Source organism: Ictalurus furcatus, chromosome 14, assembly GCF_023375685.1.
Source record: "Ictalurus furcatus strain D&B chromosome 14, Billie_1.0, whole genome shotgun sequence".
Classification (NCBI taxonomy): Eukaryota; Metazoa; Chordata; class Actinopteri; order Siluriformes; family Ictaluridae; genus Ictalurus; species Ictalurus furcatus.
Window position 1 is genome coordinate 27,392,558 of NC_071268.1, and position 72,089 is coordinate 27,464,646.

The 72,089-nt window shown below is 39.8% G+C and overlaps 3 protein-coding genes across 5 annotated transcripts in view; 2 read left to right on the plus strand and 1 right to left on the minus strand.

Moving 5' to 3' along the window:
- The first annotated feature begins 12,525 nt into the window (after nt 1–12,525).
- On the plus strand, nt 12,526–32,039 carry sncb (synuclein, beta). Of its 3 annotated transcripts, none has more exons than XR_008387724.1 (7): nt 12,526–12,963; nt 14,707–14,843; nt 25,397–25,426; nt 26,355–26,473; nt 30,252–30,341; nt 31,102–31,226; nt 31,892–32,039. XR_008387724.1 is itself a non-coding variant. In XM_053642088.1 (6 exons), the coding sequence occupies exons 2-6, from the start codon at nt 14,723–14,725 to the stop codon at nt 31,922–31,924; spliced, it is 387 nt and encodes a 128-aa protein (XP_053498063.1). In that variant the 5' UTR covers nt 12,529–12,963; nt 14,707–14,722; the 3' UTR covers nt 31,925–32,039. The 3 variants fall into 3 exon arrangements, 1 of the variants encoding a protein (XP_053498063.1); XR_008387725.1 differs by having other exon boundaries at nt 31,898–32,039; XM_053642088.1 differs by lacking the exon at nt 31,102–31,226 and having other exon boundaries at nt 12,529–12,963; nt 31,898–32,039.
- A 7,155-nt stretch (nt 32,040–39,194) lies between these two features.
- On the plus strand, nt 39,195–43,111 carry LOC128617778 (calphotin). Its single transcript, XM_053640926.1, has 2 exons — nt 39,195–39,292; nt 39,993–43,111. The coding sequence occupies exon 2, from the start codon at nt 40,121–40,123 to the stop codon at nt 43,109–43,111; it is 2,991 nt and encodes a 996-aa protein (XP_053496901.1). The 5' UTR covers nt 39,195–39,292; nt 39,993–40,120.
- Nucleotides 43,112–58,944: 15,833 nt separating this feature from the next.
- Nucleotides 58,945–72,089, minus strand: part of zc3h12ab (zinc finger CCCH-type containing 12Ab) — a 19,211-nt gene continuing 6,066 nt past the window's right edge. Inside the window, exons 3-6 of the mRNA XM_053640927.1 lie at nt 67,869–68,008; nt 60,485–60,719; nt 60,203–60,303; nt 58,945–59,849 (exon numbers count right to left, since the gene is read on the minus strand). Coding sequence (XP_053496902.1) covers nt 58,945–59,849; nt 60,203–60,303; nt 60,485–60,719; nt 67,869–68,008 — 1,381 coding nt within the window. The remainder of the gene's footprint in view (nt 59,850–60,202; nt 60,304–60,484; nt 60,720–67,868; nt 68,009–72,089) is intronic.

The window sequence follows — 72,089 nt, forward strand, 5'->3', positions numbered from 1 at the left end:
CTCCACATTTCCCAGCCTGGGATTACGACCCTGTTTTGAGCAGGTGCAAAATGTACTAACATATCTGTGGAAGATATTTAAATAGCAAAAAAAAAATAAAAAATTATATATTCACCTAATTTTCAACCACTGAAACTCTCAAATCCCTCCAAGATGTGAAAGTTGCAGAGTCAATTTAAAGTGTTATAATGGTCGCAATATGTCTGTGTGAGATTCAACTCTTTCCCACAAATGACCACAAGATCAAACATCACTATATTTAGCATCGCTGTATATCGTACAGTCGTGGAGCCATACTGCCCCCTGGTGGTTTGGCCAAGAAGATTTCAACTGAATAAATAATACAGTAATAGAAGGTTGTTTTGAATTGAAGTACTGTTTTTTTTATGTTGTTGTTGTTGTTGTTGTTGTTGTTGTTTACCTCCAGAAAAAAATGGTGAGTATGATATAAACATGCTAATCTCTTTCCAACAAGGTGTCTGCATCTCAACAGAATAAAATACCACCACTCTCAAAGTTTTCAGCTTGGTACATGTTATACTGACGTCTTTTCAGAGAGATCTGTCTTGGCAGTCATTATGAGGTACTAACACCACAGCGCTGTTAAATTCTGGATTCTGATTGCCCACATGGGGCTTGAACCCCCGACCTTCTGATCAATATGTTAGCGTTTCCATAGTAACAAATTGCAAGGCAGAGACTACATAATTTAAGTCTAAAAATAAATGGATTTGAAACATTATTTAACAAAGAAAACATGCACAATCATTTATATGGTGAAGTTTTCTACAAGGAGACGTTTATTATTTATTCAACTTGATGGAAGGAGTCCCCAGTGTCAGCGCTTCATAACAGTCAGAGGTAAAGCTGTAACTTTAAACGTGCTACGAGAAAGTATGGAGGGATTTATAGTTTCTTGGTAACATGGCAAACTTCTACACAGAGTTACAAGTGTAAGCGAGATCAGAAATTAACTTCATGGGAATTCTACAACATTAAAATCCTCATGAAATCAAAATCAAAGTTTCGTGACTTTTAGTATAAATACGTTCGCCTTAAGTTTATCTATAAGCTAGCGTGCTCCAAGCAATGACAAAATTCACATTTAGAAGATATACGCATTCAAAATGTACAGCCTCGCTCTACCACCAATACGGAGCAACAGTTTTGATAACGTCATGCACTTCAGCTTCTCATCAGATTTTCTGTCCAATCAAATGTTCTTTAGAATCTGAAGCGTCCCGCCTCCAACATTATAAAAATCCATGGTACTAACTGTCAAGCTCCACTTAGTCTGGGGTGTGAGGTAAGCTAAACACTATTGGCTATTTGAAAAGGAGCTACTCGATATGTCCCACCCTGACTTCCTGTTTGAGTGGAAATTACATCAACACACTGAATAACGCTGCGTGTTTCAAGGCACTTCTCAGAGACGTTAAATGTAACTATAAATGTACAAAAGTAATATTTGGTACATTGCTGTAGTAGAAGAGGAATAAACCCACTTGTTTTATATGTTTGTCCATCATGTATGTGTAGCTATAAAGGACACAAGAACCTCCGCTGTGCATCATGCTTCTATTTTTTTTGGTAACTTTTGGGGGGGATGTGGGATCAAGAAAAATACAAGAAAGAAGAAAAAGATTTTTTTTTTTTGAGGAAGAGAGAGACTAACAGAGAATAGAAAATTATTTATTATTATAAAAGTCATTTTACTATAAATTATTGTTTTATTAATCATATTTACTGTTCACGTCAACCTTCTGTGTTTCTGTACAATCCCTAAAGTTGAACAAAATAAGTACTATTTGAAATGTTTATTCATACTGCTCAGATTTTTTTTTCTCTCTACTAAAATGATCATTTAACATCCAAGCACTAGTGATATTAACACTTTTTTTTTTTAAGAAAGAAAGAAAAAAAAGAGAAGCATGACGGACTATTTAGTAAATTTGTGAATTCTATCCTGATTAATTCAGGCAAAATTTTGCAGACAGAGACGGCCTGATATCTTTTGGCTAACATTTCCACCTTTAATAGATGTGTTGTCTTGTAATGTGAGTCATGTTGAATGTTGGCAGCAAGTTAAAAAAAAAAAAAAGGAAAGAGAGAGCAAGAGAGAGAGAGAGAGACAGAGAGAGAGAGAGAGAGAGACTCGGAATTGTAAGATTTTTTGGCAAAATACTTTTCTTGTAGTTGACTTTTATTCTGAAGCGTGTAAAATGTTTAAGAGAAACTAGCACAGAAATATAATTAGAATGGATGGCATTGCTTGAGGCAGCTCATCAAATACAGCCATCCCCCAGGACATCACCTACCCTTTATATAAATGACACGTTCATCACATTTCAAATGAACCGTATCATTCCGCCAGCATTTAACCGGTCTGAACAGTGTGACACAACTGGAGCACAGAGTTCTGTATCTGAACACGTTCATTTTTCCCACGATGTAATCACTTCATTAACGGAGCCTCCGGTCACATCAGAGCTGCAGTTACGAGTCATGTGACTGCCCATAGAGCTTACACATGGATGCAACAAACATGTCCTCATAACTGCTCGAAAATGTAACCAGTTACAAATATTTTATATAACACTCCACAGGAGGAACGGATCCAAGCACAATTTATTCACTTTATCTCCTCAGGATGGTCTCCTTTATCAATCAGTCAATCAACATTTATTTCTATAGCACATTTAAAATCAACACAAGTTGACCAAAGTGCTTTTGGCAAAACACCAATACACACGTACAATAAAACACAAAACTCATCACTATGCAGTCTCCATGCAAGTAAGGACAATTATATGCTAAAAGGTAAATGGTGCACTTATATAGCGCTTTTATCCAAACTGCTTTACACCGTGTCTCATTCACCCATTCACACACACACACTCACACACCAATGGTAGCAGAGCTGCCATGCAAGGCGCTAACTTGCCATCGGGAGCAGCTTGGGGTTCAGAGTCTTGCCCAAGGACACTTCGGTACGTGGAGTCACGTGGGCCGGGAATCGAACCGCCAACACTACAGTGACTAGATGGAGAACAATCAACGACTAGAGCATGCCAATGGGAATTATACATCTCTGAAAACTTAAAAGCCGACAGAGCATTTATGGACTCGGCACGACGGCCAACTGACTCAGCGTCCGGAGTAGGCCCATCGAGAGTCACATTAGATATCATTTTAAAAATGATCTGAGAGCCCAATGTTTTCTATAGCCAGCTCACGCACTGGAACACTCCAGGACAGTTCCAAATCCACAGTGTGACCCTGCTTGTGCGTTGAGCCCACTACAGATTGAGTAAGGTTAAAAGAATCCAACAACAATAATAATAAAAAAAGATCTTGTACCAGAGGCTTACCAGGACAGCAATATCAATATTAAAATCATCTAATATGACAACAAGGGATCATAGAAGATAAAAACTCAGAGAATTCCCCAATGAACTCCTTGTTATAGTTAGGAAGTCTGTATACAAGTGCACAAGTAACCGGCCCAGTCAAGTCCACTTTAAATACTTGTACCTCAAAGCTAAGACGTATTAACCGATACAAGCCTGCATTTAAAACAGTTCTTAAAACTTGTAGCAACCCCCCACCACGACCCGCAGTAATTCTCTATAACGGATAACAGCAGCTCTGACAGTAGTGCCGCTGCAAATCACAGGTTTATATAAATGTGCTCGTCCTAAACAGATTGATATGTTGAAGTGTTTTCTGTTTGTATAACATTCATGGAAGGAGTCTCCAGTGTCAAAAAGGTCAACCTTTTTTTTTTTTTAAAGGTTAAAAAAAAGGTTTCTGACAAGTCTTCAGGACAAAAGAGTTTATGATAAATGGGGGGGAAAACAACTATGGTGTCCCATCTCTAATAGGTATGTAGTTGTTATCACTGTCAGTTTGCTATAGTGATAAGAAGAATAAATTATTCCAGGACGTGCTCTGTGGGTGTAGTGTGGGAACACTAACTCCGCTTCATCACCCAATTGTTTATTCATTTCCTATAACAGCACGGCACACAGTTCTACTCCTTACACAGCATACAGAATCATAATATTTCTCATGCAAGGAAGTTAAAAGGGAAGGGTTTTGTTTGTTATTTTTGTAACATCCAGCCCAGACAATTCTGTACTATACCACCAGATGGCACCATCCCCCAGAGTTTAGTTCCAGTCTTTGTAAAAATCACATGGAGCATACCAAATACTTCATACAAAATTGTTCCTAAGTTTAACATTTTGCTGGTAGAAATGAAATCTCTCAATATCATCAGTAATGCAAAAAATAGCAGATTATTGAAACATTATCACTGTTTTGTGGCTAACCATTAAATTGTAGTTCATTTTTTATTATCCCTGGTGGATTTTTTCCATAATCTTTGAAGATATTTACATACTCGTTTCTCTCTGTTTAATGTATCCCTCGTTCTGTATGCGCAGCAGTAAGATGGCTGCATGTTGTTTGATGATGAACACTAATCTGCGTGATTTTATGTGTTATGCTGCTGCCACATGACTGGATAATTGCGTGAATGAGCAGGTGTACAGGTGTTCCTAATAAACTGGTTGTTAGTGTATATTATTATACAGGTGCATCTCAAAAAAAAAAATATATATATATATATATATATATATATATATATATATATATATATATATATTGTGTAAAAGTTAAATTTTTTTCCGTAAAAAGTGGAACTTTCATATATTCTAGATTCATTACACATAAAGTGAAATATTTCCAGCTTTTTTTTTTGTTTTGTTTTAATCTCGATGATTACGGCTTGCAGCTCACGGAAATCAAAATTCCAGTATCTCAAAATATTAGGATAAAGAATTTATAATACTGAAATGTCACAGTGTCGCGTTCCTAGTGTCAAGCCAATCACTAGTACAAGTAGCTTAATAATAATTCATGTAGAACATGTTGGTTTGTTTGTTTGTTTTTTAAATAGCTATATCTGATATTCAATGTTTAAATCGTAACTGATGTACTATGAAACTGTGTAGTTTTGCCTAACTACATTTAGTGAAACTTACTGACTGGCATGATAAAACATCATAAATACATCAAAAATAAAGAGAAGTGTTAAGCCTTAACAAGCTTAGCAGGTTAAATAAATTACAAAATGTGAAGTCAGTTCATGAAAATGATGTCATAGTGGGCGGGGCTAATTTCTTAAAGCAAAGGTACTACATACTTACAGGGTGGAAATGAGTATTGAGGACAAACTAAGAAAAAGAATTAAATGAAACAGTGGATAAAATGTCATTTTCAAGGGGGAAAAGATTTTATTAAAGAGCTCTTAAATAGAAATCGTTATCATTTATTTATTTTCTTGAGTTTCAGTAAAGAAGGTCTGAGTATCGTGCTGAGGACATGGAGAGAACAAACATGATAGTATTTAATAGTAACGTAGAATATGATAATACTATAACATTTTTATATAAACATATTATATGTTACATATTGTTGTTGCTGTTATTAACACTGACACTGCCAAAGGTTTTCAACCATCCATCCATCCATCTTCTATACCGCTTATCCTTTTTAGGGTCACGGGGAAACCTGGAGTCTATCCCAGGGAGCATCGGGCACAAGGCGGGGTACACCCTGGACAGGGTGCTAATCCAATGCAGGGCACACAATCACACACACACTCACACACCCATTCATACACTACGGACACTTTAGACACGCCAATCAGCCTACCATGCATGTCTTTGGACTGGGGGAGGAAACCGGAGTACCCGGAGGAAACCCCCGCAGCACGGGGAGAACATGCAAACTCCACACACACAGGGCCACGGTGGGAATCGAACCCCCGACCCTGGAAGTGTGAGGCGAACCATATACTCAAAAATTATAATGTGAGACACTAGATTGCTCAAAAATTTAGGGAAAATGGGTTGTGTGGTTGCTGTAACACCAGATGGCGCTGTTGTATCAAGAATTGCAATTGTGTAGGTCGAGAACTTGGACACTAAAAAGACAACAAATGTGTGTTATCTATGTCCTGTATATTCATGCGCATTCTATCTACCGTAAACATCATGTATTCCCATTATTATGAGCTATAATTTATGAATTAGCGTGTGCTAGAAATATTTGACGCACTTTCTGAATTTATGTAGTTGCGATATAAATACAGCCTACGACTAATTTTGAACTGTAAATGGTTGTTCAACCAGGAGCATCTCATGGGTATATATATAATATATATATATTGGTGGAGCAGGACGGCATTAATAATGCTGTAGCCTCAAAAGAATACCGTGCAGAGAATACCGGGCTTGACACATGCTATATGCGACTATCTAGTGAATATTTAAAGCAACCCTGTAACAGGAATTTGAGAGTCATCAAGGCTTGAATGAACTTGAACAAACTAACCATGTACACCAATTTTCAACAACAGACAGATTTTTTGAAGTCTGGTATAAAAGTCAGCGCCCCCAGCACACATGAATAGGCTAAGAAAACAAACATCTGTGACACTGCCACACTTTTCAGCAAGTACGTTCCCCGTAGCTGATGGCTCAGTCTGCGAGATAAACACGGAAAAGGTCATATCATTATCAAGAGAACAAGAAGAAACCCACTCTGGATCCCTCTGACAGCAGCGAATACAGCCTGGTATCACTTCTCTGTTTTCTTTCTAAAATCCTCAAATGCACCATCTACAATCAACTGTCTCTCTGTCTCTCAAAGAACAACCTCGAAGATCCTAACCACATTATCCGGCATATTCCACAGACACTGCCCTTTTGGCCGTCATTGAGAAGCTACATGCCGATAGATGAGCCAAACTGTCATCAGTCTTCATCCTCATCCTTCACGACCTTTCAGCAGCGGTTGACCCAGTCAACCACAAAACTCTCATGTCCACCCTCATCGGTCTTGGAATTCACACAGCATGGCAATGGTTTGCTTCCTACCTGGAAGGTCGGTCATATCAGGTGACATGGAGGGGATCTACATCTGCTCCCCACAGAGTCTCCACTGGTGTCCCACAAGGCTCAGTACTTCATCCTCTTCTGTTCTCCCTTTGTACTCGATCTCTTGGTGAGGTCATATCATCAAATGGGGTTTCATACCACTGATATACAGATGACACTCATTCTCTCCCTCCTTCCCTCAGACCCTCTTGTTTCTGCTCAGATCTTATCTTAGCATGTCTGACAGACATCTCATCATGGATGACAGCTCATCCTAAAACTAATCCTTGAAACTAAATCCCAGCAACACTGAACTGCTGTTCATCCCAGGTTATTCATCCTCGTATCACGAGCTTGCGATCTTCCTGGACAACTCCCTCATCTCATCTTCGGTCAGTGCATGCAATTTTGAGGTAACCATGGACAATCAGCTGTCCTTTTCCTCTCACATTGCTAATCTGACTCACTCATAGCGATTTCTCCTTTACAGTATCAGAAGAATTCGTCCATTTATATCCACACAGCCACTCAGGTGCTTGGTCAGTCCCTTTCATTTCCAGACTAGACTACTGCAACTCACTCCTGGCAGATCTGCCTCTGAGCACCATTCGACCTTTGCAACTGATCCAGAATGCAGCTGCACGACTTGTTTTCAACCTTCCAAAAAAGTTCTCGCACACCACCTCATTGCTATGCTCCCTCTACCGGCTTACTGTACCTGCCCACGTCAGATTTAAAACATGGATGCTTGCCAACAAAGCCAAAAAGAGACCAGCGGCCATTATCTCAAAACACTTATCACACCCTGCACTGCACCACGCTCCCTTCAATCCTCTAGTGCTGCTCGACTGGTGCCACCATCTCTCAGGGTACAAGGAAAGCCTGCATCAGGACTCTCCTCAGTTCTGGCACCTAGGTGGTGGAATGAACTTCCCCTAGATGTCCAAACAGTTGAGTCACTGGCGGTCTTCATATGACGTCTAAAGACCTACCTCTTCCTGAAGTGCTTAAATTACCATTTTATTTTAAAACAAAAAATGTGTTGTTTGTGTTCTTTTCTGTGTGCTATTACTTTCCAAATGGAGTTTTTAGACTGATGGTATTCTTAATCCGTGACCTAGTGAACCAGTATCAGGATGTATGTATTGATGGACTGACGTCAAAGCACTTCTGTAAATCACTCTGGATAAAGGCGTCTGCCAAATGTAAAACATTAACTGGCCTATCCGCTGCCCCTCCCCACTCATAAACAAAAGCAGGGTACGTTTACACGAGAACGATGTACTAAAAACGGAAGTTTTGCCTATAGAAGACAACGTCGTCAAAACGATCCCCATTCACACAGATCCGCGAAAATGACTGAAAATGCTGTATTATGCACGCCAGGCCAGTAGGTAGCGATGTCACTTTGTATAGAAACACTCCGCGCATGCGCACGTAAGCATTCACGTCAACGTGTCTGCCATATTGATCTGGGCAAGACTGACATATAAACAGATACGAGTAAACTGTGGAGCTGTGGTTTTTCTGGATAAAAAACACAATAACGTTTACATTTCTCAAACAATTTCAGTGGTTTATGATGTACGTGGAGAACAAAAAAAGTTCTGTTTCCAGTTACTTACAATCTTGATAGTTAGACTATTCGTTGTTATAAGGAATTGTGAAAACTCACGCTTGTCAAGCATAGATCCGGCTTATTTTTCCTGGTTAATAAATGCTGAGATGGCCCTAACGTAATATAATTTAATGTACATAAAGTTTTTTTCATTTTTTCAACGCCGTCGTCGCGTAATCGAACGGCCAAACCGCATAAAAAGTTTTCCATTTTTAGTTGAAAATGTTATCGTGTAAACTGCCGGTTAGATAGTGAGCATGGGGCAGCGTGATTCTCACCCCAATGGGCCTCAATTAGTGTAGTTTAGTTCCCAATTTTGACCACTAGGTCAAATCAATGGAACATGGGTTTATATCTGTCAAATAGTGAAATTATTTGAAATTGTTGGTCAGTCAAAAGAGAATTAGTATTTCTGTGTCGTTTAAAATGTATGGAGTGGTGAATGGGGACTTTATGAAGATTAAGATTTGTTGAAAAGTAGAGAGATATGATTGGGCTCTGTTCCATTTATTTACATTTTATTATCAATCAGATTATTCATACAATAATTTATATCAATTCAATTTATATTTCTGGCTATGTTCTTGGTTTAAAATCTTTTTTACTGGCTGTTTTTGTTTGTTTGTTTGTTTGTTTGTATTTTCTTTGTCTTTGTTTTTAGATGATCTTTTAACCTGGACACAATCTGCAGTGTGATGCCTCTATCACAATCTTACACCACTCACTTCTAGTGAAACGACAACTGACCTTTGTTAAGGCAATAGCCTATTAGCATTGAGTCTGTCAGATGCGAGCTGTGCGGCTTTAATTACCCATAATTTAGAATAATAAGCCCTGTGGCACCCGAGGAACATCTGCAGCAGGACAGCTGTGTGGCTTAATGTGACCTATTGATTATTTTAATCCTGAAAAACTGACCCTTTTAGTGGTTTCTCGTGTATTTATGCAAGGCTTAAATATTGTTTCAGTTATTAATGTTAGAGGGGAAATGATCTGATGATTAAAGGTGAATAATGTTCATATTGTGTTGTTTCGCCAGTGATACACTGAGGACTGAGGGAGTGAATAACTTTTACTACACTGAGAGAAAAGGTCAGCATGAGTAGATATATTTTTGTAGTGACTTAATGTTTTGTAATAAAAAATTTAACTCAGATTTAGCCCATCTCAATTGAGTTGGATACACACGATTGAACATTTAAGCACTTTTTATTCTCCACATTAACAGTTAATAAAGCAACATTAATGAACATGTAGCAGATAAACAGGACTCGAGGTGTGTACTGATGTGTAGCATGTGTACTGTTTATCGAGAAAAACTCAATCAATAAGTGATATGAGGACAATTTGCTCTTGCAGAATTTGAGTATATGATGCATCCATCTTCTATACCGCTATATCCTACTGGGTCGCAGGTAACCTGGAGCCTATTCCAGGGAGCATTGGGCAGGTTACACCCTGGACAGTTTGCCAATCCATTGCAGGGCACAATCACATACACCCATTCATACACAGTGGACACCACAGCCTACAATGCATGTCTTAGGACCGGGGGAGGAAACTGGAGTACCTGGAGGAAACCCCCGCAGCACGGGAAGATCATGTACACACACAGGGCAGCGGCGGGAATTGAACCCCCAACCCTGGAGGTGTGAGGCAAATATGCTAACCACTAAGCCAGCGTGCGCCTTGTATGCGATGCGTTTAAAAAAAAATTTTAAAAAACACTAAACCTACAACCTCTACTAAAAACAATCAAATCATGAACACTTTTCAATTTAATATCACAATACAGTGAAATAACGAAACAGTATTTATTTGCATTCATAACCTTTGGATGTGTACCAGAAGCTCTAATGTGATATGAGTGCAAGACAGTACTGCTCCCCGCCAGCAGAGGTCAATGTCCCCAGAATTCCAGTCAGTTGCTCATTTTCTGTTTCATGTTTACTGCCTGGTTTGCTCACTGTATAAGCACACGGTTACTTTGCGAATTCATTACAGTTGTGTTTGTGTTCCATGATTGCTATTTCTGTGCTATTACTATTTTTGCCATCCTGTGTCTTGACCGTTGATTTGACGATGGATGCCAGCACTGTTTGATCACTAACCTGCGAATATGATTTTGGGATTGTTCTTCAAGAAACACTGCACATGGATCCTAACTCATCTGCTGAGTCTGGTTCGCGCTGTCCATGTGTCCAGACAAATGTCTCCCTATCTGATTTGTCTGTTTTATTGCATGGTTTATGCAGTCACAGTTGGCAAATGACTAAAAATAAGGGGGGAAAGCAACCATGAGTAATGCTGTAGATGATGCTACCACCACCATGCTTCACAACAAGGATAGGGTTCTCAAGGAGAGTAACAGTGTTGGGTTGCTGCCAAACATAGTGATTTTTTTTTCCAAGGTGTATTACAGTTCAGTTTGTGATAAAATGTGGAAAAGGGAGTAAATACTGTACTTATATATATATATATATATATATATATATATATATATATATATATATGTATATATATATTTATTTATTTATTTATTTATTTTTTTCATGTAGTTACTGAAGAATAAGCCTTTGGCTGTGGAAATATGGTGAAAGACAAGATGTCAAAATAATAAATAGATAAAGGGCAAGAAAAAATATTTAGTCCCTGTACTGCTGGAATAACTGTGATAAATAAATATGATTTCAACACTGTTCAAAACGTTAAGAATCACAGTTAATATTTTATCCATTATCATGCAGCTCGGAGTAACGCACTGTGGAACACTAAGATAGGAACTCGACTCAAACAAAGAAAAGATCCCTGAGATACATACGTCACAGTTTACTTTATACAGTATGATCATTTGAGAAAACTGAAGATACGGAGTGTCTCGCTCATTTCTGCCTTATATTCAGCTACTCCGTTTAATCCACATGTCCAGCGCGACACAAATCGACTATGTGATTGATTTCCACTTCATATAAAATGATGGCATTGTAGTCAGAATGATCTATGGGTTCATATTTTTTTGTGCATGCAAAATGGCGTACAATAAGTGTTTCACTGATTACACTACAGTCAGCGTATGCTTTGTAAATCGATGGCCGTTGCCTCTCAGCGCTGACACTCTGTCAGATTCTGGGTGAGAGATTGAGTAAATATGGTGCCTGGTTTCTTCACCGGTAGGATTTAACCCCAAAGATACAGAGATACAGATGATGCTTGTCTCCTGCTAAACACAGAGCTGTAATAACTAGCATGTATGATGGAGCATGCAGGGTGGTGTGATGAAGCAGAGTTACTGTTACCACCTCGAAGTTGATTATTTTCCTATAAATGTATGCTGCAATGTGTTATATAACTTTTTTTTTTACCACAGCAATCTGCCAATGATTCCGTTTTTTAACTTAATGGACATCATAGTTTATATCCCATTATAGTTACTGTATGTTAATGGTGTACAGCAGTTATACAGGCTGATTAGATAATGAGTCTTAAATCAATGGCTGGCTTCACATTTCATGGAGAAAGCACTTGATAGCCTTCAACTGCCTATGATGGGGCGAGCTGAGTGGTGGGTGGAGATTGGTCAAGACTAAATGAGGGAGAAAATCAGGGAAAATAAATAAATAAATAAATAAATAAATAAAGGGTGGGGGGTGCTGAGTGTGAATATCTGAGGAGATCAGAAATTTCTGAAACATGCAAACCAACACGTTTGGCACCAAGTCACTGAGATCCCATTTTTTTCCCATTTTTATATGAGCATTAACTCTTAACAAAGCTCCTAACTTGTCTCTGTGTGATGAGCGTTGCTCTGCTGATACATGACTGGCCAACTGGATAATGATTTGAATGAATGAACAGGTCTACTGGTGTTCCTAATAATGTGGCCAGGGTGTGGGTGTGTCAGCCCTGCTGGGAAAAAAAAAAAAAAAACTCATAGAATGTGTAATGGTTTTAATGATCACAATGGGAATTGTACTGGTTTAATAGAAACTCTAATGGTCCCTGTGGGTCTCTACTGGAAATCTGTCGCCTATAAAGAAGGATATGTTTAAATTGTGTGGTTTTTTTGTTTGTTTGTTTGTTTGTTTGTTTTTATCAAAGCCTAAAATAATTTGCTTTTCAATTAAAATCTTGAACACATAGCCTAATATTGGCGTTGGACCAAAGTGACCAATCACAGCCGGTGTGACGGCGTCAGAGCGTCACGGAGTGAGTGGGGAGGGGCGTGGAGGGGGAGGGGGTGTTGTAGGAGTTTAAGGAGGCGTGGTCAGGAGGACAGCGGGCGCTATTGGCTGAGCGCATTGATCTCGAGGCCCACGCGCACATCACACACCACACCGGAGCGGCTCGGTAATACTGAATCTGCTGAAGCGTTAAGGACGCAGGAAGTGTTTGAAAAAGGTGAGTGGAGCTTTTATTCGGGATTTAATGAAAACAACTACTACTACTACTACTACTACTACTACTAATAATAATAATAATAATAATAATTGTATTGTATAGGGCATAAAGGAAAGAAAGAAAAGAAAGAAAGAAATGAAGGGGCTACTGATACATGGTGATAATTGTGTGTATGATTGTGTGTGTAAATAAGAACTCACCGACAGTGTGTGAGTGAAGGCTGTGTGTGTGCTTATATTCTTCATTTATTTCAGTCGTGACCTACAGATTGACTATAGATGGGAGATACCATGTTTCCTGCCTGTGTGAAGAGCATCCGATCGATTATTTTCTCATTTATTATTAAACGCCCTAGTATATTCAGTTATACAGCTTTCTATTATAGGGTTTTATCATATAATGTATAGGATAATGTAACATATTATATTACTGCAGATCCATTGTAACACCTCGGATCGGAAGGGGGGGGGGGGGGGGGGGTCCAGGTTTCAGGTTGATCATACAATGCAACCATGATATGTTTCTTGAATTCAGTTTATTCTCTGTAGTTGGGTTCTTCCACACCGTCATTGTCCTCTCTTAACACATGCCTCATCATATTGTTCTATATATATATCTGTAGAAGGTCATTTTGTCCTCCATCACAGAGGATATCATTATCACCTCGAGTAATAATTAATGAGCAGGTGTTAGTTAACCGTTTAAAGGACACGATGTTCGCCTTCGACCTGTGCATGCTAGGTTTAAGAGAAAGAAAGAAAGAAAGAAAGAAAGAAAGAAAATTAATGGCCTGTAGTTTTTTTTATTATTATTATTATTTTTATTTTTTTTTAAGAGAATGAGAACTTGAGGTGGTGCTGAGGTGGCACACACACACACACACACACACACACACACAGGATGTGTCCTGAAGCTGTGCAGCCATGACACCGAGATGCCATGCCATGCCCTGTAGTGTTAGTGTAGTATTTTACTTTTAAATGAAACGCACTGTAGTGCAGTAAGCATTAGAGATTGTGTCGTCCATCCTGCCATGCAATACCACACAGCACATTAGATATCATGCACTGCCAGTCCTCTGCCATTCAATGCCAAATCTTCTCCAAATAAAACCTGATTAGCTGATCATATCGTTTATGACAACGAAATGTAAATGAAAATCTAGTGTAACTCTGTCATTCTGATGTGTAATTAAATGCAGTACACATTCAGTGCTAGATTGTATTCTAATATCCATGGGTGGGTTTTTTTTTTTCTTTCTTTCTGTGCTCTGTCACATTCTGGTATTTCATGCTGTCATCTCAGCAGTGTGACTGAGAATCCTGGCATTCCGTCTGTGTGCAACTGGCTATAATAAAGCACTTTAGATATTCAGCAATGACCTGCTACAGTTTTCTATGATAGTTCTGGGACATTTAATAAATCCTAATATAATATGCTAATGGTGTGTAAAAGTAGTCCTATTCTGTCATAATACGATTTAATGCAGTAAGCTATTATTTTTGGAGCTTATCTATATCTATTATATATAATTATATATATAATTATAATATATATATAATAATATATAATTATATATATTGCTACAGACCAGTAGGAGTGTAAAATATATCATACTCCATCATTACCGCGTATGATGCAATGCAATTCAGTGCACTAGTACACATCAGGTATTCTGCCATTACACGCGCGTGCGCGCGCGCTCTCTTTCTCTTTAACCGTGCTCTCGCGCTCATTCCGCAGACACAGAGGGGCCAAAATGGACGTTTTCATGAAGGGGCTTTCTAAAGCTAAAGAAGGCATGGCGGTGGCCGCGGAAAAAACCAAGGAAGGCGTGGCGGTGGCCGCGGAGAAGACCAAGGAAGGCGTCATGTTCATGGGTAAGAGGCGACAGCGACGCGCGCGCAACGTGCGCTCTCATCTTCCACTCCCGTGGGCGCGTGGGAGGAGATTTTTTTAAAGCTATTGGCTGGGCGAGAGCGCATGCTAGGGGGCGCGTGTGTCTGTGTGTGGGAAGGGGGGGGGGGGGGGGGGGGGCGGGGGATCGTGGGATTTGCGTCTGGAGACCCGTCATAGTTACGTTTAAGTGGCACAAAGACTGTATTGCAATGAAATGGTATAACTATAGCCATTTTGTATTTGTCACGATACTTCTAGTAATTATATATGTATACACACACACACACACACACACACACACACACACAGTACTGTGCAAAAGCCTTAGGCACATACAAAGAAATGTTGTAGAGCAGAGATGCCTTCAAAAATAATGAAATTAAATGTTTCTCCTTTTAAAAAATACTATAAAGAGCAGTAAACAGTAGTAAATTAAACAAAGGCAATATTTGTCTGGGGCTTAGTGGTTAGCACGTTCGCCTCACACTTCCAGGGTCGGGGGTTCGATTCCCACCGTGGCCCTGTGTGTGCGGAGTTTGCATGTTCTCCCCGTGCTGCGGGGGTTTCCTCCGGGTACTCCAGTTTCCTCCCCCAGTCCAAACACATGCATGGTAGATTGATTGGTGTGTCCAAAGTGTCCGTAGTGTATGAATGGGTGTGTGAGTGTGTATGTGATTGTGCTCTGCGATGGATTGGCACCCTGTCCATGGTGTACCCCGCCTTGTGCCCCATGCTCCCTGGGATAGACTCCAGGTTTCCCCGTGACCCTGAAAAGGATAAAGCGGTATAGAAGATGGAAGGATGGAATGTTTGTCTGAAAAGTGTCTCTTACCATTTAATCTGCTGCTTTCTTTACTGACATACAAACATTTTTCTGTTACATTTCATTTTATGCTGGAAAACTAACGTTAGGATCGAAAATGTTTTTGCACTGACTCGATAATGTAGAAGTCAATCAAATAAAAATCTATAACAAAGTTTGTACTAAAAAATCGGGTGGCCCATAAGTCCGGCATCCTAGGAGGAATCTCCATGATGCCGAACTTAAGGAACACGGGCTACAGAGACTATGGAGACATTCCACGTTGTGAAAATACCCACGTAACCGTACCGCGTCGCCACGTCAGAGCCTGGTTGTGTTTGCCGAGAAGCGGAGAGGTTAGGTGTAAATCATGAGTCTAATAGATGTTGAGAAAAGAATAAAGTGTCCACATGAAATAGACTATGCTCAGTATGGTTAAAAAATAAATAAATAAATAAATAAAAGAGGTAAAATTCTATTACATTGACGCAGAGCATGGCGTGCAGAAGATTCAAGTGAAATCGTATCCATGGCACAGAGCGTTGATGTTCATCGTACAGAAGGTGCTGCAGATAAGTCGCATGTGAACGATGATGAAAACAACCAGTCACAGGTTACGGTCACAGACCCGACACAGCTGACGTTCACATTTATTCCATATCTGTGGTGACGTGTTTGAAAGTGCGATGCCTCCTGGACCTGTTAATAGTGGAATTAATTCATTAATTAACAGTGAAACGGATTATTTCCTGTAGTTCCTTCGCCTGCACGTTGGGAATTGTAGAATTGCGGTTGATTAGTACGTATGAATGATAGTCCTTAAAATTCCAGTGTAGAAATTTCGATTCGTATGTCCACCTGGGTTTAAACAAATCGCACCCTGGGTAGATTTAATGTTGCGTGAACATTACACCTGGACATTATAGCAGCTATAAACCGTCGTTTCCTCACCAGCATCTCTCTTTTTTTCTCTCTCTCTCTCTCTTGAAATTGAAAACTCAAAGCGTGACCTCGGTTGTCCTGAAGATGTCGGAAATCTTACAGTTATAGTTTCACCTATGCCTCTTACAACGCTCTGACGCTGGAGACTCCGTAAACGTTAAACAAACATCACCTACACACAACTTCACCATATTAACAGTTTTAAATAAGCTTATGTATATTTGGTCTTTACCATATAATAATAAGTCTTTATTAATCACGTATACATTAGAGCACAGTGAAATTCTTTTCTTCACATACTCCAGCATGTCAGGAAGTTGGGGTCAGCCATGATACAGCGCCCCCTGGAGCAGAGAGGGTTAAGGGCCTTGCTCAAGGGCCCAACAGCGGCAGCTTGGCCGTGCTGGGGCTTGAACCCCCGGCCTTCTGATCAGTAACCCAGAGCCTTAACCTCTAAGCCACCACTGCCCCCATATTTGGACCATATTTTCGATACAAAGTGTCTCACCTGGACACTGTGAGCTATTTGAATTGCCGTTATCTGTACTGGTAAAGTATAATATTAATTATAATAATAATTAATAATATTACTATTTCATATTGCATATTCGGACTATATACTCACACGTCTAATACAATCCGAAGAGAAATCATGATATGTTAGAAGATACTGTATGTTGCGTCTCTGTTGTAATGGAGTGAGAGCAGGAAAGATACAGCGAGAGATAGATAGAGAGAGAGAGAGCGATGTAGTCACTTGGACATGCTCCAGCTTCTCTCTGATCTCCTGCCCGAGGGTTGGACAGGAGCCACGCCGGCCACATGTCGCACTATTCCATGATCTCACAGCGTAGCATTCTTTTTCAGTGTGTGTGTGTGTGTGTGTGTGTGTGTGTGTGTGTGTGTGTGTGTATACCTGAGAATCAACACTGTTCTGTTTAGGACAATAGGAGGCCTGTATATGGCTGAATACTGGATGATGAGCAGTTATTGACATGTTCTCTGAATCTGCCCCAGTGTGTGTGTGTGTGTGTGTGTGTGTGTGTGTGTGTGTGTGTGTGTGTGTGCGTGACCATGTGTTTTCATGCCACACTGACACATTTCTCAGCATGCACAGCAGAGTGTAAATTAGTATAAGCTGACCCACTTCCTGCATTGTCACAGTTGAGTTCTGTTGATGTACCGCTCTGAAAATACAGATAAAGTGCAGGATAGCTGTACGGAGAACAGAGAACTAGGGAAATCAGTGGAGCGTGCATGTTCTCCCTGTGCTTCAGGGGTTTCCTCGGGGTACACCGGTTTCCTCCCCCAATCTAAAGACACACGTTGTAGGCTGATTGGCATTACCATATTGTCTGGAGTGTGTGTGTGTGTGATTGTGCCCTGTGGTGGGTTGGCACCCCGTCCAGGGTGTCCCTCGTCTTGTGCCCCGAGTTCCCTGGGATAGGCTCCAGGGTCCCCTGTGTAGGATAAGTGTTTTAAGGGTTCTCTGGTTGTCTCTCTGGGAGAACAATTAAAGGTTCTATGTAGAACCCTGCAAAAATGTTTTCCTGTAGGAAAGGGTTACAAGTAGAATTCTTTGAGGAGGATAAACATCCTTAATTATCCAATTAACCGTTGAGAAAGCTCATTTCTAAGAGTGTACCAAATTTTTACCACACACTTACCCAGTAAGTCCAAATGGTGTGTCAATATTTACATGGGGAAAGTTACTTAAATTCAGAATCTGCATTTGCACCTAGGGTTTTTTTTGTTTGTTTGTTTGTTTGTTTGTTTGTTTGTTTGTTTTGGCTCCGCATTTAGATCATTAAAATCCCCCGCATGCAGTCCAAACCTTTGAGGTTGCCAGATTTTTCTTGAGTAAAAGTTCTTGAGTCAGATATTTTTAACAACGCCTAGACCACCATTCTTATACACAAGCACTTCCTTGTCAACCTGAAGGAAAAAAAAAAAAAAAAAAGTCAGGAGATAGAAAATACGGACTAGAAAAAGAACGTTTGATTTCAAATGAAATACGATGCGACGTAAAAGCAAGAAACGATTTAAAAATGACAAATAAAAGCACCAATACAGCGATATGTGAATGAGGAGATGGCGAGCGTTGAACTAAACCTGTCGGAAGTCTGTTACTAATATATCGCTGCATGAAAAGCCCTAATTCTTATGATAACATTAATCACTGCTTAAAAGTTTGACTTCCACTAATAGCACATGATCCAGGACATGCTATTATTTTGATTTTCATTTATTTTTTTAATATCATAATGTCACTCGTGTGCACAGTTTATTGAAATCCAGAGACACTGAATTGAGGTAATGGAATTATAATGTCAAATAAATAAACTCGTTTAATCTAATTCATCTAATTTAATTCGTTCAATGCGCTTTCCTGTATTGACAACATGTCCACGGTTGAAGGATAAGCTGACCGAGCACTCACCTGCTATGCTTACAGCTCGCTGTAAGTGTTACAGAATGTCGTCCTGTAGTTATGTCTGAGGTCTGAATAACGATGTGTGGACCTTTGGTATTAAATCCTAACGAAGCACACTTAACTCAACTGTCGGAGCGAGTGCCAGCTCTCAGAAGTGTCATTAACACTGGTCTACTTTCCCCCTGTAGTGCATGACATATGGATACTACCCAGTTATAATCAGTGCCAGGTCGTGTAGATCAGCTGAGCTTTAAAAAGATTTATGTTTACATAGTGGCTTGCTATCAGTCCTTGCTAAAGTTCCCAAGAACCTCCGATTTTCCAAACGAACCCCTTAAGAGCCCTTAAAGAACCTTGTTTTCTAAGTATGTACCAAGTACCAAGACGGTGTAATTGTAAACGCCTTAAAGGCTGTATGTATTACGAATGTGGAGTTTGTAAGGCTTCTTTTACGGGGTGGAAAAATGTTCACTAGACATCAAGGAGTCATATTACCAGCATGTTCTTTGCTGTGTCGGACAAAAAGGTACACCAATCGCGAAACCCTTTCATATCCATGTACTGATTTATTTTTCTTTCTCTTGTACTTTCTGTTGGCATAAATTGGAGGTTGTCATATCCAACAGGTGCAATCACAGCATAATGGCACTTTCTAGCACGTTCTCTAACCTATTATGATTACGCCGGGAGCTATAAAATTCCCGTCACCTATATGATGTACTGCCTATATGAGGCAATTCATCACATCCTTTATGTAGTGTATTCTATATCGCCGGCATTATTTATTATTCACATTGTAGGAAAGAACAGAATAGTGTTTCTAACTGTATAACATTCGCATAATGGAGCTGTGAACGGTGTTCGTTTTTATACAGGATATCAGTTCCACTTTTTGTTCCCGGCCGCAAAAATGAGAATGGATGCACAAATAGCACAGTGAAAGAAGCTGATCACAGAAAACCTTTAAGCGGAGAACCTTTAAGGCTGGTAGAAATGTGCTAAAAGAGCTAAGCCTACTATATCTGTCTAAAAAAAAAAATACACCAGTATTAAATTTCTCTTTTTTTTTGGCATCCACGTTAGATTCTGTGCTGTTAAATGTCTTAAAGAGGATTATTTTGGAATTTTTTACTTTTGGAACTGAGCACAGTAGCGCCACGTAATCCACAGAATGGTATGAAGAAGTGAGACGTGAGGCTGGGGCTGATTTCTTTCCAGCCCAGACTGTAGATTCCTGCAGCCTATCAGTGATTACACCTGAGATGATCTCCTTTTGGGCTGATATCCGCAACTGAAAGTAGATATAATCCATTGCTCAAAATGAGTGGTTTCATTGCCGAACTGCTGATGATACTAGATTGAATTTCACCACTGGTTCTCACCAGGGGCGTAATCTGGTCTGGGCATTGGGGGCTGTAGCCATGAAGATTTTTTCTTTAGCCCCGAATAATTCTCCACACGGAGCAGTTCGTCACTACATAACAGAACGTCAGTAAAATAAGACCGCCTGTAATTTGATATCTTCAGTAAACGGAGGCGAGACCAATCAGACAGGGTTTACAGGAAAATACGTGGAAATACTCGCGTCTTATTGGCTGACAGTCTCTCAATTCTGCCAAACGCTAGCTCACACAGTCAGTGTGAGGGGAAAATTTATATACGCCATTGTGGGTTTTTTTAACCACTAAAGGGGTTGAAACTGTAACAGTAACATCCTCTGATGCTGAGCAGGAAAACAAGGTGTGTAAATGTCTATATGAGTTCCAGTTTACGTGAACATGATATGAGCAGAGCAGAAGGAAAGATAATGTACTTTGCATGGTTCTGTAGCAGCTAAACCCATACAGTGATAGCTTAGCTGTGCCTCCACTTGGCTAGCGACACCAAACTAGCCTAGGTAGAAAAGTTGAATATTTTATCCGTCTGGTCGTCCTACAAACAGTGACAACACCCGAGGCAAGTTTTATGATAAATCCAACTGTTTCTGTATGAGCATGTCATACATTAACAGCTAAGTTATCTAAGCGTCCATAAAACAAAACTTAGGCTACTAGCTGAGCTGTAAAAAATACATGGAGAGGAATCCGGGCTCGATGATTGACAGTCCAGCAAACGCCCCTGGTTCTCACAAAGCAGCAAACCAAAGAAGGGCTTTAGATCTGACATTTTGACCGACTACCCCCAGCATCAGGTTAAAAAAATATCACTCATGGCTTTGAACTTAATTGTGGGAGAAATGAAATTAGATTCCGCGCAACTCCCACACTTTTCGATTGTTGTGCCGACTGTCCACTCTGATTATGGCAACCGAATTCTGCAGACTAGGACCAACCAGTACGGAATGAGCCTGACGGTGTATCCAGGCTACAATCTGTATAAACACGTGACCTGTCCCAGTTCTGGGATGATCTAGTCCTAGTACAGATCTAGATCTGTATATACTGTACGTTTGCTCATTATTGTCCATCATTTTGTTTAAAGCTCCATCTTACGGTCAAGTCTTAACCTCCTGACAGAGGCAACCAGGGTTTAAAATACATTTACATTTACACTTATTCATTTAGCGGACGCTTTTATCCAAAGCGACTTACAAATGAGGAAATACAAGCAGAGCGATATATCAAGCGGAGAACAATACGAGTAGCGCTACTGTACAAGATCTTTAATTGAGTTCTAGACAAGGAAAGTGCGCAGAGTCGAGGTGTAAGAGCCAGAGTAAGTTTATTTTCTGGGTTTTTTTTTTTTTAAATAATGTGGGGTTGGTGTTTTAGGGGTTAGTTGAGTGCTCACGGAAGAGGTGGGTCTTTAGCTGTGTTTTGAAGATGGTGAGAGAGTCTGCGGTCCGGATTGAGGTTGGAAGTTCATTCCAGCACTGAGGAACGGTTAGTGGTTAGAAGGTTAGAAGGTTCTGGAAAGGGACCTTGAGCCACGCTGAGTAGGTACTCAGGAGAGAGTTGAGGTAGGAGGGTGCTGTTCCAGACAAGGTCTTGTAGGTGAGCATCAAGGCCTTGAATTTGATACGGGCGTCTACAGGAAGCCAGCGGAGGGAGACGAAGGGGAGTGTCACATGGGTCCTTAACAATATACTGGTGTTTAGCAGAATTCCTGATGATGAGTCTTTAAAAGAGCTATAAAATGCCCCAAAGCATCAACTGTTCATCACAAAACACCACAGAAATACTCCTGGCTTTCAGAAGACTTCAGAAACTGAAATGATTCTGTGTCTGGAATCTTCCGTCGATCAGAAAGCACCCCCCCCCCCCCCCCCCCCAAAGAGCAGTGCAGAAGGTGAAGCTGATCGGCTACAGGCCGTCATATCTGCGGGATAAAAAAAAATAGATTTTTATCGACCTGTTTTTCTCTCAACAAACAACTTAACGCCGTGTGTTCATTCTGCAGCTTTTATTTCATACACACATCGTCATTTACGCCTCACAGAACCGCACACAACCCAGTGCTCGTTCATATTCTGGGATTTTGAGGATTAAACCCGAATGATTGTTGTGTACACATGCACACACACACACACACACACACACACACACACACACACACAGTCTGTAACAGAGAGAGCCAATTAGCCCAGATATTTTAATCCCATCTCCTGATGGTTAGTAAGCAGCAGCATTGTAGTGTGTGTGCAGCATCACTCACACACTGAGAGAATGATGGCCCAGAAAGCAATGCTTCAGCTAGCATGATGCGTGTGTGTGTGTGTGTGTGTGTGTGTGTGTGTGTATTATATGTACAGATGATGGCCAAGGAGGAGTGAAAATTAGCTCGCTCACACTCACACCCCTCCTTCATATGAGCTCGCTTCGTCTGTCCTCTGAAGACTCTCTCTATCTCTCACCCATACACACACACACACACACACACACAAACAGAGCTGAGAGAAGAGCTGAACATTTATACCGCCATGTTCTTCACAAACAGAATCTCTCCTATCATTCTCCTATCTCTCCTGTCGTACAGGTTTCCTGAAACTTCACTCAGTTTCAGTTCAAATGAAGACATGACATTTCTTTTAAAAGATCGGTTAATATACTGTTTTTCTTGCATGTATACCGTTTACGTATTAAAATAGGTTTCACGTACAGCACGTACAACATCGAATCAGCGCATGACATCAAATGAATGAATAATCTAATCAAATCTAATCAAGTCAAATCAAGTCAAATGAACTAAGCAAAGAAAGACAGCAAAAAGAAAGAGAGAATTAATGAATGAGTAGGGGTATTTATGAAGGAGTAGCATGTTAAGTTAAAGCAAAAATGCTGGTTAATAGGAAAGTAAGAATATAACAAAAATATTCATAATAATAAATAAGTAAATCATGGAAAACAAATACACTGTTAAAATAGTAATAAAATTCCAAAAAGTAAAGTAGAACAGATGTTAAATTGTGTAGATTTGGCTATAGTAATAATAATAATAACAATAATAATAATAATAATAATAATAATAATAATAATAATAATACAACCCCAATTCCAAAAACTTTGGGACGCTATGTAAATAAATGTAAATAAAAACAGAATGCAACGATTTGTAAATCTCATAAACCCGTATGTTATTCACAATAGAACATAGAAAACATATCAAATGTTTAAACTGAGTAAACGTACCGTTTTAAGGGACAAAAAGGTCATTTTAAATTTAATGGCCGCAACACGTCTCAAAAAAGTTAGGACAAGGACAACAAAAGGCTGGAAAAGTAAGTGTTAGTAAAAAAAAAAGAAACAGCTGGAGGAACATTTTGCAACTAATTATGTTAATTGGGAACAGGTCAGTATCATGATTGGGTATAAAAAGAGTATCTTAGAGAGGCAGAGTCTCTCAGAAGTAAAGATGGGATGGAATCTGGATGGAAGCAGATGTTGCTCTAAAAACCTGTATATACCTTTCAGCATTGATGGTGCCTTTCCAGATGTGCAAGCTGCCCATTTCGTAGGCACAAATGCACCCCCGTACCATCAGAGACGCAGTTTTGAACTAAGTTTTGAACTGAGCGCTGATAAAAAGCCGGACGGTCCCTCTCCTCTTTAGTCCTCTTCAGTTTAGAGGACGTGGTGTCCATGGTTTCCAAAAAGAATTTCAAATGTGGATTCATCTGACCACAGAACAGTTTTCCATTTCACCTCGGTCCATTTTAAATGAGCTTTGGCCCAGAGAAGACGGCGGTGTTTCTGGACCATGTTCACATATGGCTTCTTCTTTGCGTGATAGAGCTTTAACCAGCGTTTGTGGATGGCACGGTGAACTGTGTTCACAGACGATGAGTTCTGGAGGTGTTTCTGAGCCCATGCAGTGATTCATTACAGAATCAGGCCTGTTTTAATGCAGTGCCGCCTGAGGTCCTGAAGATCACGGGCATGCAGTATAGATTTTCACCCTCGCCCCTTGCACACAGAGATTTCTCCAGATTCTCTGAATCTTTTGATGATATTATGCACTGTAGATGATGAGATATTCAAAGTCTTCGCAATTTTACATTGAGGAACATTATTCTGAAATTGTTCCACAAATCGTAGGTGTAGTTTTTCACAGATTGGTGAACCTCTGCCCATCTTTACTTCTGAGAGACTCCGCCTCTCTAAGATACTCATTTTATACCCAGTCATGTTACTCACCTGTTTCCAATTATGTGCCAAAAGTATTGGCATCCTTAAGTAATATTTTAAATAAACACAAACAAATTGTCATTCTTGTGCATGTTATTTTTTTTTTCATTTGCTCGCAGTCCTTTCATTTCCTTTGTCTCTGGAGTGTAAATATGAGATTGCAGATATTTAAAATACTCCATCGCCATTGAGGAAAAACAAAGAGCGAATATCACAAATGAAATGGCTTGTGAACAAAATAGTTAATGGATATAAAACTAATGGATTTTTGTGTTTAAATAAAATCATGCAACGTTTGAGCTCAAAATATCCCTTATGTAGCATGTAGTATTCTATATATATATATATATATATATATATATATATATATATATATATATACAGTTTTTGCCAATTGTCATGAAGGGTGCCAATAATTCTGTAAGGCACTGTATTGTATATACTGCTATGGTTATAATATTAATTTAACTGTAACCATGGCACCCATAAATATCAGTACAGCATGCGCTGGTGTCAGTGATTAGATCCCGTTCTTCATTTCACCGCACATGACAACGCTCTGTAGTGAAACGTCGGATCTGAATAACGCCCGTCTCCCATCCGAGCCGAGCCGAGTTTCATCCACAGCTCTGACGCTGTCTGTTTTCTGTCCGTGACAAAGTGCCAAAACAGACTTGTGCAGAAAAGAAACTCATCTCGTGTGTCTCCTCTTTTTTTTTTTTCTGTCTCCAGGCACCAAGACCAAAGACAGCGTAGCCACGGGTGAGCTCATTCTCCTTACCTCCTGAATAATAAACAGTGTAATGCGGGATTAAATTGCTTTGGCATGCGGCCACCGCACAGCGCCGAGCCAGCGACAGGTGTAAAAGTCTAGAAGTGTAAAATGTGGGTGCTGTTCGAGCAGGATTAAATTACAAACGCTATTACACTGCTGTGTGTCTCAGCGTGCTTATTCAGCAAAGCTGTTTATTCCTGTTTATTCCTGTATTCATTTAGTTACTTCAGGGGGGGCGGGGTTTGTTACTTCAGGTGGGTGGGGTTTATTTGTTTTTTATTACTAATAAATGTATGTATTTATTTGTTGATTTGGTTGGTTGTTTTTGTTTGTTTGCATCTATTATAGTTTATTGTTTTATTATCAATTCATTCATTTATTCTTTTGGTTGGTTGATTTTATTGTTTGTTTGTTCGTATATTTGTTTATTTTTTTTCTAATTTGTTCATGATTTTACTCTTAATTTTTTTATTTATTATTTCTGATCATGAGATTTATTTATTTATTATTTGCTTGTTTGTTCATATATTCTTTTATTTCTGCCTATTTGTTTATTCTTTTATAATGATTTGTGCATTCATTTCTTTGATTGGCTTTTTATTATTAGTTTTTAGTAATAAATACGAATAAGAGGATGTTTGTAAGTCATTTAACGACGGTAATAATATAACGATGGGTGGAAATGACACAGTAGCCGAAACATTTTGGCCGTTAGAACGTATTAAAAAGCTGCAGAGTGTCGAAATAGCCCGAGAATGAAGAACGAAGCTTCATGTAAACATGACCTGTATTTACTGTAGTGAATATTAGAGGTCTGTGATCAGACGCTGATTGGATTTAGAGGTTTTTCCTCCATCACTAGTCCCAGTTCAGCTGATTAGTTTCAGTGCTGAAGCGGAGTGTTTTCTCCTGCAGTGGCTGAGAAGACGAAGGAGCAGGCGTCTCATTTCGGGGGCGCCGTCATGTCCGGAGCCGGGAACATCGCCGCTGCCACCGGCCTCATGAAGAAAGACGAGTTTCCCTCCGACGTGAACGTACGTTTAACCGATCTCCGGATTTCTGTCATATTCATCTTCATCTCGAGGTCATCTTCGATGCGGACGTAGATGTAGATTTAAAAAAGGGTTAAGGTTTTTTTCCCCCACAAGGTCCCAATGATTCTCCCTCTCTCTCTCTTTCATCTTTCTGCCTGTCGTCTTCCTCTCTGTCTCCTGCTCTGTCTTCCGCTTACCCCTTTCATATCTCTCTAGTTTTCTTCCTCTCTTTCATCCACTTTTCTCTCTTCATCTCTCCTCGGTCTCGCTCTTGCTTTCCCCTGTCCCTTCCTTTCTTGTATCATTCCTTATCTCCCGTCATTTCTCATTCCTTCCTTCAGTATCTCGCTATCCTTTTATCCTCACTATCCACCTTCTCTTTCACCCTCTCTCATTCTCTCTCTTCCTCTGTCCTTTCCATTCTTCTTTTACCCTCCATCCCTTTCTTTCTCTCTCTCTCTTGCTTTATCATCCCTTGTCATTCTTTCCACCTTCTGTCTCTCTCATTTTCTTCCTCCCTCCATCTGCCTGCTTTCTCCCTCTCTTTCCAAACTTTACCTCTCTCTCTCTCTCTCTCTCTCACTCTGTCTCTCTCTTTCTACTTCTCTCTCTCTCATTTGGTATCTCTCTCCCTTTTTGTCACCCTCCCTCATTTCTTTCTCTGTCTCTCGCTCTCCCTCCATCCACCTCCCACACTCTGCCCTTCCTCCACCCCTCCCCCTGGTCACATGACCTTGCTGAAGGTCATGAAGCTCTGTCAGTGTGTTTGCTCATTACTCACGTGTCTGTTCTCCATGACGGCAGTTCAATATCAACACAAACCATTGACTCTGATGATGACACTCGTGTGCCTGTGTCTGTGTGTGTGTGTGTGTGTGTGTGTGCTGATATAAGGAGATTTACAGATTTCCTCCTGGAGTTCCCCTCTCACACACCCCTACAGGCCTGATCCTAGTTTTGTAATCCCATAACGAGGAAATGAGAGTAAGAAGCTTTCACACACACTACGGCAGTGTTTACTGCAATTACAGAAGCTGGTCACTCTGTCAACCTGATACACACTCTCTGTGTGGACAGAGAGTCACCTGGTTAACTTACGCTGTAAAGACGCATTATTCTAGCTAGTAATGATAATATAAATATGCCACTGATCAAAGCTGCAACCTTTATGGTCCAAGAACGCTTTGCAAATAGCGCCAGGGTGGCCAGGTCTAGCCAAGTTACCCAGAGACCATAGATGAACATACTGTTCAAGTCTTGTTACGGTCACTCGGTGTAAACCCTATGAAATGGCTGCTGAAAGCTGATTGGCTGATGGTGGCCATGTTTTCATTATTAGAACATAATCCCGCCCCTTATGAACGACCCCGCCACAACCTTTGCACATGTCTGCGTGATCTTACGCTTGAAGAAATCTTGTTCGAATCCATACGATCATTCACGAGTTACAGGTCCTCGAGTAAATGAAGCTCCGCCCTGCAAGGACTGATTTGCATATGGCGGCCATGTTGTTTACAAATATGTGCACGTATTTGAAGAGTTTCAGGCTTCAATCTAGTGAGTATTTTTTCCAGCAATTTTGTGAAAATATGGCAAGATTCCACGGACTAGCTCGCAATATTAGGTTTCACACATTATGCAAATTAGCACAAAATATAAAGTGGGTGGAGCTCAGTGGTTCTTGGGGGCTGTTTTGTTTGGCCAGAAGGACACAGGGAAAGAAAAGAACTTCAGTGGTACTACTAATGGGCCAAAACATAAAACACTGCACTGTAGCTCCACCATCAGGCTGATCACGCTTGTCGAGAAGCGAGTTTCATGTCTCAGTGTCTCACGGTTTGGTCTGCACAATTTATTTTATAGTAGAAGAAGAACAACAAAAAAAAGACTATGGAAGCAGTAAGGATCAAGCATCTTCAGTGCCTGGACCCCTAATAATCAAAACAAACAAGTTTTGAGGTTTTGATCAAATCTTAGACCTTTATAGTTCAAATCCATCGATTAAAATGTAGTGTAAGATATACCGAATATAAGTATTCACCCCCTCAAACATTTCCACATTGTGTAGCGTTACAACCTGTAAACGATATGAAATTTAATCAAATTACCCTGCACAAATTAGCCCATAATATTGATGTGGGAGGGAAAAAAAATCGATATAGTTTGCAAAAATTATTCCGTTGTTATTCAGTTTTAAGGTGTAATTGCATAAGTTTTCACTCCCATTACCTAAATTAGTTCTGCCATTGCCGTTAGAAATTAGACATAATTAGTCGACCTGTGTGCAGTAGAAAAGTTCAACGGGGGGCAAGGCACTAGTGTAGAAGTGCATTGGGTTTTGTGTATTTTTGGACCATATAAAGGCAGTTTGTGCGTATTCGGAGTGTGTCTAATTGGACATTTAGTCTATGAGGTGTGTATAATGGAGTTGTCATGTCGTGTAGTTGGAGTGTGTGACTGAACGGAGTGTGTGTTGGGATTTGGGGATTACACGCTGTTGAATCTTGGCCTAGTTGGCCGGGATTATCACAGTTTAAAAATACCCCACCTCCCCAAAGAGACCCGATAACATCTCAATTTATTATCACAGTATATTTTAATGGAGCAGGACAAAAGGAACTGACTTTAACATCATTGAAAATATAGATATTTTTTTATTACATATAAGAAATGCAAAAAAACAAGGAATGAAATGATTCAGCACTTATATGTACTTGTAGTACTTATATGTTTGAGGTCACACTGTTTAGATTATCGTCTATACTTCTGTAGCGAAGCAGAGACGCTGTGTTCCATCGTTTCTGAGTAAAACTAGTCCTAATTTGACGTGGATTTTTTTCACGTGACTTGAGTGTCACTAAGCCACGCCCATTTTTCTCTCGGTATTTAGGTGATTTGTCTGGATTTCATTTCAGTTTGGGATTGTTGTTTTTTTTTGTTTTTTTTGTTGTGCTTGATTGATCAAAACGAAACACCACACACTTTCAGATTGTGCTTATGAATTATGAATGATCCAGAGTCTCAGAACCTGAGATCTGGCAGGATTTCTCAAGATCAAAACAATCCCTCCCACACGCTACAGGATGCTGATGAGGCACGTGGTTAATATTTAGTATTTTACATCAGACTGGACTGTGAGTACATAATATGGGAAGATACCGAAAAGCAAACGTAAACTGGGACATCTTTTGCGATAGTCTGCATACGGAAGCTGCGAACCGGCATCATAACCATCCAGATTATCCTCGAGTGTAGTCCGGGGATTAATCGGCTACAACAAGTCCTAATAAACCAGTATAATCCAAGTATCAATGTGCATAGCAAGGCCTTTGGTAATAATTGCTATGGTACATAAATAACATTAAATTACTTCAACAAAGAGCGCAGAGTCGAGACGCTTAATCAGCTGTCTGAGGTAAATAAAGTTGGTAAAAGTGTTAAACTGCTCTTGAACTTAAAAAAAAAAACAAACAAACATGCGGTTAACATGATTAACTCCTCGAATTCAGATTGTGTACTGTAGTTTAGAGTTTGGGTTCAATTTCTTTTGCTAAACTAGCTAGTTAGTTAACTAGACTACTGATTGTGATAAGAAGAAGAGTTTTGGTTGAGATGCAGATACAAAAATCCCAAGTACTAAAAAGTACAACAGAAAGATGTGCACTTTATTTTAAAGTACAATCCAGTGCTTTGTTCCACTTTCTCTCTCTGTAATGGCTTCGCTAATGTTTCCTGTGTGTGTGTGTGTGTGTGTGTGTGTGTGTGTGTGTGTGTGCAGACCGAGGAGTTTGGTCAGGAGGCCACTGAGGAGCAGATGGGAGAGGCAATGGTGGATCCAGAGGGAGAAGCGTACGATGAGAATCAGCAGGTCGAACATATAAACACACACACACACACACACACACACACATATTCACACACACTTAACGCTGGTGAGGGCAAACAACATAAAAAAGGGCAAAGGGTTTGTCTTTTACCTAATTTAACCTACTCAGTAATATGAAGTGTCATGACTTCAGGGCCAAGCTTAGAAAATGATGCTATAACAGCGTTAATTAAAAATGTCAGTTCAAAGCCAGGCATTCTCTCGAGAGCTGGTATTTTACTGTAACAAGAGGTGACGTGACGAGGTCGATGACGCAAAGTGGGCGGGGCATGAAGCAGGAAAGTGTTTCACAGAGTTCGCTTATACAACCGTGAATTTCACAGATGTGGTGGTGGGTTGTTGTTGTTGTTGTTGTTTTTTTTTAATTCGCTTACTTTATAAGGTTGCTTTTTTTTTCTTTCTTTCTCTCTTTCATCCTTTTTCTTCTCCCAAGATGTCTCTCTTACTCTCTTTCTTAACTCCCTCTGTATTTTTCTGTCTCTCTGTCTTTCTCCCTTCCCCCGCATCTCTTTCTCTCCATCGTTACATCACTGTCGTGCTTCATGGGCGTGGCTGTGACACCAAACAGCCAGATGGATTGTGGGTATTTTGTGGGTATCAATACTCCCCCACCCTCGTAAAATGGATTCTCACTGTAGTTTGTGATCATGTGACCACTGACATGTTTGACATGTCACAGTCACATGATGCTCTCTTCTTTTTTTCTTTCTTTTTTTTTTATTCCATTCTGAAACGTCATAAGAAGAGCACAGAAATGGCGTCCTGGTTCATCTGAAGGCTCATCCTGCCCCCTGCTGCAGGAACGGAGAAAAACACACTGAAATGTGTGACAAAGCCATTGGAGTGGAACAGAATGATAATGACATAGTATGATATTCATGCAACCCAGTACCATCACAGTGTCTGCTTACAGCGTCACATTTTCACATTAAATATGACAGAACTGCAGCGATGTAAGGCTTTATTCCAGGAGGACAACTGATCAAATATTTATTACTAAACAGGTGCATGGACATGAAGGTAACCAGGTGATCGTCACTGAGCATGGCAGTTATACAGAGTTCAAAGAACCACAATTTCATACGGAATTAGCATTTATAGCTGCTATATCATAAACGATGGGCAGGACTAACTCATTCCGCAGATGTTCCACAGCATTGAACTCTAGTACCTATAAATGGATAAAAAAACAGTATGACGTGTTCCTTAATAGATCCAGATGTGTAACTGTTGGCAAATTGCAGTGGTATAAGCAGAATAAAACACGTTGGTATATGTAGTTATAGTTAAGGGTGGTAACAAGCCGCATCACGTAACTCCACATTCCTTCTTGGATTATTTTTTCATATTACACGAAGTAAAGAGTCATATTTCCATGACTCCTTAACAAACTAGTCACTGATCAGCTAAAGACTTGTAAATGCCAAATATGAAAAATAGTATAACGATTTCGATTCTTGTCGAATGGCTACTACATGTGTTTATTCTTCTGTACATAACTCTTGATCAGGATTTCTTCTCTTTCCTGTAAGGAGCAGAACCAGGACTACGAACCCGAAGCATAAAGCACCCGCTCCAACTTCAGCGTTAACCAGCAGCACAATAATGTTTCTATCAATAAGAAGGACAAATGCTGAACTCATTCCAATAAACAAAACAGAACAAAACAACAAAAAAAAATATATATACAGTTATTCCTGCCGAAACATGTTCTTCCTATCAGATCTCTCTATAAATATATAAATATAAATAAATATAAATATACTTTTATTATGATCTATTGTAAATGTCCTGTAGTGTGGTGAGTATAGTTTTCTTTATTATTAATGAGTGCAGGGCGGAGCCCCGTCGCGTTTCTTTGATTCCCTCCCAATGAAACGCGACCCACTCGCCCTTTGTGGCTCTTTGTGCCTGTGTACATGTGTTTCTATTCGTGTAATAGATGTTTCTGATCTTCCAATGCCATATTGGGGGTGAACAAATATATATATATATATATATATATATATATATATATATATATATATATATATATTCGGGTATACATATAAATATATATATTATGTAGAGCTGTGTATGATGCCTGTATGTGGGTATTTATTTTCTTTTTCATTTAATATCAAAAGCAAGTTGTTATTTTAACGTTTTTCAAGTAAGAGTTTTATACATTGTAACTTTATAGTTGCTTGTGATATCATTCCAGTGAACTCTCTTGTCGGAAACAATGGGCAGTTTGTATCCGTTTGTGTGTTTGTGAGCGTGCGTTTGTGTACCGAAGATTTTAAAGTCAGTGTAAAAGTGTCTTGAAACGTTTATGGATGTCGGAATAGTGCTTGACAATGCTGGAAATGTCGATATACGGGTTTCTTTGTCACACAAGACAAGCAAATCCTCTGTAAATAAATAAATAAATAAAAACAACAACAAAAAAAAAAAGTCATAAGTTTATCCTAAGACTGTTTTGTACGGTATGCCACGAACTAGAATTCCACCATTTATACAGTTTAATGTATAAAATGTTTAATAGTTCACTGTTGAATCCATTATGACTGCCTGGATAGTGGGGACCTCATCAGAAGCCCCTGTAGCAAGTATTTTTAGCAAGCGGGGGAAGTCAGGGATGTGAAACGCACAGCTCAAGGGCGAAGACCAACTTGATAAAGTTTTTAATCCGGCCCACTGAATGAATTTATAATCTGTGTTCTAAATTGAAATGGTCTTGTGGACCGAATTGAACTGAAAGATTTTTTTATTATTATTATTATTATTTGGTCTTGGTTATTCCACTAGGGGGCAACATAGAGCAATACACTCGGGACTGTAAACTCAGCTACTGATCAGTCCCTCCAGGATTTTGCAATTGCAGAAATGAATGCAAAATCAAGAAAACTCCGCAATATTCAAAATAATTTTTCAAAATTACCGCAGATTTCAGCCAGGATGCAGCATGTGACGTCATCACAGCACGCCATGTGATGCCATCATGAACATGAGCACAGCTAAAAGGTCTGATTTACCAACAAACATAACTGTGAATGACTTCGAATTTCGTGCAATCGCGATTTCGCCAATTCGAGTCGTTTTCCGCAAAAAAAAGCACAAAAATCTCTGCAAATCGCATCGTAAAATTTTGCACAAAAAAAAAAGGCACGTCTTTTTGGCCGCAACAATCGCAAAAAAAAAATTCCTCGAAATCATGAACGGACAGACTGAGATAATTGTTCGTTAGCAAGATAAATATTTAACCTATAAACCCAATTATACGTTTCAGTTACAGGCTGTAACATTACAAAATGTAGAAGAGGTCATAGGGGTGAATAATTATGCAAAAAGGGGTGGGGAGGGGGGTGTTACTAATGAATTAATGCCTGTCCATCTGTTCTGTAGGTGATATATATATTCGCTCCATTTCTGCATTTAGAATATATCAATGAACACATTTAAGAGGAGTTTGTTGATTCTGTTTTCATTTATTTTATTTAGTTTTAAACCCCTGATCTAAACAATCAGAAATTTGGCAACCATATATCTGACAATCTGTGCCCTGCGATGGACTGGCACCCCGCCTTGTGCCCAATGCTCCCTGGGATAGGCTCCAGGTTCCCCCGCGACCCTGAAGAAGGAGTAAGCGGTAGAAGATGGATGGATGGATGGATGGATATCTAACAATCCTATTTCTAAAAATGGAAGGGGCGTTACTAAGACCAAATGGCATGACCAAGTATTCATAGTGCTCTAATTCAATTGAGTATATAAGCTCAGTGTAAACAGTAGTACTGTGGATGTGTTCTAGGGTTTCTGAGACTGATGGACTGAACCCACAAACTGCCCGAGGCTCTATAGTCTATTCATAGACATCGATCTTCCTAGAAAGAAGAAACTAGACACCGAAGTAAAAGGGTTCAAATTAATCTCAGCTTCAGCTTGGACTGTCACTAGGAAGCATACGTGTTTGTTTCATCACATTTGTTTTTGTTGAAATCTTCTTTGTAGCTGTGGGATTTTTTAAAAAATAAGCACAATCCAGAAATACTGTGTAGGAACGTTCTATTTTGGAGAAATGAATATCAGATACAGGATATCAGAGCCAACCGGGTTAGCGATACCTAATATTGTGATGTATTTATTTTTTTGTGCGTAGTACGTACTCGTAATCGGACGGGACGTTTGTGAACGAATAGAAGTACTGTGAAGCAGGAAACCAGATTCTTGAAGTTGTCTTCAGTCCACAAGTCCACTGGGCCTGAAACATAAACTGACAGACTGGATGGAGATGTTTGTCCTAACCGCCAAACCCAAACCTAGATGAGGTTTGAGGCAGAGGTAGCACACAACATATACGCTCGCAGTATAACGAACACCTTCATCTACTCACACTTTATTCCCCCTGCTCACCCATGCAGTTATCCCATCAGCCAATCATGTAACAGAAGCGCAACGAGTAAAATCATAGAGATACAGGTCAAGAGCTTCAGTAAATGTTCACATCAAACATCAGAATGAAGAAAAATATGACCTCAGTGACTTTGCCTGTGGCGTGTTTGCTGGTGCCGGATGGGCTGGTTTGAGTATTTTAGAAACGGCCAATCTCCTGGGATTTTCACACACAAAAATCTCTCGAGATTACATGGAAACGCAGTGTAAGTGAATTCTGTTTCGTGTCAGTTCTGTTTTGATGTCAGCGAACAGTCGTAAAAAGCGTTTCACTGCACTTCACTAGAGTAATGTGTACGATTGAGTGTGTGACCGATCACGCTTGATTCGATTTCATTCGAATCCATCTGAAAAACACTTGATATTAACAGCGTCTAATAAAGCTGGCTGTATGATTTTGGGCCCAATTCCAGTATGCTAGATAACAGATTGAAAAAGTGGACTTCTATTTCCTTGTAATAGTCCTACACCCATGTCCAATCAGCAATGACTATGCGATGTTCAGTAAGGACCACCCCTTTGCATTGTGTGTTAATGTTAGTTAGGTTTGTTGTTATGTTTCTGGTTTTGTTGTTGTGTTGTTGTTTTTTTCCAATTTTCTTTTGTGGCTTCGGTCTCTCTCGGTCGAGCTACACACGATCCTCCAGTGATCCGGACTCCTTCTGCTCTCCGGACCTGCCCGATCCATCCTGGTGCCCTACTTTTGGTTGGAGTTCTCATCAATTGGAAGTCACATGCTGCTGCTGAGGATGTCCCCACATGGTGCAGATTAAAGATCATTGATGGTTTAGGACTGCAATTGCCACAAGTCTTCACAACAAAACGGACTTCATGTGACAACAGTAATGAATTTTCCTAGTTACACGACTGCACTATTTGACCATGTAGTGTAGTATGAGGACATTTATAGAAGGGAATTATTTGTAATTGTGTCACACAGATGAAGATGGGTTCTCTTTTGAGTCTCAAGGTTTCTTCCTCACATCATCTTAGGGAGTTTTTCCTCACCACCGTCGCCTCTGGATTTCACATTAGGTATAAATTGACACATTTAAATTCTATATCCTGAATTGATATGTTTCTGTAAAGCTGCTTTCAGACAATGTCTGCTGTATATAAAAATAAATAAATAAATAAAGCGCTATACAAATAAAACTGAACTGAATTGAATTGAATTGTTAATGTGTCTTGCACTTATGGGCCACCGTAGTTTGTGGTTGATGATATAAAAGAGCCTTAAAATATGCACAAAACTCGATTTCTGACTTTTGTTGGGATCAGAGATTTGCCTAATCCTGCCGCGTATCAGGAGAATGTGGAGAAAATGAATTTTTTTAGTTCTCAGAATTACACCATGGATCAATGGACAGTTTTTTCGGCATTGTGTTAAAAAGCTGGCGATTTATTAGGCAACCCAGAGTGCAATGTATCGTCGTTCCCTCTCTCTCTCTCCATCGTAAACAGGATGTGTAGCTGCTGAGAGAGGCAGATTGTTTTCATTCCTCCTGTAAGCCTCTTCTCATTGTCACTGGGTGTGTAATCAGACAGGAGACTGATGGGTTTAACTGCCCCCCTTCACCACACTGGGGTATTAAAGGGGGCGACTCTGCCCCAGACTCCACTCTTCCCTTCACACACAGGCCATGTGGGTCGATGAGAGCCTCCTGTGAGGAACATGGCCTCCTTTAAGAAGTCTATGGAGGGGCTGAAGAGCACCTCGCAGTCAGCGACTAAAAATGTGGCTGACTCCGCAGGTACTGTAACTTCCATCAGATCCACACACACGTACACACACACACACACACACACACACACAAACGCTCCTAAAAAAAAATTTGATGCTTGAAAACTTGTATATTTATATAAAATGATTATTCTGTAAATTTTAATTTACTCTTATTTGCACCAAACTCTATTTTATAGTTGAATCTATTTTATATCATTTCATTTGTTTTCAGTGACTTTCATTTTTGTTTTGTTTTACAAACTCTATTGTGTATAATTTATTGTTTTTATTGACCCTTATTTGTTTGTAACTATTTTACATAACGTCTTCTGTTTGGGTTTTTTTCTCATTGGTTTCTTCTGCGTCTCCTTATTAATATTATTACTATTAGTAGTAGTAGTAGTAGTAGTAGTAGTTGTTGTTGTTGTTGTTGTTGTTGTTGTTGTTGTTTTTAGTTGTGCATGCAATATGTCCTCAGAAAGCTTATAAAAATAAGAATAAACGTGCAATGAAAAATATCTGACATCTCATAGGGTTGTCTTGTAGATCATTTTCCCGAACCTGTACGTACTTTCCGATGTATTCCAAGTCATTTCGGAAAAACTGCTTAACTTGAGCACTCTGTATTTCAAGATAGAGCTCAGATCAGCATGTTTCATTTGTTTCATGTGATTTCAGTGCAAGCAGCTCAAGACGCTGTGCACCAGGTGGCAGAGTCGTCCAAAGAAACCACCAACATGGGTAAGAGAGAGAGAGAGAGAGAGAGAGATAACGATTGTCTTGGAGCATGCACCAGCATTTTGTATGTATTTTCATTATGTGGCCATACTTTTATATCGACATGCATATCTGTGTGTGTGTGTGTGTGTGTGTGTGTGTGTGTGTATGTGTGTGTCTAGCCGCTGAGGAGGTATCCAGACAAACACAGTCTGCTATTGGCACAGCAGCAGACAAAGCCACAGAGACCATAAAGGAATTCGGGCACAAACTGGGGACCAACTAACGCAGTTGAACAAGCCGTTATTTTATTTTTAACCTGATATTTTTATTCTCATCAGGACAAATGATCAAACAATAAACGACCCTTTTTTTTCTAAATGTTATGTCTGGAATTAGCATGTTCATCTGAAACAATAAAAAAGAAAAAAAAAAAAAAGAAGAAACTTTCATGTGTATAATTTATTAATGAACTTATAAACCTAGTTTGCAATTTAGAGAGCTGATCGCTCTATTAAATATTCAGAGTGTGTTTGCTCGGGCAACGTGCACCCAGTGAGACCTTCAATGGCTCATGATGAAAATTCATGAGTTAGGAATGTCACCAAAGCCTACGCTGGTGTGTTTTTTTAAACACCCTCTGAGCTTTCTCTCTCTCTCGTTCTCTCGTTCTCTCTCTCTCTCTCTCTCTCTCTCTCTCTCTCTCGCTCTCTCTCTGAGAGGTATCATCCATTTTATTGTCTATAATCCAAGTAATTGTCTTTCCATGGTCAATGGACGAGTATTCAAAGAGAACTGATTATGCATGGCCACTGACACCAACAACCATCACAGTCAAAGTCCCAGAGATGACATTTCTCCCCATTCTGATGTTTGATGTAAACATCAACTGAAGCCTATAGCCTGTATCTGCATGATTTTATGCATTATGCTTCTGCCAGACGATTGGATGTTTGGATAATTGTACGAACGGCAGGTGTTCCTATCAAAGTGACCGATGAGTGTATGCAACACAACCAACACTGTTGAAAAGTTGATAAAACAACATCCCCAGTCTTAGGTTTGTATTTCTCACTGGCTCATTATTCAGACTTCTTCATCTTCTCCTCATTCTCTCTCTCCATCTTGTCTCTTCCCTCGCACTCATCCCCCTGCATTCCTACTTCATATCCTTCTCCTTATAAATATCTCCTGTGTATAATCACTGAGGAGAATTTCCTCCCAGTTATTTAGTGGTTTTTGCTTAGTTTTTTTTTTTTTTTTTTCCAAACACCCCCATAAACATACACCCACACACACATACACACACACACACACACACCTCCATCACCATCACCACCCGCCAATCTAATGATACCGCCATCCACACTGCAAGTTGCTAGGCAACAGAGTTGTGTAAGACCTAGAACTGCTTTGTGAGAGCGTCCAGACTAAGAATCGTGTTTTTAACACCCACACAGAAGACATTCTCAGATCAAAGAACCATCTGTATTCATTTTTCAACCAGTAACACAATCACAGTGCAACACAAATATGAACTGTGCCCATTTCGTGACGATGGATGGCTCTTCACTTCATAGACTGATCCACGTTGTTGCTAAATAATGATTGATAAAGAAAAACAGCCTCACCAGAACTGGTGAACTATTGGTTTTCATTTCTTAAAGCACTCAAATTTAAACTAATGATAATAATGCCCACTCTGTCTGTTTGATGACATTGCATTCATACTTGTCTTGTGTATTAATCAACGCCATTCACAGCTTTTTAAACAGCTGAAGAGACTTTGTCATTGCATTACCACTAGCTGCCAGGTTGAGCCTTGTTTCCAGGGAAACAGAAAACCAGAAGCTTTCTATACTCAGAGACAACGCTGAAATCCAAAGACCTCCATCTACAGTGGAGGCTTCTAGAAAACAAACCTGCCTTTCTCAGCACCCAAAGGAGATGTAAGAGCTTCAGAAAAGAGAGCTGAATATGCCTTGGATCTGATACATGTTTTTCTTGAATGGGATGTAAACATGAATAGAGTTACAAGTCAGTGCTAGGATTGCAGGTATGTATTATTTTTATTACTATGTTTTGTTTTTTTATTACAGGATGCTCAATTCTAGTTATCTCTGTATAAATCTGTATATATCTGTGCTATAGATATAAATTATACGGAATAAGACAGGTGGTGTATGAAGCATTCCTTTGCACCAAGTAGTAAAGCAGGAGAAGAATCTGTGTATATGCTTATGATATCATGCTTTTTTTTCCTCCTACCTACTGCCATTGACTAGAAACATAATACCAGCATGCAATTATTCCTAGGATTAAACTGCATCTTTGAAATGCCGAACATCCATCAGTAATAATTCATATTGCTCTGTGCTCTGTGAAAAAAAAGAAAAAAAAAATACTTAGCCTACTTTTCATGTTTTACCAGTGCGAATTCAGCTCAAGGATTTTACACAATAAAAAATAAATTAGACTCAACAAAATTTGTTTTTTTATACTTACTGTGGCTAACAATTTCTGTAAACAGCCTGAACACTACTCAGGTTTTATTTAATTACTTAAATACTGTCTGATATCTCTGATTTCTCTAAATCCCATCATCTACAAAAGTTTTGTAAAATCAAAGCATGCATAACTAAGCCTTTATCATAATTAAAGCTTGTATTCCACAACAATTTAACAACAACACAATCAACTTAAAAACATGTTAATGGCACTTTAATACGAATATAATTTTGCTTCTTTATTTCCAGAAAATGTATACAACTCTGGGACTACGTGAAAACTCCCATGAACAGAAACTCACCCTGAGTGTTTTGAAATCAGCTCAAAAATTAACTCTGGCATAAGTTATTCCTGTGTGGCCCTTGTGAAGGACACCATGATGGATAACAAACTGCCCGAAGCCTGCAAACATACAAAAACGGTGGCCCATGAAGAGATCCATAGTGACTCTCAGACCGCTGGAACCAAAGCTGGTCAGATTCACTCAACAGTACTGAGTTGCTCAACAGTGGTGGTGGATTTAAGCCCTGGATCAAGTGAAGGACCCACACGTAGAGAACGCTTTAAATCAGACTTGCAACAAGCCAGCCAAGAAATCACAATACTGGTTACCAATCATGAGTCGCCAGAGACAGAAATGGAGGAAGCTGAGTGGAGTGGAGAAAGTGACACCAATCCTGAGTGTATGAGGCCAAGTGAGGAGGACAGTTTTGATGTATCCAAGGTGGTGGCAGACTTGATAGAGCTCAGCCAAATGCAACAGACCTGTTTGATTAGCAATAGTTCAGCAGAGCAAAGCACCAGTTCAGGTGGGCAGAACTTACCCAAGACTGAGGAATGCAAAGAAAGCCACAAAGAAGAAACACAACCTGAAAGTCAACAGGAAACTGCAAACTCTGGAGCCAGCAAATCCCAATCTGCAGAGGGAGTCATTTCATCAGATTCAAAGGATCCTAGGAGGTCGGAAAAGACAGTGAGCAATGTGGCACTAAAACAAGTAAAATCCTTGGAGACTAGAAACTCAGAGGAGGGCATATTACCCAGGCAACAACAGCACATACAGACACAGGTCAGTCTGGAGGTTGTATACCACTCAGCAGCCACCAGCCCTATGACCCCTCCCGAAGGTTCCACTGCTTTCTTCTTCCCCTTCTGTCTTAACAAGCTGGGCAAAAGTGAAGGGAGTGAATCAGTTCCACTGGTAACAAAGGATGCTGAGCTCCAGGTTGGCATGCAAGTGGAGTACCGATCAGTTGCCACAGCTCCCATGACACCCATATCAACAAATGCACCCGAATTGCCAGTAGAGACTCGCTCAGTTGCCACAGCTCCAATGACACCTGTGGTAACAAATGCACCAAAGCTACTGGTAGAAACTCGTTCAATTGCCACTGCTCCCATGACACCCATTACTACAATCGCACCTGAACTACAGGTAGAGACTCGTTCAGTTGCCACAGCTCCCATGACACCCATTACTACAATCGCACCTGAACTACAGGTAGAGACTCGTTCAGTTGCCACAGCTCCCATGACCCCCATTGCAACACATGCACCTGAACTACAGGTGGAGACTCGCTCAGTTGCCACAGCTCCCATGACACCCATTACAACACATGCACCTGAACTACAGATAGAGACTCGCTCAGTTGCCACAGCTCCCATGACACCTATGGCAACAACTGCACCTGAACTACTAGTAGAGACTCGATCAGTTGCTACAGCTCCCATGACACCCATAGCAAAAACTGCACCTGAACTACAGGTAGAAACACAAACAGTTGCTACAGCTCCTATGACATCCATTGCAACAGTCGCACCTGAGCTACAACTAGGGACTCGCTCATTTGCCACAGATCCCATGACACCAATAGTAACAACTGCACCTGAGCTACAACTGGGGACTCGCTCATTTGCCACAGATCCCATGACACCAATAGTAACAACTGCACCTGAGCTACAACTGGGGACTCGCTCATTTGCCACAGATCCCATGACACCAACAGTAACAACTGCACCTGAGCTACAACTGGGGACTCGCTCATTTGCCACAGATCCCATGACACCAATAGTAACAACTGCACCTGAGCTACAACTGGGGACTCGCTCATTTGCCACAGATCCCATGACACCAATAGTAACAACTGCACCTGAGCTACAACTAGGGACTCGCTCATTTGCCACAGATCCCATGACACCAATAGTAACAACTGCACCTGAGCTACAACTAGGGACTCGCTCATTTGCCACAGATCCCATGACACCAATAGTAACAACAGCACCTGAGCTACAACTAGGGACTCGCTCAGTTGCCACAGCTCCCATGACACCAATAGTAACAACTGCACCTGAGCTAAGGGTAGAGACTCGTTCAGTTGCCACAGCTCCCATGACCCCTGTTTCAACAACTGCACCTGAATTAAAGATTGAGACTCGCTCAGTTGCAACAGCTCCCATGACACCCATTGCAACAACAGCACCCGAACTACAGGTAGAGACTCGTTCTGTTGCCACAGCTCCCATGACACCCATAGCAACAAGGGCACCTGATCTACGGGTAGAAACTCGTTCAATTGCTACAGCTCCCATGACACCCATAGCAACAAGAGCACCTGAGCTAAGGGTAGAAACTCGTTCAATTGCCACAGCTCCCATGACACCCATAGCAACAAGGGCACCTGAGCTACAAGTAGAAACTTGTTCAATTGCTACAGCTCCCATGACACCCATAGCAACAAGGGCACCTGAGCTACGGGTAGAAACTCGTTCAATTGCTACAGCTCCCATGACACCCATAGCAACAAGAGCACCTGAGCTAAGGGTAGAAACTCGTTCAATTGCCACAGCTCCCATGACACCCATCATAACAAGGGCACCTGAGCTACGCATAGAAACCCATTCAATTGCTACAGGTCCCATGAATCCAATCATCTTAAGCTCACCTGAGCTGATCCCAGAGCCAGAGCCAAGAGTCATGTCAGTTTCAGAGAAACCACTTGAGCCAGTACAGGAAGTGTGCTGGGATGAGAAAGGTATGACATGGGACGTCTATGGTGCCGTGGTTGAGGTATCGGTCCTGGGCTCGGCTATCCAAAAGCATCTGGAGAAACAGGTTCTGAAGAAGCACATTAAACCACCTGATGCGACGTCTAACCAAACTTTGCCTCCAAACACCACAGACACTTCTACTCCCCTCCCTTCCAGCCCACCTGCATTGTCAGCATCTAGTCGGTGCAGCTCAGCAAAAGGTAGCAGGAAAAAGGATGAGAGGAAAGTTACAAGAGGCAGACAAAGGAGGAATTCTTTTCACTCATTCTTCAGGAACTTCCGAAGGCCGAACTGCTGCTCCCGGGCACACTCAGAGTAGAGATATTGAAGAGACAGTGCTTTGAAATTGCAATAGCAAGAGATTTATACCACTGTACCTGATGACAGTCTAATTTTTCTGTAGGTTTTGAGTATTGGCCAGTAGGTATAGATTTTTTCCAGTAATAAGGCCCCCCGTCTGGCAAGCTCTCCTCAATGGAATGATGTTTTTTAAATTATTCTGTCCTAATGTGCTTCATTTGTGACATAATCCTAAAAGAATATTTTATTGAATGGATTATGAAGCATCTCAAATGATTGGTGAAAGGTCTTCAAGTTTGTATCGCATGTCCTGCTGCACTGATTTATTACTTCTGGGTATTTTAATGACACAACCTTCACAGACCTTTCCAGTGCTGGACTCTTTCAAATCACTCATTCAGAGTCAACAGATGGGATCAGCATCCCCATAATAGTGTGATTTGTTGTAAAATTGGGATCAGCCCAGTCAGTGAAACATCAACAAGCAGAAAGAAGCCTCCAAACAAGGTTAGCCACTGGAGGATGGGGGCAAACTCACACACATTGTTACTTACCTTGTAGTTTGGGGAGAGATCTACAGAGTTGTACACTATATCTACCATATAGTATACATTCTTAGAAAAAACAGACTTCTTTAAAAGACTTTTGGATACTTTGGATATTTCAGGGCTCTTCTTGAAACTAAACTAGAGAAACCCCATTGTAGAATCTTTAATGGTTCTCCTAGAGAGATAAACTGAAGGACCCTCTAGGGTGCTAGATCTAATTCTTTTCCTAGAAGTGTAATTAGCTTAGGGTTAGATTATATACAAGTGCATAGACAATCCTAGCTTTTTTTGTTTAGTAGTTATTTTCAGTGTATTTGAGACTCTGCTACATCACATTTTTGGATGTTTCACAGGTTTAAGTGTCCTTTACCCTCTGTTCACTCTACCAAGTGATAACTGGCAACTGCTCGTTGTCGACGTACTGAGCAACAATACCACATGATGTCAAAACTACGTTTGAATTGAGATCTTCTCAATCCTATGTCAATTGTAGGTTTGAAAGCAACAAACCCAAACAATTGGCTGAAATGATTCCTCTGACCAGTCCTATGGCAGGTGCGGTCCAATGTTTCTTAATTTCCCCACTCACAACTTTCGTTCCTACCTACAATTACTTCCCATTTACTGTTTCATGTGTAAAAATGGAAGAAACCCCTGTTTTTTCATCTTATCCTGTCATATACAACCTTTCACTAAATGTGTACAGAGACATTATGGAGAAAAGTAAAGCTTGAAAGGAAGTAGCAGAGATCATTGGTTCCTCTGGTGCATGTATGTGGCTAGTATAGTTAGCTTGCTTTGCTAACTGCCAACTGAACCAAACAACCATTTTTCACACTGATTTGTGCATTATTTCATTTGTGTTTAACTGGTTAGCTTTAGAAGCTATATATATAGCTATTGTTGTTGCTCGGAATGCTGGACAGGCCACACCCACTGCAGGCAACAGTAGCAGTCACTACACACCCACAAGAAACAAACTACTAGCAGCAAGAGTGACTTGTTACTTGCTAGTGTGAGCAAAGGGTTATGTACATATGTGGTGTAATACTCTTTTCAATCAGATTTATCTGAACATATCTAAGATGCTCTTAAGGATCATCAGTGATTTTAAAGAAAGCATTAATATGGAAGTAAACTATGGCATGAAGAATACTTTAAGAGATCTAGTTTGGAGGGGAAATTCTGAGTTACCTGTAAATTCCAGATGTTTCAGAAGGATTTCATGGACATGGACTTGAAGGAAATGACTCTAGACTGATCTTGTGGAAACCTGAGCAGTTTATTAATGTGCTATTTAAAACAGCCTTTGTTTGTCACGCCATGTTTCTATAGTCATCCTGTAGTTGTGCTTCTGCTGACCGTCTTGCATTCAGTGACATAGATGCATTTTTTTTTTCTATTTGTAGAAATGCTTATTTCGATTTCAGTGTACTTTATAAGCATTATAAGCATACACGTTACTGCATAAAACTGTCACTCGAGCTACAACACTCATATAACCGTGTTATGCACACGCTGGTGAGCGGTCATCATTAAACATTTATGATTTCAAGTGCTTTTTTTTTCTCATGAAAAAGAGCATGTCAGGGCATAAATTAATATGAAGAAAGCAACATAAATGCTTTAAAGATATTTACATACATTACTACTTAAAAATAATAATTAAGCTATTCCCCGTGCAATAGAAATGGCCTATATATCATCTACTTTTAAATGTAGACTTTTTAATGCATACGGTGGATGAGTTAAAGAAATATTATAGAGATAAAATATTGTATTAGATCAATTAATCAACATAAGCTTTTACTTTTCATTTAACACTGATTGTCAACATATTAGTAGCACTTGATGTGCTTCAGAGGAATCGTAAATGCTTAAATGGATCAAAAAATGATGCTAAGAAAAGAGAGATAAGAGCACTTAAATGTCAGGAGAAATTTGAACATAAATCACGTGTCTAAGACAAACACAGACAGTAAGTGGTTTAAAGGAATGAATGAATGTGTATTTGAACAAACAAACAAACAAACAAACAAACAAATAGATTTGAATGCACACCAACATGGTATCGCATTTGAAAATTCATTTTCAGCTTTTTAATTTTTTGAAAAATAAAATTCTGATCATTATAATTGTCATTTTGTTATCATCATTATTCCATCTATATTTCTCTCAGTTCTTTTCTCTTATTGCACCAACAAAGAACAAGAAGGAATGCACAAATAAAGACAAGAAAGGCATACAAAAAAAAACTCAACACCAACACAGAGTCAGGGGCTGAATGAGGTGGGGTGGCTGCGTTTTTCAATTCAGCATTAGAAGAACAAAACTAAGGGAACTGGAACTAAGAAGCAATGCCCCTGTGCACAAAGCGAGCTCAATGAAGACATGGTGTGTGAAGGTTGGAAGAAGGTGGAAGAACTGGAGTGTCCTGCACAGAGCCCTGACCTCAACCCCACTGAACATCTTTGGGATGAACTGGAACTGGAGCCTCCTCACATCAACATCAGCACCTGACCTCATCCTCACCCTTATAGCTGATTGAACACAAATCCTCACAGCCATTAATTAAACAACAACAACAAAAAATTAACTAATAAATTAATAAATTAATCAACTAATTAATCAATAAATTGATCAATTAATCAATTAATTAATAATTAATTAATTCGTGTTTCAGTAGACAAATTTGGATGGTGGAATTGCAAAAAAAGCTGATTAGGACATTCTGAAGGATTTAAGACTGTTTCTGAGTTTAGCTGTGCGGTTTGTTTTGTTTGAACCTGTCAAAAGTTTAACCTGTGTTCTACGGATATTTTGTTTCTGTCTTTCGAGTTAAACAAAAATCTTTTTTTTTTTGCCATTCAGATGCTATACACAAATCCTGCCACTAGATGGGACTAACAGACTGAGAGAGACAAAGAGAGACAGAGCAAGGGCCTGTGAAGCTTCTCAGTGTTGACATTGGTTCTTTGGGTAGAGTAAAGACACCTAGAACATTTCATAATCACACTCTCAGGAACTACAGTGGATTTACATGGGGATTCAATGATCGGATTATCTTTTTGAGAGCTAATTCACATATATGAGCTTGTTATTAACACAGGCCATACCTCACCAACCCTACAGTGAAACATAGTGGTGGCAGGATTGTGCTCTGGAGGTGCTTTCCCTCCACGGAATCTGGACTTCTTGCCAAAATTGAAGGGAGAATGGATGGAGTAAAATATCAGGGGATATTACAGGAGAAATTTCACCTTTCAGCAGTAGAATTGTCCCAAACACAAGGCCAAAGCAACGCAGGTGACTTTTCTACAGTGGTGAAGTCAAAGTCTAGCTCTGAATAATCCCATTATTACAGAAGCTGTGGCACTGTTTGAAAATCTCAGACAACAAACAACATCCAACCAACCTGAAGCAAATATGCCAGGAAGAATGGGTGAAAATCCCAAACGGCGTGCACAGCTGGTAGCAACTTACACCAACAGACTTAAAGCTCTTATGGCAGCAACAGGTGTGGTGTGTATTTACAAAACGAGAATTGTCTGTTCTGTGTTTCCTTACACCCTCCTATGTTACGTGATTGTACATAAATGCCATAGAACCAAGTGCGGTGCCATTTTAAGTAGTAAAAACTTACAGCACCTAGTTAAGCAGTGTACATGTTAGGAAATATAATAGAAGTATATAATATAATTCGTGACGAGGACCTTTGTTGTTTATGTTCATGATCAGTGTTTTAAGACTGTAGAGATTCACGGTGTGAATCCTCCGCTCCGACCACACTATCCCCATGAGTGAAAGCGTGTGTGGATGCACGGCGACCCTGTACACAGCTGTGACAGTCCAAACTGAACGAGTTGTCTTCGCTGGAAGGAAATAGAGTGAAAGACAGAAAAGAAGTTGATGACGGAACGTGGATTAAAAAAAAGGGAGAGGAATGACAAGAGCTGACGAACAGAAACAAAGAGGGGAGTGCGTTAAAACAAGAATGGCTGGATTAATTGGTAGTATTGGACCCTGTGACGAATCAGTAGAGCAGTGGAGTGCTTGTATCGAATGTTTTGACTACTTAGTGCCGGGAAACAAAATCAAAGCTGAAGATATTGTGCCAACATTTCTAAGTGTCGTGGGTGTGAAAACGTTTAATCTGCTACGGAGTTTAACTCAGCCACTCAGAAACCAGGCGACAAATCTTATCAGGAAATAGTGGACTTAGTCAAGGACCACTATTCACACAAACCATTGATTATTGCAGAGAGATTCCGTTTTCATAAAAGAAATCAGCATGATGGGGAATCTATCTCTCAATTTGTGGCGGTGTTGAAACGATTATCAGAACACTGTGAGTTTGGCCAGTCATTAAGTGACACCATACATGACAGGCTTGTCTGTGGTCTTTGAAGTGAAGCTATACAAAAAAAAAAACTACTAACAGAAATTAACTTAACATTACAATAGGCCATAGAGATTAGCACATCAGTGGAAATGGCCACAACAACTAAGTGCATCCGCCCAAGTGCACAGGGTGTATTCAGACTCAAAGAACAAGTAAAACATTTACTTTTCCAGCCTGTTGTTGCCCCAGTCCCAACATTTTTGAGACTTGTCGCGGCCATCAAACTGAAAATTACCTTATTTTTTTCTTAAAACGATACATTTACTCAGTTTAAACATTCTATATGTTTTATATGTTTTTTTATATATATTTTCATTTTCCACACTGTCCCAACTTTTTTGGAATTGGGGTTGTATGAGGTATGTTGCGGCAAAACTGACGGTGAAACCAGGCAATCAATCAAAATGTTTGAAAGCCAGACCTGTGGGTATGCAATCAAACCCAAGGTTGAAGCTGAATTAGAGAGACTGGTAACGGCTGGAGTTCTACGACCAGTATACACGAGTGAGTGGGCCACACCAATTGTGCCGATCCCTTCGACTATGCAGACATTTTAAAGTGACCGTAAATCCGGTTCTGACCCCGGAGCAGTATCCCCTGCCTCTTATCGAGGATCTCTTCTCTGGTCTCTCTGGGGGCCAACGGTTCAGTAAAATAGAGTTGTGTCAGGCATACTTGCAGATGCACGTGTTCCCAAACTCACAAGGACTTCTTACCACTGTGACCCATAAGCGGCTGTATCAATATCAGAGACTTCCATTTGGGATTACCTCAGCGCCGGCACTGTTCCAAAGGTCAATGAACCAGATTCTCAAGTGGGCTGACCAGGGTGCAGTGTTACCTTGATGATTTGTTGATCACTGGGAAGGATGAGAAGAGCATTTGAGTTACCTTGAAGCCACCTTGCAAGGACTGAAGAGTTATGGACTGATAGTCAGGAAGGACAAGTGTGAGTTTGTCTGCCCTTCTGTTAAGTATTTGGACCATGTGATTGATAGTTCTGGACTTCATAAGGCACCCTCGAAAGTGAAGGCAATAGTGGAAGCACCAGCTCCACAAAACATGAGTCAGCTTTGGTCCTTATTGGGGTTGTTGATTTATTATGCAAAATTTGTGCCAAATCTTGCTAACAGGCTGAAACCGTCGCATGAGCTACTGAATAAATCCAGAAAGCAGCCACAAGAATGCAGCGTTGGGCCCGTCTTCTCTCTGCGCATCATTATGATATCAAGTACAGAAGATCGGAACATCATGCTAATGCTGACGGGCTCTCCCGACTGCTATTGCCCACTACACATCCAGAACCTGCAAAGCAGAAATTTTCTACTTCAATGAGGTGGATAATTCCCCTGTAACGGAAGCTCAGGTGAAAAAGCACATACGTACTGACCCAGTGATGTCCGAGGTTTTGGATCTCGTGCTCAGAGGGGAAGTGGGAGAAATGTCACCACTCCTAAGGCCCTGTATGACCAGGAGAAATGAGCTAACAGTAGAATCTGTATGTCTACTGTGGGTCTCAGGGTCATTATTCCACCACCATTGAGACAACGAGTACTGGAAGAACTTAATTCTGGAAGTTCTGTGGAGTAGTTCTGATGAAGGAAATTGCCCGTAGCTACCTTTGATGGCCAGGTGTGGACTCGGAGATTGAGGGAAAGGCCAAATCGTGTGGTGCATGTCAAAAGTTGAGAAATACCCCTCAACCAGCCCCATTACACCCCTGGCAGTGGTCTGAAGAACTGTGGGTGAGAGTCCGTATAGATTTTGCAGGGCCGTTGGAAGACCACATGTTGGTTCTTCTTAATGCCCACAGCAAATGGCGAGAGGTCACGGTAATGAAAGGCACCTCATCGGAGAAAACTGTGGAAGCCCTTCGTTCAATTTTTGGACATTTTGGCCTGCCACAGCAACTTCTCAGCGACAACAAACCTCAGTTGGTCTCTGAGGAGATCAAGGCTTACATGAAGGCTAACAGAATAAAACACATTTGATCAGCACCTTATCACCCGTCCACTAATAGTCTTGCTGAGTGGTTTGTTCAGACAATGAAGCAAGCTCTTAAGTTGACACAGGGTAAAGGATAACTTAATCAATGCCTCAACAATTTTCTACTCACCTACAGAAACACCCCTCATGCTACCACCAAGGTGTCTCCTGCTACTGCTATGTTCAAAAGACAACTTCGCACTTGTCTGGATTTGTTGACGCCCTTGAAAACAAAACAGACTGTTCAAATGCAGCAACACCTTCAGATGGAATGACGTTTAAAAGCAAAACATCGTCGTTTCAGACCTGGAGACAAAGTGCTAGCTTGTAACTATGGGAAAGGTGTCACATGGCTACCAGCAGTAGAGATTGCACAAACAACTTGCTGATGGTCATCTCATCTAGGAAAGGCAATGTGGACCAGTTATTAGCTGCAAATTCTTGTGAGAACTCAGGAGAACAGGTGACGATAGATACTTCCCTGGAAATTGCTCCAGAATACCATCATCTGTTTGAGAATTCTTCCACACCAACCCTCGAGACTGCATTGACTCTGCCAAGTCAGGTGAAAGAGACTGTTCCAGGTACAAGTCAGTTAGTGCCATTGTCATACTAAACCCCTGCGAAAGAGACTGTAACTGTGACTATACCTACAGTTTGGTGAGATATTCTAAGAAAGAACATCAATCTCCAAATAGAGTGACACTCTAGTTAGTGACAAACCTACAACAATGGGGCAGAATAATCCCCAAGGTTATGTCCGGGAATAGAGGTAGTCTACCCTCTTTCCCTAGTTAGGTAAATTAATTAATTAATTAATTAATAACAAATGTAAATGTTGTTCTCTTCTGAATAATGCATGTTGCATACATCAGAAGCTTAAAAGAAAATGTACCCGTTGAAGTAATATGTTTTCCGTTGTCGAGACAATGCTTCATTTTTCTTTACTGCTTCAAATGTAGGAGGAAGGAATATGTTGTGTATTTACGAAACAAGAATGGTCCGTTCTGTGTTCCCTTACACCCTCCTATGTTGCGTGATTGTACATAAACGCTGTAGAACCAAGTGTGGTGCCATTTTCAGACATAAAAAAGTTAAAGCTCACTCATTACAAGCCTCTCGTATTTCTTAGGAAATATAATAGAAGTATATAATAAGGTGCTTCTACCAAGTACTAGTCTGATGGGGTTGAATACTTATGCAAGCAACATTATTAGTTATAATTTGCTTTTAAAGCTCTGGTAACAAATTCTGAATGTGTTTGATTTTGAGTATATTGGTTTGCAATAAAAAAAATAAAATACTGTCTGGAATGATCTGTTTAAGTGTCATTCCATGAATCTGATGACCTTTAAGGGCGTTGAATACATTTTCAAGGCACTGTTTAAATTAAGGTCAGGGTTTTGTTTGCATAAATCTATACATCTCTCAACACCAACACATGAAAAGTAATTACATAACCTTTGCTTTGATTAGATTTGTCATTTTTTTTTCCTGAAAGCTTTGTTCCTCCTAAAGTAAACAGAAACTTGTTGAAATCTTCTGTCATCACAACCTGGCTACCTGAAACTCTGTTTACGTGATCCACCTCTCACTCCGTGGTGTAGATTTGCATGGGCAAACATCCAGCACAAATAGCATTTGATCTTTACACTAGTAAAGAAAATAGCAAGGCACAAGTCGGGTTTTAACATTAACTCAGCTAGTCACTGCTCCACCATGCTACAGTAACTTAGCACTTAGTAAGTGTTAGAAAAATGGTGTCTTTTTAAACAAGTCACACTACTTTTTTATTTCCTACTTGTACAAATAATGGAAAATATGTAGAACATGATAAAAAAAAAAAAAGTCATTGTTTAAACTATGGCCTCAGCACAAGGGTATTGTGTGGCCTGTTAGGAAAACTTTGTTACTGTCCAAAATGTCTGTTTATGTTTACATGGGTCTCTTGTCAGTCAATTCACCCACCCCCCAGCACCCCTTCATTCCCACCCCATATCAGTCTGAAATCTGTAAGCACCCAGTGCAGCCAGATAATGCCCCTGTGAGCAAAAACTATGCTATTCTTTTGAAAGAACGTAGCAATGAGAAACGCAGTAAACCCAGAATAAAACCCTGCCAGTGCTTTTCCATGATGGTGTAATTTATTACTGCTTGCTCTTGGACGGGAATGTAAACACAAACCGTATAATGCTTTGAAGTTTGAATGGCCAGCTGAAAGGCTTATTGTGCATCTTATAATGTTAACAATGCTAATACGGGACCTTAAACCGCTACAACCTTGTTACAAAGAAATTACAGACCAGCTAGAGGAATTTTCAGTGTTTATAGTGTTATAAATTGGCTTTCAACCAATAGAATGTGCACATGACACTAATGCCATGACAATCCTTTTGAAAGTTAACTCTTGTTGAACGACTGTAGGTTCTGGGGACAGATCTTTGTGTACATGACTGGGAATTGGTGGGCAGGCTCATGGAGTCAATAATACAGATCTTATTCAGCTCCCCCTATTTCACCGTTATAGATCTAATCTTGACTAATTCTGACTAAAGCTCCTTTAATTGTTTGAGTTGTTTTTGCAAATATTTGTGTGTTGAATCTACTTTTGTGCCCCTTCAGTGAATTAATCATTCAGTCATGATTGAGATTCACTCATCTGATTCAGCAGGTCAGTGTTTGAGTCAGCGAATCATTCGGTCATGATTGAGATTTGTCCATCTGATTCAGCAGGTCAGTGTGTTTGAGTCAGTGAGTCATTCAGTCATGACTGAGATGCGCTGATTTTGATCTGATTTTGATCTGATTTGTGTTAGACAGCACTGAGGAGAAACTGAGGGAAGGCCTTTTGAAAATCTGGTTCTCCATCATTCCACTAGAATCTGAGCCAAGGTACACTGAAGCTGTTCTGGCAGCTGATCATGGCCAGACTAACCACCTTTAAATTGTCATTCATCTGTATATACTTTGGAATGAATATTTGTGCATGGAAAGGAATGGCCTCAAACTTTGCTTTTGTGACCAGGACCATGGTATTTTGAATTGTAAACATTTTCATTGAGAAGACGGGTGAATTTGCATCTTTTCATTCACATAAAGTCAGAAAAAACACGAATCAAAATTAACATGTATTTACACTAAAGTTATACAAAAATGGCCGCAAAAGATTTAGATGTGAGTAGTTTTTTGAGATTTATGATTATATTGGGAGCAGTGATGGCTCAGTGGTTAAAGGCTCTGTGTTGCTGATCAGGAGTTCAAGCCCCAGCACTGTCAAGCTACCACTGTTGGACCCTCAATTGCTCAGTTGTATAAATGAGATAAATGTAAGTCACTCTGGATAAGAGCATCTGCCAAATGCCATAAATGTAAATGTAATGGGTTGTAAATCACTTTCACGAAGCAGCACCCAAATGTAGTCTCCCATCATCTTCTCGTTATATTGTCTTTGTCCTAGCGGCGTTAAAGCCCAGTATATCCTGGTGGAAGAGTTCGCCTTGCTCCACTGAGTACCATGTTCCATGTTCCCCTTGAATTTATCGAGTTGAGCATCAAGGATATGGACTTTGCGGGACATCCTGCAGCCCAATGTGCCATAGTTCTTCACCAGAGTCTCAACCAGCCCCACATCATTTTTAGCTTTGTGATTGTGCAGGAAGCCCTGAACCACTACGACAAAGCTGTTCCAAGCAGCTTTCTCCTTCCTAGTTAGCTTCTTGGGGAACTCTTTGTCTGTAGTCTGACAAAGACACCAGCTTTGACTTTTGCCTCAAACAGCTTAGGAAAGAAGTCTTGAAGGTACTTGAAAGCTGTCGACTCCTTATCTATGTGACAGGTTGTTTCATAACGCCCAATCTGATGTGCAGTGGTGGCATCAGCAGCTTGCAAGGGTCCACCAATGGCTCCCACTTGACGCTGTTCCTCCCCACAGCAAAGTCAGTCCGCTGTGGCCGGTCCCACCTTTGTTTGTGCGCCTTGCTGTCCCTGCTTTCCCAAAGACAAACATAGCAGGGAAACTTGGTAAAACCTCCTTGGAGACCCATCAGGATTGCCACCATTTTGAAGTCTCTGATGATCTCCCAGGCGTACTCATCACACTTCAATGCATCCAGCTATGTCTTGATCAAATCGTGAGGAACGCATGCAGAGCTAGCGAGGATTTAGACATCTTTAGGCAGACTGACTGTTTTTATTGCTGTTCGTTACACTCGTTCCTTACTTAACATGATCTTTGTAAGGAAGACACCGTCTTTTTTTCGTCTGTTTTCCAGAATTCAGCCAACTTCTACCACTTTGCCTTACATATTTAAAATTCTTGTTTCGTTGGAAACTAATTTTTTCAAAGGTTTTTCGTAACGACTGACAAATAAAAGTTGGCCTCAGAGAACCTGTTTCCTGTTTACATGCCCTATAAAACATATTTCCACAAAATAGATAAAAGAAATGCTTTCTTTCTTAAGGGGGTTTTGGAGTCATGTTTCCCCGCTGTATCGTTATCTACTCTGAGGCAAAACTCTGATTAGGATCTCACCACAGGTGTTGAAAGTTGACTGTAAATGACGAGAAGGCAGCTATCATCATTTGTGCATCTGATAAGCAAAATAGATACTGAACCTGTTCTTAACCAGGTCAAATTTACTGTAGGTCGAAGCCTGTTAACGGTTTGTCAGTGTTTACATACGTAATTAACTAATCATTTTCCAGCTAGCAGCTTCAAACTGAAGTGCGGTCTAAACGTTTTATTCTTGGGAAGAGAAAGCATGATTATAGACATATCTAGGGTGAAAAATACAAAGTACAAAAATATGTTGAAGAAAAAGTCACTTGACGGTAGAAACATGGACTGATTTGCATGTTAACTGAATTGTCATTTTCATATCAAAACACGCTACACGTAGAAGGAAGATTTTCGGAAGTCTGAATAGAATAGAGTTTTATCAGAATAGAAAAGAAGTAAGGAATAAAACTCCCATAGGGAATGCCGTTATAGGAAATTAATCCACAACATGGTGGTGGGATGCAAAGACGCAAAGAAGAGTTCCATCCATCCTCTATACCGCTTATGCTTTTCAGGGTCACGGGGAACCTACAGCCTATCCCAGGGAGCATGGGGCACAAGGCGGGGTACACCCTGGACAGGGTGCCAATCCATCGCAGGGCACAATCAAATTTTCTCTCAAAAACGCAGCTCGTCATGTTACAGAGACACCGCAAAGCGTAAACTCCTCTGTCCTGACTGTTGCAAACGGCTAACACTGGAGACTCCTTCCATAAAAGGTTAAATAAACATCTAAAAGGAAACTGTCGCCATATTAACAAGCATACCTTTTTCTGTGTTAAATAGCAACACAGATCCTTAATCTGTTTCATCTGTTTGTTGTTATCATTATTTCATAATCTGACATTATTATGCTGTGAATGTACGGTTACTATAGAAACGATCACGTGTTAGAACGAGCGCATTGATATAAACCCGTAATTTATGTTATAGCTGGAGCTGCTGTTATAAAAACTTAATCCACGCCTTCTGATCTGAGAAGTCAACCTCTCTGTTGTATACTAGACTATAACGTTACTTCTAGAAAGATATCTCTGTTACCCCAAACAAATTGTGTATTTCCAGGCAAAAATATATTTAAGAATTCAGTAACATTAATAATACACTAACCATATCCTGTGTAGCCTTGTGCCTGTATTTCTTTTCCTCTGCGTTGTTATTTAATTGTCATTAGGCAGTCCTACACATGGTTAGGCAGCTACCTACGGAGGTGTGTGTTAATGTTCCCATGCAGACAATGCAGGCCTAAAATTAGAACTGTTAAAATTAGAGGTGTGTACATCGCCCTCTATTAATATTGGCACCCTTGGTAAATATGAGCAAAGAAGGCTGTGAAAAACTGTCTTTATTGCTTAAACGTTTTGATCTTTTGTTAAAAAAAAATTCACAGAAATTCTGTGCTCTCATGGATATCAAACACTTGCAAACACAACACGGGTTCATCCCCCAAAAAATATCTTTGCTAAATATAGGTGTGCAACAATTATTGGCACCCCTATGAATTCATGTGAGAAAAATATATTTGAAGTATATTCCCACTGATATTTAAAAAAAAAAAAAAATTTTTTAGTAAACCTCGATGACTAGGAAAAGGAAATTGTTCAACCAACCAGGAAATTGTTTACCAAGGGGACCAATATTAGTGGAGGGAACTCTAGGTCATCGAGGTGGAAGGGAGGGAGGCATTAAGAAACATGTCTGAAGTTAGCAGTCTGTAGTTTGTCTCATTTATTCATCTCAGTGGTGTTCTTCAAGTTGGGAATTTCCCAAAGATAATGCACAAAAAAATACTTTATATCGTGTATACATCCAGCTGACTCATCGGCTGATCTCTGCAAATCAAAAAACAGAAATGTTCCATTTAAATACAAAAAAAAAAAAAAACACTGAATGCTTCTTTATAACGTCCTACAGAGATCTTCGGTGATGACTATAACCTCTTTTCAGTTAGTTTATCACGGCCTCGATCGTTATATTATACAATGACATTACACTGGAAATCTTGTTATCTGTGTGAAAAACAATAAACCTTTCTAAAGCTGCTGTGACTGGTGAGCGTTTTTTTTTTTTGCACCACATCCTCTCTCAGAGACTTATCTCAGTAGAAACTATGCCTACTTGAGTTTATCTGGAAATATGTTTTCACCAGACCTCATTTCTGATCTTTTCTGTAGAATAATCAGAGGAGATGATGATGGCAAAAAAAACCTTTTAAAAGCTGACGTATACATATATATACACATATACATATACACATACATATATATAAATATATATACACACACACACACACACACACACATACATATGTATGTATATATATACACACACACACATATACACATACATATATATAAAAATATATACACATACAATATGTATATAAATATATACATATTTTATATATATATATATACATATATATATATATATATATACACACACACACATATATACATATACGTGTGTATATATACACATATGTGTGTGTGTATATATATATATATATACACATTATATATATATATATATATATATATACACACACACACATACATATATAAATATATATACACATACAATATGTATATAAATATATACATATTTTATTTATATATATATATATATATTATGCATATATGTATGTGTGTAATTGTTTTCTTTCTTTGTTGACATGTTTTATAATTAGATTTTCTTTATTTCTTACTGTATTCTTTCTTTTCTTTTTTGTCGACATGTTTCTAACTAATTAACTAACTAGAATTACTTTCTTTCGTTCTAAGTGTAGCCTTTCTAATTATATTCTATCTCATGTCGATATGTTGCATGATCGTGATTGGCTGATACAATGTAACTTACGGGCTAAGCTTGCCAATATGAAATATTTAGTATGATAATATGAATCATTCAAATGTTATCAGGATTTTCAATTATAGTTAAGATACGAACGTGCGAGTTGTTATAATATTGTCTTTATTGCATGACAGTTTAGAGCCAGCAGACTCTAAACTGTGGAATACATACAAACTGGAGCACTTCGATGAGGGAGGAGCTTAATTATGTATCGGTCATATGTAAATCACTTTCAAACCCCAGCTGCATTCTTGCAGTGTCTTGGGATTCCATAGAAGCACTTAAGCACAGGTGTGTTCCACGTGGCTTTTCTTTCCTTTGTCCTCTTAATCAAGCCAGTCCTGCTTTGCATAAAATTTTCAGAGTGCAACGGCGCAGAAAAGTCTGTGACTTATATCAGACAGTGACTATATGACTATTTAATGCATTATACTAAATTGGAAAATACCCAGAACCCACAGGGTGTACACTCATCTACCCGTTTTAGGTAGTTTTCAGGCTTTCATTGGTGTTTCAGGCACACGGTGCCAATAGACCATATTAGGCACTTAAAGGCTATTTACAAACTAAACACAAAAAATACTATATGCACTTATAAAACATACTAAACGATGTGTATCATTAAGGTGCCTAAAATAGAAAGCAAACATATGGAACATAAAACATAAATAAGGAACACAGAGTCGATATCCGGTATAACGACAATTACGACAACATTCCATGCCACAATGTCTACAAAACAGCACCTGAGAAACAAATCCAGATCATTAAAAAAAAAAAAATACACTATGGCTGGCTGGTCAATGCAACCAATAACACATTTACCAAAATATCTGCATTTTGATAACACCCAACCTTGAACATGCTAACATTATCAGTTAGTACTACAAAACCAAATGAACCAGTGTGAATGGGGTACATTTCCCTATAACCAAATTAGTTTCCATATATTATTTATGTTTTTACTTTAACGAATCCTCAAATCGAACTAACTTCCTTAGGTGTTCCACAACACTAAACATAACCGTAAATGGATAAAAAAAAAGCAAATAAATCTTATAAATATTATAGTTGGCTAACTGCTATGGTATAAGAGGAATGGAGCACTTTGGGATGTGCGAGAGCATCGCTCTACCCTGTCGTTGAGTATTTTCCCTGTTGACCCTGCTGTGTTTTATTCATTACATATCAGTTTTGTTTATGACACGTGGATTTTAATGTCAATTTTGATTGTGTAATAGTAAAATGCACATTAAACAATTTAAAATATAGGTTACGGCTTCAACTGTGGAACATACCTAGCTTATAAACGTTTGCTTTATTTGATGTCGTAATGATCTGCTCCTTCATTTTCAGCCTTAAAATCTTTGAAGGCTTTCACCTAAACTGACCAGTCTATGCAACAACTATTCCAGTGACCCACTGTTTCAGTAGAAATGTAGAATACATGCACACACTATCTACTGTGTATACTTTTCTGCAAGCCAACCACGAGGCAGCAAAAGTCATAAAACCCCCTCATATGACTGCAGGTTGATGATCTCCACGGCCAGTTTCTGAGGGTCCATTAGGTTTGGGAACATCTCCATTGCTCTGTCCACAAGACGGGCATTAAAAATGGCTCGCAGCTTCTTCCTCACCTGCTCCTTCTCCGGTATTGGATGGGTCCAAGGAGTGCCGTCACCCTGCACAGGTCCTTGAGGCACGTGGCCAAAGTATGGCTCAGACCAGTAACCACTTTGAGGAGGAGGCATACTTCTGTGGTGGTACTCATGGGGTACACTATACTGGGCAAAGTTCCCTGGTGGGTAAGGTGCTCCTCCATAGGAGTGATATTGAGGGAAAGAGTATGGCATGTTGTTTGGGCTTTGGGATGCAGCTATACTCATGTGGTGGGGATGGTAACCTGGATTGGACTGTAAATTGGATTGGTTTAAGGACTGGCTGCAAGTTGGAGGATGTCGGAACCTTCCATTAGAAGGATTCTTGGACTTCCTTTGCTCTCCTCCACACTGGTGCTCGCCGTGGCATTCGTATGAGCCCAGGCCCGAGTCCGGGTACTCCTGAAAGGAAGCCGAGATGCCGTCTGGATTTGTTGTGGAGTACTGGCTGGAGCGATCTCGCTTTGAAGGGGACTTTCTTGAAGTAGACTGCGGTGTGTTCTTCACCACCAGCATATTCTCACTGGTGTGGGCCTTCTTGAGTGATCCACTTTGATTGAGTGTGAGTTTTTGCTCCATCACTTCCTCCAGAGAGGCTCCACGGGAAGGGTTCGGGCCTGCCAAGGACGGTTTCATGGGAGAGGGCATTTTGGCTTTCTCACGCAACTCATCCGCCAAGGAACGTTGGGACTGCTTGGCACGTTCTGGGTGGCTGAACTTACACTTGATCCCGTAGGTGCATTTCTTACCTTAAATTGAAAGTGATAAGAATAAACACTTTGTCTAATAACTTGTTAGAATAGCTTTTGAAATGACAGCTTTAATTGCGTTTCCAGGAAAAGTACCCCACTCTCCAGCTGAGTAGGTAACAGGTATACAGTACAAACATGTAGTCATTTATAATGCAATGGAACATACCATATTCATAACTTTTCTATGTGCTTCAAGCAAATCAATCATTAATGTTATCAAATTACAGATCATTATATGTCATCATATAGCTACGTGGACTTGTTGACACGTGTAGTTCATCAGAATGATAGAATTTGCATATGAAGGGCTTGTTGTTCTAAGGAGCTAGAGAAACTTGTTTGATACTCACCATAGGGGCAGGGGAGTTTCTTAGTAGCCCGGGGAGTCTTGCGCAGAAAGTTTTCCAATGTAGGTCCATGTCTCCCGAGTGGATCATCTGGGAGCATGAACCTTGAAAAACAAAGAACAAGACAAACTTATTAATGCTCCTGTTTTTTGGGGGGATTTTTTTTTTTTTTTTACCAATTAGCAATGTTGTGTCACAATTCAAATATTTATTAGTGAAATCAGTTGCCGTGTTCAGAATTAATATGCATGAACAAAGCCTAGCAGGATTTGAGATGTAACTTACTTGTCATTAACAAAGGAGTACATGAGCAATCTCTCCTCTATGAAGCGTTTCCACTCAGGTTTTTCCCCCTGCAGGTCTCGGTAGGTATCGTTGGACACGATGATGCCATCTACCTCGTATGCCAGCTTTACGATGAAACGGTCATCATAGCAAACTACCCGCTTTCCTGCCACACGCCTTGATGGAGTGAAGACCAGAACCTTTTTCCGTTCCAGCTCACGGAGAATTTGCTGATCTGTGTGAAAATAGACCACAAATCAGACCCACATATACTGTACGTTTTTATCCATTTATTTTCTTCTGAATTTCATAGTTGAGTGAAACGATTCATAATTTGCAATGTGGTAGAAGATAGAAAGGGAGAGAAGCAAGCCACAAATTCAGATCAGTGCACTGGTCTGTGCCTGTCACTCAAAGTAAAAGGGGCGTGGCCTCTGGGGCTGTTATCCCCAATAAAGGAGGCATGGCCTCTGTGACTGTCACTCAAAGTAAAAGAGGTGCGGCCTCTGTTGCTATTATCCCCAACAAAAGAGGCATGGCCTCTTTTGTGCCTGGCAGTCCTAGAGAAGGAGGTGTAGCCAATGTACAACCCCAATTCCAAAAAAGATGGGACGCTGTGCAAAATGTAAATAAAAACATAATGGAATGATTTGCAAATCTCATAAACCTGTATGTTATTCACAATAGAACATAAAAAAACATGTCAAATGTTTAAACTGAGGAAATGTCCCATTTTAAGAAAAAAATAAGGTCAATTTAAATTTGATGGCGGTGGACACGTCTCCAAAAAGTTGGGACGGGGCAACAAAAGGCTGGAAAAGTAAGTGTTAGTAAAAAGAAACAGCTGGAGGTAAATTGGGAACAGGTCAGTAACATGACTGGGTATAAAATGAGTATCTTAGAGAAGCAAAGTCTCTCAGAAGTAAAGATGGGCAGAGGTTCACCAATCTGTGAAAAACTGCATCTACAATTTGTGGAACAATTTCAGAATAATGTTCCTCAATGTAAAATGGCGAAGACTATGAATATCTCATCATCTACAGTGCATAATATCATCAAAAGATTCAGAGAATTTGGAGAAATCTCTGTGTGCAATACTGCATGCCCGTGATCTTCAGGACCTCAGGCGGCACTGCATTAAAACAGGCCTGATTCTGTAATGAATCACTGCATGGGCTCAGAAACACCTCCAGAACTCATTGTCTGTGAACACAGTTCACCGTGCCATCCACAAATGCTGGTTAAAGCTCTATCACTCAAAGAAGAAGCCATATGTGAACATGGTCCAGAAACACCGCCGTCTTCTCTGGGCCAAAGCTCATTTAAAATGGACCGAGGTGAAATGGAAAACTGTTCTGTGGTCAGACGAATCCACATTTGAAATTCTTTTTGGAAACCATGGACACCACGTCCTCTAAACTAAAGACGACCTTCTGACTTTTTATCAGCGCTCAGTTCAAAAGCCTGCTGATGTTATAGGGGTGCATTAGTGCCTATGGAATTGGCAGCTTGCACATCTGGAAAGGCACCATCAATGCTAAAAGGTATATACAGCTTTTAGAGCAACATCTGCTTCCATCCAGATTCCATCCCATCTTTACTTCTGAGAGACTCTGCCTCTCTAAGATACTCTTTTTATACCCAATCATGATACTGACCTTTTCCCAATTAACCTAATTAGCTGCAAAATGTTCCTCCAGCTGTTTCTTTTTTTTACTAACACTTACTTTTCCAGCCTTTTGTTGTCCCCGTCCCAACTTTTTGAGATGTGTTACGGCCATCAAAATCAGAATGACCTTTTTGTCCCTTAAAACGGTACGTTTACTCAGTTTAAACATTTGATATGTTTTCTATGTTCTATTGCGAATAACATACGGGTTTATGAGATTTACAAATCGTTACATTCTGTTTTAATTTACATCTATTTAAATTTTACACAGTGTCCCAACTTTTTTGGAATTGGGGTTGTACCTATAAGCCCCATTGAAGGACCTGTTCCTAAAAGTCTCAGTAAATAAGGTGTGGCCTCTGTACTTCTAAGTCCCAGTAAAGGATGCATGGCTCCTGGGACTTGAAGGCACAGAAACTAGTTGTGGCCTATAAATAAGGTCAACTGGGATCTAAGGACAAAATTTAATTAAAATGGATTTGGTGAAAAGATCAGTAATTAAGCAGGACTCCCTGCCAACAATAAATAGGCAGTAAATAAATGTGTAAAATAAGTCTGTTCTGAGTGGGTCTGTGATTTTTATTTTTGTTAAATTTTTTTTTTTTTTTTTTTTTTTAAAGTTAAAGGAATCCCTGACTGTAACGATTTACCTATTGGAAAGCACAGTCATGACAGCTACAGATAACCAAACTGCCTCATATATTTCCATAACCACAAAAAAATCCCAGGTATAAACTAGCTGGGGCAGCTGTGGATCAGGTGGTAGAGCAGGTTATCCACTAATCATAGGGTTGGCGGTTCGATTCCTAGCCCACGTGACTCCACATGCCGAAGTGTCCTTGGGCAAGACACTGAACCCCAAGTTGCTCCCGATGGCAAGTTAGCGCCTTGCATGGCAGCTCTCTACCATTGGTGTGTGAGTGTGAATGGGTGAATGAGACACAGTGTAAAGCGCTTTGGATAAAAGCACTATATAAGTGTGCCATTTACCATTTAGCTTTTGGCAAGTCTGGCACATCAGACTAGCGTTAAACAGTAAATAAGACATGTCAATTTCAGTGAAACATTTGATCACACAGCAGTTTGTTTTCAGGCTTTAAGAAGTGTTTGAGCTCTGAGTAATTTCGACTGTTTTTAGATACGGCTTGTTCAGGTTGTCTAACAAGGAAAAAAAACAAAGCAACCCTTTCCTGGCAGTTTGCACAGCTGTTTCCTTAGGAACCAGCTTCTGAGAACCTGTACACGTGATCAACAGAAAGTACATTAATGTACAATTACAACTAAAGTCTAAAGTCTCTCTCTCTCGCTCTTTGCTCTCTCTCTCTCTCTCTCGCTCTCTCGCTCTTTGCTCTCTCTGTCTCTCTCTCGCTCTCGCTCTTGCTCTCTCTCTCTCTCTCTCTCTCTCTCTCTCTCTCTCTCTCGTCAAGGAAGTTCACCATGAAAATAAAACTTTTCAGTTCTGCATCTAGGGTGTTCAAACAAAACCATGATGACTAACGTACACAAGATTTATAACTGTTTCTTTGCTCAGGGCTAATCCAGTAACACTCAGGTTTTTCCTGACAGCAGTTTTCTTTCCGTTTGGTTTGCTGTGTTTCAGTCATGAAGCACTTGAAAGATCACTCAGGTTCTTGTTCAATCTAGCTGAAGACACGACAAGAGGGTGTCTAAAGGTATTCAAAAGATAAATTCAAAGCCATAGTTTTATAGGACACATGTTCACATGTCACAAATACAGTGCCACTCCAATGTAGCTTCGGCAGGATGCTAACAGTTATTGCCCTGTAGTAAGGTGAAGCTGTGCCCCAGTTTAGGATCTCTTTCAGACTGGAACTATCCATCTTGCCCTCAACCCTGACCAATTTCCCAGTCCTTGCTGATAAACAGCATACCCACAATACAATGCTATCACCCCCATGCTTCACTGTGGAGATGCTGTTTTGCAGGGTGATGAGCAGTGCTGGGTTTCCAGCAAATGTAGCACTTTAATTTGGGTCTCATTAGACCAAAACCGACCCTTTCCCCCCCACATTTGCCAAGTCTCCAACGTGCGTAAACAGGATTCCATGTGTCTGTTTTCAATAATGTGTTTCTTCTCTTCCATAAATCCTACTGTTGGGGAGCTCCCAGGCTGTCCTGTGAACAGCTTCTCCTATCTGAATTGTGGATCTCTCCAGCTTCTGCATAATTACCCTTGGCCTCTATGCTGCTTCTCTAAACAATGCCTTCTTTATCCAGTCACTGATTCCTGGTAGAAAGCCTCCTATAGGCGGAGTCACGGTGTCGCCGTATCTTTTCCATTTCTAAAGATGGTATGTTAAGAGTTTGGGGTTGAGTTGTTTTTTTTTTTTTTTTTTATAACCAAACCCATACTTGTCCTGTGTTTGTTCAGACAATTGTTCGTTCTACGTTATGCTATATGTTTAGGTACAGTGGGGGAAATCTCTCTCAATTGGTTTTAGAGGGAAAAAAAATCAAGATGTTAGAATGGCCCAGTCAATCACCTGACTCGAATCCAATTGAAGATGATTTAAAGACGATATGTTTAGAAGAACGGACCAAAATCACACCTGAATACTGCGGAACATTAATTTCTTCATACAGGAAGCGTCTTGAAGCGTCATTACAAACAAAGGCTTCTCCACTAAGTATTAAATACATTTCAGTTAGCGTGTTCAGTACTTTTTCCCCCGTGTCATTCCGCTTTATTACACATAACTTCATTTATGGACTTTAATGTTGTGGATTCTTTATATTTGCAGATTTCTTGAGTTAATACTGATGTCTGGTGAAAATTTCATGTGAATAGCCTCACTGGAAATATATTTACTGAAAGAAATGTTGACGCGTCCAGTACTTATTTCCCCCGCTGTATGTTCTCTCTGGGTTCTTCCAGGAACCGGTGTATTCCATTTTGATATCGTGACAATTTAACTGCAAACGGTTGAGTCCTTTCACCTAATTTTGTGAATTCTGATGACAAATAGTTGCACTAGAACTAGTTTAGGGGTTTCTCAGTGTGAATACTTATGTAACCACACATTTATTTGCAAATAATCATTTTTATTTGCAAAACTGCAATAGTATGGTCTGTTTTGTCTAGATTCATGACACATACCATCTGGCCAAAAGTATTTGCACACCCCAGTACTGAGCATAACATTTTAAAACCACGTGCATTAATATTGTGTTGTTCCCCTCCTTGTTGTTATAATAAGCTCCACTCTTCTGGGAAGGCTTACCACTAGATTTTGGAGCGGGGCTGTGATCATTCAGCTACAAGAGTGCAAGAGGTTTGGCGTTGATGTCAGGAGAGGAGGCCTGGGGTTGAGCTGTCATTCCAGTTCCTCCCAAAGGTGTTCAGTGGGGTTGAGGTCAGGGCTCTGCGCAGGACACTCGAGTTCTTCCACCTTCCTCCAACCTTCACACACCACGTCTTCATGGAGCACAGGGGCATTGCCATGCTGGAACAGGTTTGGGCCTCTTAGTTCCAGTGAAGGGAAATTGTAATGCTACATCATGCAGTATAAAGGCCTTCTAGACAATGTGTACTCCCAACTTTGTGGCAACAGTTTGGGGAAGAACCACATATGGCTGTAAGGGTCAGGCGTCAACAAACTTTTAGCCACATCGTATATGATCCCATGTAACTCCATTTCAGTTCCAGTTTGTAACACTACACAATGTGGAAAAGCTCATGATGACCCTAATCATCATTTTTGCGTTTAAAATGGGACTTTTCAATGGCTAGTACATGGCCTCTTGCCTTTTTTGTAATAGCATACCATACTGGCAGTGGAGTGAAAGGGTGAGGTCGGATTGCTCAAGCACATAGGAGAGTTTATTCGTTTGCATATTTATTCATACTTGTAGTTAGTTAGTTACAGTTACATTTATATAGCGCTTTTCTAGACACTCAAAGCAGCCATAGTGCACCAGAACACCCACCACACACCAGCTATTAGTGCAGAGGATGTAGAGTGATGTAGTTAATTCAGGGATGGGGATTATTAGGGGGCCATGATAGAGAAGGACCATTTTACGAGAAGTGTCCTGGGACAGCACTGTTTTTACAGTATACTGTCCCCATCATTACACTGGGGCATTAGGCAACCATACAGACCACAGGGTGAGCGCCTCCTGTAGGCCTCACTAATACCACTTCCAGCAGCAACCTTAATTTTCCCCAGGAGGTCTCCCATCCAGGTACTGGCCAGGTTCAACCCTGCTTAGCTAAATTGTACTTGTACGCCAATTCATTCTTTCATTCTTTATCAGGGTAAGAACATCAAGGTGTTTCTAGATCAATTTTGTTGGCATTAAAAACATATTAAACCATTCATTATTCAACATAGGTAATGTTTGACACTTGTTTTTAAATGTTCCGGGTTATCTTACGTGAGTAAATGAGTCATTTTTTAATAAGTATCCACTCCTGTTTGATATTTTTAAAGGTACTGTAAAAAGTAGACAACAAAGCATTGTCTGGATTTGTAGCGATTTACCATCTAACAAAAGCACTGTACTATAGCATGTGAAGTATGAAGGCCAAGGTCTGGTATGTCTCTGAATTCCTGACTAAAATGCAAATGACATGGCTGAAGGCAAGACTGTAAAGTCTCAGTTCTGCACGACTGCTTCATAAAAGCCTTTTGAGTTAAAGCTCATGCAAATGTGCAACAAAAGAATCTTGTGTAGTTATGTAATTACTTCCTGTTCGAACTAATTGAGTGGAAATGCGGCGTCATTATCGTAGAGTTAGGAATTACAAAAATCGCGTGTTGAATTCTGGATCGTGATTGGTCAGAAGGAGTTTTGGGGGTTTAAATCATGGTCTTCAGTACCTAGTACAATGACACTAGTAGGATATGTCAGTAGATATGACTGTAGCTATACAGTGAGAAATGTAAATCTGGAGCCACCGCCATACCCTGGGAGTTGAAGGGGTAAATATAGCATTAATGTTTTGCTCACACTTTGTTAGCAAACCGAAATATCATGATACACTCGCAGTTAAGTTTCATGGCGAACTCTCCAAACCGCTGTGCTCTCGTGCTAGTTTCACAAATCATTATTCACGCATTAAGCTTGTGCGTCATGGACTTACAGATTACAGAGTTTTGGCCTCAGCTCAGCCTCCTCAGCTCTCTGGAGCCGCCCACTCGACTACGAGATGTGACTGTGTTCTTTTGGAGCGTATCGTGATTTGTACAATGTGGTAGGAACGATTACTGAAATTGTGATGCCTGAAAGCATTTGTTGCTTTAGTTTAATAAGAGAGCTGAAGATTTACAAATCTGATTGAGACTTTGTGATGCATGAAATGTCATCATACAAATTTCATTACGTGGAAAATGACATCGCAATAAGTTTCGCCATCTTGGGAGATCACATAGTCAGCATTTTTACTTCTTATTATTATTATTATTATTGTTTTTTTTATACTCTTCAACTCATAAGAGTATACGCATGTATCTTTCATGGTTTAGATGTGTCTGTGTCGTGTGCCTAATTGGTGTGTGGGTGGGTGTGGGCGTGTGTCTGACACACCTCATGTGGAGTCTTTGTGCTTCACTTTTAAGTTGCTTTGTATAAAAGCTTTAACCAAATGAATTGATGCCAATGCAAATGATTTTTTCAACCTAACTGAACTGACTGTGGTTTCCAGAAACATGACCAGGAAGTGAAACGTGTTCCTTCTTCCTCCTGTCTCACCTGTGATCGGAACGTCCGGCCTGGGCTGTTCCCGCCTCCATGACGGCACAAACACAGTAACATCTGTGTGCCCTCGATCCAGGAAGTACTTCACAGCCAGATGGATTCCCAGGCAGGAGAAAACTTCCTTGTTCCCGTGACTGAGCAGAGATAAGAGAAAAAGAGGATAAAAAGAGGGGAAAAAAAATTGCTGGGGAATTTCATCAATAGGCACTTGGTGCGCAAGAGTTAGATTGCAATTCTGTTGGGTTTTTTTTTAAAGAAAATAAACAAATTCATTAACAATATAGACTTCTTACATGTCAAAAGTGCGTAATGTAGATTTATAACCTCAAATTTCACAAGTGGTTCAGAATATCAAACATAACCACACGTAGACAATTCGCATTATGTCAAATGAAATAATCCACAACTTCAGCTCAGTGTCAAGATCACATCTGTAACCTCAGGCTGTTCCATTTCAGTCGGAAAAAAAAAAGAGAGAGAGAATGATGAATTACAGAAACAGATCCAAACCACAGCTATGTAAGAGGGGGTTTTTTTTTCACACTCCTGAGGTTTTACTATAGGTTACGGGTTAAGAAAGTTTAGAAGAAAAAAAAAAAAAGAAGAAGCTAAAGAAATAAAGAAAGAAATCATACAAAACACAGACATGCTGAAAATGCTATTGAGTAATCATTTGAACGACAAAACTAAATGAATAAAAATGTTTACTCGTTGTCGTAGATGTTTATTTTACATCTTCTGCATCTACTGTGCCAATAGAAAAGAGCAAAAATGTTTTCATTTCTAACGTTTTTTTTTTTTCTTTAAATGCTCCAAAGAAAGGTTTGCATGTCATTAAAGAAAGTAAGATATTCGGTAACGGAGTCCGAGCTGCTTTAGAGAAAATGAAACCTCGTCGTCAGACCATTCGGTGAGCCGTAGTGCTCTGAGGACAGGGCAGAGTCATCCTGGAATAGGATTGAGGTGATCAGACAGAAGAACTTCAGTGCTGATTTGCAATGACGTGTCCCTCCATGCCAGAAAAATAAAGAAATGCTCCCCAGAGCATAACAAAGCCATAGTTTGTTTTTTGTTTTTCTTTTAATTTATCGCAAATCTTAATCTGCTGCTTCATCTTGCATTTTAAGTCTGTACATTTTAATATTTCTTGGTCGACAAACCTGGCTTTGTGACCTGACGTGACATTAATGTATGAATGGACCTTTCTGCTTTGTCAAACAGGATCTTCAGTCATTGTGTCATGGCAAAAGCCAAATAAAAGTGGAAATAGTTACCATGCAGTCGGGCCAGTTCTGGCACCATGCCTTTCCTCGTCCCATTCGGATATCATGCCTCCTCAGAAAAGGGTGGAGGAGAATTTGCATAGCAGGAGAATGTGACACGATGATCTCAGTGTACTATTCGCCCCTGGGCTTCATTGAGCTGTTTGTACCCGCCTTCGAAAGTACATTGTGTTCACAGTTTAAATCTTACCATAAAAAAAATAAAAGTTTGCTTATAAAAAATGTTTTTTTTTTTCCAGCACAAAGCTTTTTATGTGTTCATTTTTTTTTAATCAGATTTATATTACAGAGATAATGTTCAGGCTTATTTTTGATTAACTGAAGTTTGTAAATCCGAAACGAGGTGCTGTTGACCGTTTTATTTTAATAAACGCTGTTACAGTTCATAGTTTAAATCTGTTTATGTATATAAAAAAAAAAAATTATTTAACCATACATAAGAGATACAGCGGCGGAAATAAGTGTTGGACGCATCAACATTTTTTTCAGTAAATATATTTCAGATACATTATATATTACAGATAGGGGGTACAATTACTTATGGATTTCATCTGGTTCCTTGCCTTACCTTACCTTGCCTTGGAGAACCGCTTTTTCTTAGCGTGTTCAATACTTTTTCCCCGTGTCATTTCGCTTTATTACACATAACTTTATTTATGGTCTTTAATGTGAATTCTTTATATTTGCGGATTTCTTGAGTTAATACTGAAGTCTGGTGAAAATTTCATGTGAATAACCTCATTGGAAATTTATTTACTGAAGAAAATGTTGACGCGTTCAATACTTATTTCCCCCCACTGTACATATATAAAATAAAGAGCAATGCATTTGGAAACAATATAAAGATTATATAAAGCAGGGAATGTTAAGATTAACTGGACCTCTCTCTCTCTCTCTCTCTCTCTCTCTCTCTCTCTCTCTCTCTGAACAGGCTTAATGGTTTCTGTAAACTCTTTTCCTACCAGTATTTAATCATTTTAATGGGTAATGGAAGCCATTAGACCAATTCCCATTAGTAAGTGTGCTCTGTTTGCTCCACAGGGCTGTAAAACTCTGGTTCTGATTGGTCAGAAGGTTGATAAATTTTCTATAACAGCAGCTCTGATACAGGTTTACACGATCATTTCTTTAGTAACAACTTACGCAGAAGAAAGCGAGGGAACATCATTTATAGCTGCTATAACCTAACAGACAACTGGAACTAACTTGTTTCCCACGTGTTCCACAACATTAAATATAATAAGCAGATTTTATTTGAAAAAAATAATAATAATAATTTAATTGTTGGCAAATTGCTGTGATAAATGAGGAACAAAACACTACGAGATGCCCCTTTATAAATAATAGAGGAAAATAATAGAGCTGCAACAACCAATCGATAATAAATCGATTATGAAACTCGCTGTCAGCGAATCTCATTATGGATTAGTCGGTCTGCGCGCGGTACGGGGCGTGTTTACTCACTACACTACTTCTGTTCTCAAAACACGCTTCAGAGAGTAAATACTAAAGTCCCAAATGTCGTACTATACACTTACACTATGCACTGTGTACTCTACCGTCTAGTGTGTGGATTTTATTAAGGTAATATCATCTCAAATGGAACACGAGCGGTTTTCTACTAACCGGAAGTGTAAGCCGCTTCCTAGTCGACGGCGCATGACGTCATACGCACGTAATGTGACACCGTTAGCTTTAGCCTAATACCCAGAGTCACTGACAATGACTTTCTTCAGTTTACTGTGTAAATCAACGTTACCTTTTATAAAGAGTAATGCAGAAATTCTATTATGTCATATAAACTTATATATTAGTTTATATTCTATATAAGTGTTTATGCATTATTTTTATGGATGCACAAAAACACCAGTTCTAAATTAATAATATATTCTGGTGTGTGTGTGTGTGTGTGTGTGTGTGTGTGTGTGTGTATTGGGTTCTTTTCAGTCTTATATAATTGGACAAACAGTTTTAGTCTGAAGTTTAAATATGTAACACTCAGTTTGTGGATTTTATTTTTTTTTTAAAAACGGAAAAAAATGGTACTGAAAGTTTGCCCCGCCCCCCCCCCATCCGATTAATCGATTCACCGGAAAAATAATCGGCCGACTAATCGATTATGAAAATAATCGTTAGTTGCAGCCCTAGGAAATAATCGACTTCTGTGTGGTTAGAGTAACACGGCTTCATCACACCACCCTGTTGTTGATTATTTTCCTAAAAGAGCTTGGGTTTGAATCCTTATATAATTAATTTAATCATTTGGGATTCTAATGCACCGATCCAATACAGACCTGAATCGCTGGGATTTGAAACATATTCTGCTTAAATATTCTAAAACTCCCACGATCATGCATGTGAGCACAAAACACATACTGCTGCCGTGCTAACGGTTGCTCGGTTACCGATCAGTATGATCTGCATCAAAACAAATCAATTATATCACTACTAAAACTAAAAACAGGCTTGAAACCTAATCATTGTTTGGGGTTTGTTTTGTTTCACTCACTTACAGAGCTTTTAGATAAATATTCACGTAAAAAGAGTCACGTTTATCCTGTGGCATGCTAATCTGGCAAACTCTCCAGTCACACGTAAAATGGTTTCAATAAACGCTCTGAAATGAAGCCTTCTCTTAATCCATATCTAATAACATGGCATGGTCGAGTCTTTGTGTTCGAAATGTATACAGCTTTTTTTCTAAAGCGTCAGTGTGCTTCACGCATTCACGCGTCAGATCACATAGTTCACATCATTCCGAGCGCGACAAAACAAGAATTTGCATAGAACAGGGTCAAAGAGATTTTAGAGATTAAACGTTCTTTCACTGTATCATTACTAACATTATTGTTAACAACATTCCAGAACGAGTTAAGCAAACATCAGTAAAATACGGAAACACAACAACATCTTTATCTTATATTGTCCCACA

What these genes read in the sequence shown, in the direction of transcription:
- sncb (XM_053642088.1), top strand. Translation starts at nt 14,723, where the DNA reads ATGGACGTTTTCATGAAGGGGCTTTCTAAAGCTAAAGAAGGCATGGCG. An exon ending in AGTTTCCCTCCGACGTGAAC is followed by an intron (nt 26,474 to 30,251) that starts GTACGTTTAACC and finishes GTGTGTGTGCAG; the next exon opens with ACCGAGGAGTTTGGTCAGGA. An exon ending in CGTACGATGAGAATCAGCAG is followed by an intron (nt 30,342 to 31,897) that starts GTCGAACATATA and finishes TGTAAGGAGCAG; the next exon opens with AACCAGGACTACGAACCCGA.
- LOC128617778 (XM_053640926.1), top strand. Translation starts at nt 40,121, where the DNA reads ATGATGGATAACAAACTGCCCGAAGCCTGCAAACATACAAAAACGGTG.